The 72,089-nt window shown below is 41.8% G+C and overlaps 1 protein-coding gene across 1 annotated transcript; it reads left to right on the top strand.

The window, feature by feature from the left end:
• The first annotated feature begins 23,825 nt into the window (after positions 1-23,825).
• zgc:162592 (uncharacterized protein LOC561993 homolog) lies at positions 23,826-49,524 on the top strand. Its single transcript, XM_034161751.1, has 2 exons — positions 23,826-24,642; positions 49,208-49,524. Exons 1-2 carry the CDS (start codon positions 23,868-23,870, stop codon positions 49,498-49,500), a joined length of 1,068 nt encoding a protein of 355 aa, XP_034017642.1. The 5' UTR covers positions 23,826-23,867; the 3' UTR covers positions 49,501-49,524.
• The last annotated feature ends 22,565 nt before the right edge of the window (positions 49,525-72,089 follow it).

Here is a 72,089-nt window from a genome sequence, read left to right as displayed (position 1 = left end):
CCCCAGTTCCCGGCAGAAGCTCCTCCAGACTTGCGAGGAGAACTGGGGACCGCGATCGGAGACGATGTCTGTTGGAATCCCATGCAGCCGGACGACGTGGTGGACCAGGAGGTCCGCTGTCTCCTGGGCTGTTGGGAGCTTCGGGAGGGCCACGAAGTGGGCCGCCTTGGAGAACCGGTCCACTATCGTGAGGATGGTGGTGTTGCCCTGGGACGGCGGGAGGCCCGTGACAAAATCCAGGCCGATGTGGGACCAGGGGCGATGAGGCACAGGCAGCGGCTGGAGTAGGCCTGGTGCCCTGCGATGGTCAGCCTTGCCCCTGGCGCAGGTGGTGCAGGCCTGGATATAATTCCGGACGTCGGCCTCTAGGGACGCCCACCAGAAGCACTGCCGGACAACTGCCACGGTTCTTCGCACCCCTGGGTGACAGGAGAGCTTGGAGCCGTGACAGAAGTCCAGGACTGCAGCCCTAGCTTCTGGTGGGACGTATAGTTTGTTCTTCGGCCCAGTTCCGGGGTCCGGGCTTCGTGCCAGGGCCTCCCGGACGGTTCTCTCTACGTCCCAGGTGAGGGTGGCCACGATAGTGGACTCCGGGATGATGGGTTCCGGTGGATCCGACAACTCCGTTTTGACTTCGTCTTCATGCTCCCGGGGACAAGGCATCCGATTTCTGGTTTTTGGTCCCGGGACGGTAGGTGATCTGGAAGTCAAAACGGCCGAAGAACAGTGACCAGCGGGCTTGCCTGGGGTTCAGCCGCCTGGCGGTCCTGATATACTCCAGGTTCCGGTGGTCAGTGAAAACCGTGAATGGCACGGACGTTCCCTCCAACAGATGTCTCCACTCTTCAAGAGCCTCTTTCACCGCAAGGAGTTCTCGATTGCCGACGTCATAGTTCCGTTCGGCCGGGGTCAACCTGCGGGAAAAATAGGCACACGGGTGAAGGACCTTATCGGTCTTCCCACTCTGGGAAAGCACAGCTCCTATCCCTGAGTCCGAGGCGTCCACTTCAACCACTAACTGGCGACTAGGATCGGGCTGCACCAGAACGGGTGCAGACGAGAAGCGCCGTTTCAACTCCTTGAACGCGGCATCGCAACGATCCGACCAGGTGAAGGGGACTTTTGGTGAGGTCAGGGCTGTCAGGGGGCTAACTACCTGACTGTAGCCCTTAATGAACCTCCTGTAGAAATTTGCAAAGCCGAGGAACTGTTGCAGCTTCCTACGGCTAGTGGGTTGGGGCCAGTCTCTCACCGCCGCAACCTTGGCCGGATCAGGAGCGACGGAGTTGGGGGAGATGATAAACCCCAGGAAGGACAAAGATGTACGGTGAAACTCACACTTCTCGCCCTTCACAAACAGCCGGTTCTCCAACAACCGCTGCAGGACCTGACGTACATGCCGGACATGAGTCTCAGGATCCGGGGAAAAGATGAGTATATTGTCTAGATATACGAAGACGAATCGGTGCAGGAAATCCCGCAAGACATCATTAACTAATGCTTGGAACGTCGCGGGGGCGTTTGTGAGGCCGAACGGCATGACCAGGTACTCAAAGTGACCTAATGGGGTGTTGAATGCCGTCTTCCATTCGTCTCCCTTCCGGATCCGAACCAGGTGATACGCATTTCTAAGATCCAGCTTAGTAAAGATTTTGGCTCCATGCAGGGGGGTGAACACGGAATCTAATAATGGCAACGGGTATCGGTTGCGAACCATAATCTCATTCAGCCCCCTGTAATCAATACATGGACGAAGTCCGCCATCTTTCTTGCCCACAAAAAAGAAACCTGCCGCCATCGGGGAGGTGGAGTTCCGGATCAGCCCGGCAGCTAATGAGTCCCGGATGTAGGTCTCCATTGATTCGCGCTCAGGTCGTGAGAGGTTGTACAGCCTGCTGGACGGGAACTCAGCGCCTGGAACCAAATCAATGGCACAATCGTACGGACGGTGCGGGGGAAGGGTGAGTGCCAGATCCTTGCTGAAGACGTCAGCAAGATCGTGGTACTCAAGCAGCACTGCCGTCAGATTGGGAGGGACTTTGACCTCCTCCTTAGCCTGGGAACCGGGGGAACCGAGGATCCTAAACACACCCGATGGCAGGTTTCGCTCCACTGAACCACCACCCCAGACGGCCAATCGATCCGGGGATTGTGCTTTAACATCCATGGGATGCCCAAAACCACGCGGGAGGTAGAAGAGTTACAAAAACTCAATCTCCTCCCGGTGGTTTCCAGACACCACCAGAGTTACTGGTTGTGTCTTGTGTGTGAGTAAAGGGAGGAGGGTGCCATCTAGTGCCCGCACCTGCAATGGCGTAGGAAGCGCCACCAGAGGGAACCCTACCTCCTTTGCCCATCTGCTGTCTAGCAGATTCCCTTCTGACCCCGTGTCCACCAGTGCTCGGGCTTGAAGGGTTAAATCCCCGCTCAGGATTGTGACTGGGAGTCGTGTGGCAATTTGTGTGTGTCTCACTTGAATGTCTTGACCCCCCCTTAGCCCAGTCTCTAAGGGCGAGTGTTGACGTCTTGGCCGTTTGGGGCAGTCTCTCTGTGTGTGCTCTTTTGAGCTGCAGAGAAAACACTCTCCACGGATCAGCCTCCCCATTTTGGCCCTGTGCGTTTCCCTAACAACGTCAACAGGGGGAGCTGTTGCCCCACAAAGCGCTGCGGCTGTGGAGCGTGGGGAGGGCGGCCCCTTTTCGCACCCGGAAGGGAGAGGGGCGGCGCGTATCCGGTCACGTCCTTTGCCTCGCTCCCGACGGCGTTCCTCTAACTGATTGTCTAATCGTATAACGAGATCAATAAGCCCGTCTAAATCCCGCGGTTCGTCCTTGGCCACCAGGAGCTCCTTCAGGACCAACGACAGTCCGTTTACGAAGGCGGCGCGGAGGGCAGTGTTATTCCAGCCGGACCTCGCAGCCGCGATGCGGAAGTCGACTGCATAAGCAGCTGCGCTCCGGCGCCCCTGTCTCATTGACAGCAGCACGGCTGAAGCGGTCTCTCCTCTATTTGGGTGATCGAACACTGTTCTGAACTCCCTCACAAACCCATCATATGTCAGAAGGAGCCGTGAATTTTGCTCCCAAAGCGCTGTAGCCCAAGCGTGTGCCTTGCCGCGAAGCAGATTAATTACATAAGCTATCTTACTAGCATCAGTCCAATACATGACGGGACGTTGTGCGAAGACGAGCGAACACTGCATAAGAAAGTCCGCGCATGTCTCCACACAACCCCCGTACGGCTCTGGAGGGCTTATGTATGCTTCAGGGGAAGGTGGGAGGGGTCGTTGAACGACCTGTGGAACGTCACTGTTACGCACAGGGTCGACAGGAGGGAGAGCCGCAGCAGCGCCCTGAGGGCGCGCTTCCACCTGCGCGGCGAGAGCCTCCACCCTGCGGTTAAGGAGGACGTTCTGCTCGGTCATTAAATCCAACCGAGCCATGAAAGCGGTGAGGATCCGCTGCAACTCACCGATCATTCCTCCTGCGGACGCCTGTGCGCCCTGTTCTTCCATTGGCCGTTCAACAGCCGGTTGACGCCCCTCGGGATCCATGACGTTGGCCGAGATATCCTGTTGAGAAAGTGTAAGTACACGGACCCACAACAGGGGGCGCAAATGAACGGACAATGGAATAGGTCAAATAACACACTTTACTGTTGTGAATATGCACAACAAGTACAACAGATTACAATAATGGACAAAGTCAAATTCACACAGGTGTCGTGTGGGCAGGCTCGAAGATAGGAGACGCCTCTCCAAAGTAGAACCGGAACCACACGGTTTCCTCTGCCACCAGACCCCGGGAATACTGGAGCCGCCAAGTCCCGAACTCCCAGGTGGCCACTGCCTCCGCGTGTCGGACCTGGTACTGCTGGCGAGGAACAAAGGACAATTAAAGGAGGGCGCGTTCGCACCCAGGAATCCGAACGGCAGGTAAGTTACCTCCACCTCTCGTTGGAAAATACTCTCAGAGCAATGCACAAAAGTCACAAAGATCACTGTTAAACAGTCAGCTGAGCACGTTACCTTCTCGGTAGAAACGATATCTCGGCAAAGAGGTGGAGGCGTCGTCCTGCTGATATTCCCCTGTTGATCAGATGATGGGTAACAGCTGTTGCAGGTGATGCGTGACAGCTGTCACCCTGGCTGCTCCTGTGAGGCGGCTGCGCTTTCTCGTGCCTGAAGCCCGCACTTCAGGCAGGGCGCCCTCTGGTGGTGGGCCAGCAGTACCTCCTCTTCTGGCGGCCCACACAACAATAAATGTATATATTTGCTAATCTATGAGGTCAACTTTTTATAGTGATGTACTGTGATCAATAAATTGCCACACTTTTCTCATTCTCAACATTAATATGCACCATGTTAAGGTTAGAATGAATTACACAATTCAGCATCATTTTAAATCTCATGTAAAGGTACAAGCATTGGGGAGATACAACAGAGTGGATATGATTTAAACAGCATTACTCAATCACGTGAGCGGGATTCATCTGTATTTTTTCTGTGTTTGATATGTAAATGCATGATTATGGAAAGGAACGGTTTTCTTCATTCTAGTTCTGCCATCAGTATCTCTGCATGCAGCAAAAGATCCTCAGTTGGAGCCCCGCGGGGAGTGCACACTGGTGCGCATGCAAAGATGATATTTCTCAGACCGCTTTAACAACTTTCAACCTGCCAGGTTTGTTTTGTCTGTGCCGGCACGGCCGCGTTATCAGTTAGACAGGCTGTCAAGGCAGACATCAAGTCTTCACACAGTCTCCGATCAAACCTTTCTGCTGAGCTATCTGTCCTAAACGTCATGCATCAGCCCTCGGTGTTGCTGCCCACACACCCACACAATCAGTGTTTACCATCTTTCCTCCACAACAGGAAGTGCTGTACAGTAAGCAACCAATGGATGAGCTCACCCACTCACAGGATATTCAATTGCAAGTACAGACAAATCCATCTTCTGTCTACCTCTGTCATGTTTTCATGGGATTAACTTGATTTATGCAGACGTCAAAGCAAGTACTGCTTCTGTGTGCCCACCCACCCACACACACACACACACACACACACACACACACACACACACACACACACACACACACACACACACACACACACACACAACTGAGACAAAAAGTATATTCTAAAAGCAATGTTTCCCAGTAGAGTAGGTAGTTTAGTGGATAAGAAGCTGGTCCACCAATTTGTAGGCCTGGGTTCAGATCTTGTTCATGCTATCTGTTTGTGTCCTTGGACAAGACATTCTGGACTTGATTTACTAAGATCCCCTCACCAGTACTAAATTGCATGTACATTCTATAATTTTACATGTTTAATGATTGCACAAATGAATCATAGACAGCCAAGGATTGGTATGAGGATTTTACACAGAGGTTTCAAACTGATTCCAGAAAGAGCCAAGAGGATGCAGGTTTTCTTTGCAACCACCCACTCCACCAGGTGATTTCACTGATTAACTGATTCCATCTGCTCAAAGTGATGTTAATCAGTGAAATCACCTGGTAGAGTGGGTGGTTGCAAAGAAACCTGCACCTTCTTGGCCCTTTCTGGAATCAGTTTGAGACCTCTGATTTTGCATGTGTTCATGACCATAAGTGCAAAGTGAAATTCAATCAGCCACTTGCAGGTATTCACAAAATAAGACAAACATGTTTTATACGAAAATGTAATTTATTAACTGTTTCCCAAATTGAAAATTAATTTGCCTTGAAAATGGTTCATCTGTCATTTCATGGAAGTTGCATGAAGTGTGGGACTAACCTGGATTCGGCACTGTGCCCCGCACCCCGGTAACTGTTGGTTTCAAATTGATGAAGAAGCTTTACACAGCATAGGTACTGACTCCGGTTGTCTTCACGTTCATAACTGCAGAGGACATGTCATCACATAGATTTGTGTATGTTTTCAACCTCCAAGGTTTGTGTTGTCTGTGCCGGTATCACAGACCGAACGGTCCACCCCTAAAAATTAGTCCACCTTTTGCATTTTGCATCTGCACATGCATCATTTCGGACCACAGCAGCACTTCTGAGAGGGAGTCTCTTCACCCAAAGCAATCAAATGGATTAATGGGATTATTAACCATCAGATGATAAAGGTAAAACCTCTTAAATCATTCTAAAGTCAGTTTTAAGCAGAAACAAGGCCATGTTAAGCAGAAACGAGGCGAAATTCCATGACGCTTTGAAATGTCCTACGCGCAGTGAACACATCATGATGAAATAATGCTGAATTTACGAGGTCTGTGAGAAAACTATCCAACCTTTTTATTTTTTTCAAAAACTATATGGATTTGAATCATGTGCGCTTGCATCAGACAAGCTTGAACCTTCATGCACATGCATGAGTTTTTTCACGCCTGTCGGTTGCGTCATTCGCCTGTGGGCAGGCTTTGAGTGAGCACTGGTCCACCCCCCTCATCGGATTTTTATTGTCAGGGAAATGGCTGACAGGCTGCCACTTTGCTCCATGAAATTTTTTTCAGAAACTGTTAGACACAGCCAGTTGGAAACCATTCAAAAGATTCAGATGGATTTCGGTGAAAATTCTGTCGGCGTCACACAGATTAAGGAGTGTTAAAACCTTTTTAAAGACGGCCCACAGCGTCATCAGGAGAATTGTCAGGCGAGGCGTCAGTCCCATCGTTAGGAGGGACAGCTGCCCTGTCATTAGGAGGGTGCTAACTAGAGCACAATAGGTGCTAATTAGAGCAATTGTTTAGTCACTAGCCTACAGCAGTCTGCCTCTCGGTAGGCGGGGTCTGGTTAGGTTTAAAACTCCAGCTTTTGTTGGCTTCTGTTTATTCCACAAGAGTCAAGACAGAAGTCAGACTACCAGAGCAAGAATTTTAGCTGAGGAAGCTTCTGCGATTAGATGCAAAATGCGTCAAGCAACCCAGTCCAGTCGAAGATTCAAGCTTCTCTACTATGTGATTTCTTAGTTTTATTTATTTATTTATTTTAAATAAATTTGAAAAAAAAATCTAAACTTTTTTCACACTGTCATTATCATATTGGTGTAGAATTTTGAGGGGAGAAAAAATGGATTTCATCCATTTTAGAATAAGGCTGTAACATAACAAAATGTGAAAAAAGCGAAGCGCTGTGAATACTTTCCGGATGCACCATAGCTGAAATTTCAGCTCTCCTTTTTAAGAAAATCCTTCTCTGTTTCACTCCACCATAAAGCTGTATAACTGGTTATGCAACACACAAAAGCCACGGTATGCAGTTTCTCAGTCAGAGCCACAGCCGATAACTCCTTCAGAGTCAGCGCGACCTACTTGTCCTTCAGGTCATATTTCTTATTCTTCCTTTATTCATTTTATTCAGAATTCTAAACAAAGCCCCACAGTGCCTGCACACTGCTTGACAAGATGAGTTACAATGTTCATTCATGAAACACTTCTTGAACCTGCTGCTGGAAAATATACTGTTCAATGTACAGAGTGAACATCAAAATGAACACGTTTCAGCATTTTTTTTACAAAGTGTGATACCACAGGCTTTGCTTATTTTGAATTAATTCACACAAATGTCAGTGAGTAGTTCTGTAACGATGCAACCATCAAACTAAAAATAATAAATAAATAAATTGATAGATTTAATTTGTCACAAAAGGACAGTTTTTCTACTTTCATCACCACTGTAAAATGAGTCACTTTCCTATATTTTCAAACACTTCTCACAAAATAATGCAAAGAGCTCATCAAAAGAATAAAGTTCAAAATAAGAGTCTCTCAGTTAATATTTCTTCAGAAATTATAGCGTCACAAAATTGTATAAACTTGAATCTGAAAACTATCTTGACTACTTCCCTGTTTCGAAATGTCGAACATAAAGTCCTTCTTTCTGTGACTGGCTTCCTAACTTTGTGCTTTTATCTTTAATGATATGATTATAAATGTCATTGTGTGAGAACATCACATTCCCTCAGCAATGACCATCATTCTCCATGAGATGACTGGACTGAATAGTTGTGTAGATCTGTGCAGAAACACTGGCCTTTCATTGGTTCTATTTTAAAACTCCAAATAAGATTACACATTTTATACCTAATAAAGTCAAATTAAAACTGTTTTCACAAACAATAGCTCTAATTAGCACCTATTGTGCTCTCGTTAGCACCCTCCTAATGACAGGGCAGCTGTCCCTCCTAATGATGGGACGGACCCTCTCATGATGGCTCCCTTGACGACTCTGCTGATGACGTGAATGACTCATTACCATGAACAAAAGTCTGAACCTGCTTTGACCTGAGACCTCTCAGGTCAAAGCAGGCCAGCTTTTGTGACTTCTTGATTATTCTTCTCTACAAGAGTCAAGACAGAAGTCACACCACCAGATCAAGAATTTTAGCTGAGGAAGCTTCTGCGATTTGAAGCGAAACGTCCTCGCGTCAAGCAACCCAGTCCAGTCGAAGATTCAAGCTTCTCTACTATGGAAACCACCTGGACAACTGAGAGCCTACACAAAAACAGTGCAACTAATAAAAACTAAACAGCTTTTTTTTTTTTAATGTGGCGACAAAGCATGCTCTTGGCTTATCAATCCCGAGCAGAGGCAACCTCAAAACTAATTCCAGCTATAAAACGACCTAATGGTGAGATTGTTTCTGATCCTAAGAGCATTAATGAAGCATTTGCTGAATTTTACTCTAACTTGTACCGCTCGGCTTCTCCACCTAATGCCCAGAACTGGCTCCAGAATATAGAATTTCCACAAATTGATAAAAATTCTGTCAAGGGCTTAGGTGATCCGGTAACAGAGTCTGAGATCCAAGAAGCTATCAAGTCTTTGAAACTATCAAAAAGTCCTGGCCCAGACGGCTATTCTGTAGAATATTATAAAGCAAACTCTGATATTTTAGGCCCATTCTTGAAAGACTTGTACACTGAAGCCTTCTCCAAGGGTTGCCTTCCGGGCACCTTATCTGAAGCCACAATTTCTCTAATTTTAAAGAAAGACTGTAGTAGCTATAGGCCCATCTCACTCCTTAATGTTGACTTTAAAATACGTTCTAAAATTCTAGCTTCCCGTCTTCAACGTGTCCTACCTTCAATAATTTCTTTAGATCAAACAGGTTTCATGATCGGATGCCATTCTCACCATAACGCCAGGCGTCTTTTGGACATAATCCACACCCCATGCTCTTCATCTCCTGAGATCATAGTAGCCCTCGATGCAGAGAAGGCCTTTGATCGTGTGGAGTGGGCCTTCCTTTATGAAGTAATGGACAAATTTGGCTTGGACAAAAATTTTATTTCATGGGTCAGACTTTTATACGCTCTACCCATGGCCTCGGTACGGACCAATAATATCCTCTCCCAGCCCTTTGGTCTTGGGAGAGGAACGAGACAGGGCTGTCCTTTATCGCCCTTATTATTTGCTATCGCCATCGAACCTTTGGCCATTTTTTTGCGATCTGAAGAGAGAATCAGAGGAATTACTAGGTCTGGTTCTACTCATAAAGTGTCTCTTTATGCAGACGACCTGCTTCTGTACATCTCTGACCCCCTGACTTCACTTCCCATCCTTTTTAACATTTTGGATAATTATGGAACATTCTCAGGTTATAAACTAAACTATCAAAAAAGTGAACTATTCCCACTTAATTCCTTAGCCAAAGCACTACCTGAATCTTATTTTCCTTTTAAGATAACAGAATCTGGCTTTAAATATTTGGGTGTCTTTATCTCATCTTCTCTCTCTGATTTGCTAAAAATGAATTTCTTGACACTTTTAGACAGTGTAGGAAGAGATTTTCAATGTTGGTCCCTTTTGCCTTTGTCATTGGCAGGCAGAATGAACTTAATTAAAATAGCTATCCTTCCAAAATTTTTTATATCTTTTTCAACATGTTCCTATACTTCTCTCTAAATCTTTTTTTGACAGGTTGGATAAACAGATATTCCAATTCTTATGGAATGGCAGCTAGAATACCTAAATCTATTATGTTTTGCCCAAAGCTGAAGGTGGCCTTGCACTTCCCGATTTCAGAAAATATTATTGGGCTGTTAACATTCAGAAAATGTTATATTGGATGTTAAAGGATGTAGGTACACTGCCGATTTGGGTGCAAATAGAGAAAGCGTCTAGTCGTTATTCACTGTCTTCTGTACTGTGTTCCCAGCTTCCCCTTTCACTAACTGTCATCAAGGATAATCTCATTGTTAAACAGACCCTTGCCATTTGGAGACAATTCAGAAAGAACTTCGGTTTAAATTGTCCTTCTACTTTAACCCCTATATTTGGAAATTGTAACTTTATCCCTTCTGTTACAGATGTGGTCTTCAGAATTTGGTATGATAGGGACCTTTGTAAAGTTAAATATCTTTATAGGGACAATGTTTTTTATTCTTTTGCCGATCTTTCAGTCAGATTTCAACTGCCAAATTCTCACTTTTTCCGTTTTCTTCAAATAAGAGACTTCGTCAAAAAACAATTCCCCCACTACCCAAACAGACCTCCTGAAACCTGTTTTGGATAATATTTTAGGTGTAAATCCTCAACGGAAAGGCTGCATTACAGTTTTATTTCATATGATTGATGAAATTATGCCAAGATCATTTATTTCAACCAAAAGGGTATGGGAGAAGGAAATGAACCTGCCTTTATCTGAACAACAATGGGAATCAGCTTTGAAATTGATACACTCATCCTCAATCTGTGCACGCCATTCATTGATCCAGTGTAAAGTTTTTTATAGAGTACACTACACAAACACCAAACTGTCTCGGATTTATCAGTCGGTTATTGGCAAATGTAATAGATGTGGGCAGTCACCAGCTAACCACACTCTCATGTTTTGGACCTGTCCCAAACTAACCACTTCTTGGACTAATATTTTCGACACACTCAGCCAGGCGTATGGTCACACTAACCCGGTGTCTGCCATATTTGGTGTGTCGCTTGATGCCAATATTCCGAGCCCCCTGAAACGGGCTCTGTCTTTCACTACCTTGTTGGCACGGAGATTGATCCTATCTAATGGAAACTTTCCGACCCTCCTTCACATGACCACTGGTTGAGGGATGTACTTTTAAATTTAAAATTGGAAAAGATTAGATTCTCACTCAAGGGCTCCCTCAATAAATGAAAAAAAACTTGGTTTTCATTTGTATCACTGGTGGATTCATTAACAATAATTCTGGAGGCGAATATTGGATAAAAATTTTGTTTGTTAGACTGGTGATATATAATTTTGTCTTCCACTTCTAACGCTTATTTTCAATCCTTTAAAATTTATAATAACTAATATAAATATTTTTAACTGCACTGGTCACCCCCTTTATATGTGTGTGTTGTGGGTATGTGTGTGTGTGTATCTTTATGTTGCACAAGCAGGGACTGGTTCTCTGCTGTGTCTTTGTGTCTGGACCTGTTGTGTTTTGTGGGTGGATGGGTGGGTATGGGGTGTGGGTTTTGACATGTCTTTTATTATTGCAATTTGTTTCTTTTTACAATTGTCATCATTGTATGTCATACTGTTGAAAATTCAATAAAGAAAGTTGGATTAAAAATATTTAGTAATATGAATTATTTCACATTTGATAGACTGGCAGTCTGTCCAGGCTGTTGTACCCTGCCTTGAACCCAAAGACTGTTGGGATAAGCTCCAGCCCCCCCTTAAGAGGAATACACAGGTTTACAAAAGCGATGGATGGATGTGAACCTCATCACTGGAAGGGGCGGTTTAATCATACTCATTCATTCATTTTAATTTACTTTTATTTACTTTCTCAACCTGCTTCTTCCAATTAAAGGGGTGCTGGAGTCTATCTCAGCTGCCTAGGCCGATTCATTCACACTCTCACTCACACCTGTGGTCACTTTAAACTCACCAATTCGTCTAACCTGCATATCTTTCAAAATGGGAGGAAGCCACAGCACCCACAGGGAAACCACACAAACATGGGGAGAACATGCAAATGCCACACAGAAAGGAAGAACCAGGTGGGAAACAAACCCGTGACCTTCTCACTGAGGCAACAGCACTACCCACTGAGCCACTGTGCTGCTATCAATGGTACTGAAACAGAAAATAATTGTGATTCATTACAGTCCAAAGAAGTGTTAATAAGTCACATGTAGTTCCTGGGGTCCACTGGGCAGGTCCTTATGCCCAGATACCATAGTGTGAAGAGTGTTGTGTGGGCCGCCCGAAGAGGAGGTACTGCTGGCCAACACCAGAGGGCGCCCTGCCTGTAGACGGGCTTCAGGCACCAGAGGGCGCAGCTCGCCGCCAGAAGCTTCAGGAACCCTGACAGCTGTCACTCATCACCTCATCATGCCATCCATAAAGCCTGGAGAAGACACCACACCCCTGCCGAGAAATCATCTGAAGTATTCAGGTAAAACTCTCAGCCGTTTTTGTGCCTTATGCACATGTTTGATCAGCTAAGCTTACTGTTGCAACGTATTTTGCTTCTAAGCTCGGAAAGCTGTTAATCTGTGATTTTGAGTTTGTAGACGTATCCTTTGTACACTCGCAGCTTGAGGCTGAGTTTGTGGAAGTCGAGAGGAGTTGGTGTTCCCGCTCCTCACTCCTGCATTAATTAGTGTGACATTGGATTCTGCACGAACTCTGAGTTGAGAAACAGGAGGTGGAGGCGTTTTCTCCCCTTTATCAGAAGAACTCTGCTGACTGTTTACTGGGTGTGTGCTCACACACCCACTCTTGACTGTTTCTGCTTCCAGCCAGCAGTACCCGATCTGACAGCTGGAGACGGTGGCCACCTGGTGACTCGGGACTTGGCGGCTCCGGTGTGTTCCAGATCCGTTGGCGGTGGAAATCGTGTGGGTCCCGACTCCTATCTGGACAGGCGTCTCCTATCCTCGAGCCTGCCCACACGACACCAACTGTATAATTGACCGTAGTATTGAATTGTATCTGTATCCGTTGTGCACATTTCACAACATTAAAAGTGTTACTTTTTATTTCCATTGACCGTTCATTTACGCCCCCTGTTGTGGGTCAGTGTCATTACACTTTTCACAACAAAGAGGATGAGAGTCTAATACTCCTCCTGGACAGGAAGTCAGTGCATGACAGATTACCAAAGCCGGTACTCATTTACAGCTTGTTGGATGGAGACATGGCTAAATTAAACATTACTTATTATTTCTATATTTCTATCCACTGTTGCTTTGTTTTTGCTACAGGTTTTATGAAACACTTTGCAGTTTACATTGTGAAAGCACCATACAAATAAATTATTGTAACACAAATGAAGCATCTTGTACAATGACACAGACAGGTACTGTGACTAAATAGTAAATTGCCTGCATTTACTTCATTCACTTTTTCATCTGCATCAGGCGCTCAAATCAGACGCTCAAAGCACTTTACAAACCTTTAATGGTACAAAAATAAGATATCTAAACATTATTTTTCTCTGTGATTTTGCTTTTTGCAGCTACTGACATTTTCTGAAATACCACAATTCTGCTCAAAATCGTTATTTTCCAGAGAACTTTCAATATGCATCCTTATATGTCTGACACACATAAGGCTATTCTTATTCAGCCATTAGATCTATTGTAAGGGCCCCTTCACACATAGTATGGATGTGGTCGATTGCGCATTAAGCAGGAATCGTGTGCAATACGTGCAAAATCGGAGCTGCCTCTAATGCCTCGTACACCTGTTGCTACAACTATTTGCGCACACCAGCGACTGAAAGACAGAGTGTGCCCTGTGAGAGCCCATTCAATCCCTCTCGCGGCAGGCGTCGACCAGATTCCCCACACAGGGAAGGCGCTTCTCATCTGATCACAGAGTGACACCTTGGTCTGTACGTTGAATGGACAGGGGGCATGGCTGGCTGCCAACAGCAGGAGCTGTTGACAACTCTGGTCCTGGACGTCACTGCTGCAGAACACGTACCATGTTTTGACGGACACACGCATGTGTGTGCTTGCTGTCCTCACGTGGAAATACATAAAAACATATATCGCTTTTGCAACAGGCTGGAGAGCACGTACGGCACGCACACTGACAGGCTGTGCCACCTGAAACGGAGTTCATGTGTACATGCAGCAGGTGATCTGAATGTCACGTCTGTCTGACAAGACACGCGTGTCCTATGAGCGGCGCACCACAGGACTACATGACAAGGCAACAGTGTGACAAACATGCCACTTTCATTCACGTATCAGCAGAAATATGCCGTAACAAATGCCATTTGGTCAGTTGATTTCAGACATTTTTCCATATTTTGTACAGGACAGCGATGGTAGCGCAGTGGTAAAGTTTCTGGCTGGCAATCAGAGCTTTTGTAAATTGCAGGTTTGAATCCCATGGGTGGCATGTATTTTTTTTTTTCCACAGCAGCTGCACAATGTGGTTACACATGCTCCAGCTGCTCAATTTCAATTAATTTTTATTTATATAGAGCCAAATCACAACAAAGTTGCCTCAAGGTGCTTCACACAAGTAGGGTCTAACCTTACCAACCCCTTGCACTGTTGTCCAGCTGCGACGGTTTCGTTCATGTCTGCCCTCGGCTTGATGTTTTCGTGGTTCACTCATACGAGCTGTTCTGCCGTGATTCGCCCTAGTTTGTACTTATCTGTACTATGTGTGAAGGGGACCTAAGGAAAGTTGCTCCATGGGAGAACAAAAATCTGCACTGAAATCACTGCACTGAAGTCACTGTAGATCTGTCCTTGGTCTTGCCTAATAGGGCTTTTCTGATGCTCTTGCTCTCCATGGTATTCAAAAATCAACTCGAAAGATATCCAATAATGAATGAAATGAAATAATTCAACTCACATTTTGAAAAATAAAATGATAGAGTTAAAGATTGCAAGTTAAATACGTGAACCGACTGCTTCGTTTGGTCTGTAAGTGTCAATGTCAATTATGCTGAAAAGCTAGTATGATGCTGTGTGATCTGGCTGGAGAAAAAAAATATGGTATCTTGCTTATGGTACTGACAAAACATTAAGAAAATGCTGGTTATACACAGCCACATGTGACTTCCAATGATGCAAACAACATAATACATGAGAATTATGGTTATGGGAGTGGTCACACGGACACTTAGCATTGTTTATGGTCAATTAAGTGGCAAGTTTTTCTTCAAATCTTACAGACCTTCACGCATTCAGTTTGGCCACATAATGGTCTCTGATTTTGATGATAAACTCTCTCAGTGTGTGTTATTTAGGCACAAATGCACACATATGCGGTTTATGCGGTATATGCTCGTAGCCCAGGAAAGGCAACTCTAAAAACAAAATAATGCCGCAAAATTGTGTTTTCATGGACAAATGGTTAATCTGAACTCATTCCAGCATTTTTTTTAAATTACAGACACCCCCCCCCCCCCCAACAACCACCACCAAAAGGATGAAGAACAGGTTCTTTCCAGATGCTGTTCAGCTGATGAAGTGCTCCACATGGCCAAGCTGAGGCCTAAAGAACCACACCAACTGCTGTCACTTACTCACCTACAAACTGCTGCTACTTCTATTTCTACTACTGCCTCTATGCTGTTACTTTCTTTCATTCATTTTCTGTACCCCCTTTTTCCAATTAAGGGTCACAGGGGAGCTGGAGCTTATCCCAGCGGTCATTGGATGAGAAGCAGGGTACAGCGTGGACGGGTTGTCAGTCTACTCTATCGTAGGGCATGCTGTTACTTGTGAGACACACACACTTTTTTTTATTGCTGTGTTGGTTTTATAGGATTTTAAATTGCTCTCTTATATAGTTTTATTGGGGTCCTGGTGATTTTGCAGGTCTTTCTTTTATCACATTTATTAAGACATCAATTGCTACTCTTGGTCGTCATGCTGACATTTATCCACTCTATAATATCTTATTACTTAATAATGTTCTATTTTATATTTTCTTTTATTTCTTATTCATTCTGATCACGATGACTGCTTGCTGAGACTTGAGTACTTAATTTTCATGTTTTAGAATGACAGTAAAGAATCCTTGACCCTACGTGCTACAGACAGGTGTTACAGAGGTTTCACCTTGGCCTTATCCAGGTGTTGTGGCCCACTCCGGTCCTGTGTTTTCCATCCAGACATTTGGTCATCGGGCAGTCTACAACACCTTTTATGGCAGTCTGACAGCAGTTTGCGTCATCTACCTGTTGTCTACATGCATTTTGGATGCCATCATGCAGGTGTGGACAAGGTAATCTGGATGCGTACTGACACAGCTGGCCACATATCAGGAAGACCGATAACCAAAATAACACAATTCAGGGTTTGGAACAGAGCCTAAATTGACCTGTAGAGGTGGTGACCTACGTGTTAGAAATAGATGGTTGTGAGGAGAAGGTCGAATGGACAGGGAAATGTAGGTGAGAAATTTGAACGAACAGCACTCTTCTCAGTCACTCGTCCTGCGCAAGATCATTAATCCCCATGTTGGTCCCAGTGAGCAGTTAAAAGCCTTGCATGGCAGCACCCTGGCATTACTGTGTGTATATATATATATATATATTATACAAATAATGGACGCATCCATCAATTGTTATGTTCTCCACCCCCCTCCCAAATTAAGCAAACAACAAAGAGTCAAGTAAATTAGATCAATTTGTTTTGTTGGGAACAGCATATGATTGATTCAGATTACCTTCTTAGTGATTTTGGCATCCTTGGAGTTCAATATTTCCACCAGTTCCTCCTCTGTGAACTCAGCAAACCTCACTGGCAGACGATTTTCTGCTGTTGTTGACATGTTTGTTGCCATTTTTTCAACCAGCGTCTGTCAGCTAGTTCCTGACCTCCGTATGCCGCGCTCTGATTGGCTAGCTGTTGGCAGTAAGCTCTAACGCTATTGGTCAGTGGGAACCGATCCAATATAACTTCTGGTCCTAGCCTTTTTGGATCCTTTTAGATCCAACATAACTTTCTGGCGCCAAGCATGCCAAAATACAGGTAAATGATGGACAGAAAGGCTAATCTGTGATTGGCTATTGCAATCTCAGTGGAGAACACATACATACATACATATATATACATATACATACACTCAACAAAAATATAAACGCAACACTTTTGGTTTTGCTCCCATTTTGTATGAGATGAACTCAAAGATCTAAAACTTTTTCCACATACACAATATCACCATTTCCCTCAAATATTGTTCACAAACCAGTCTAAATCTGTGATAGTGAGCACTTCTCCTTTGCTGAGATAATCCATCCCACCTCACAGGTGTGCCATATCAAGATGCTGATTAGACACCATGATTAGTGCACAGGTGTGCCTTAGACTGTCCACAATAAAAGGCCACTCTGAAAGGTGCAGTTCTGTTTTATTGGGGGGGGGGGATACCAGTCAGTATCTGGTGTGACCACCATTTGCCTCATGCAGTGCAATACATCTCCTTCGCATAGAGTTGATCAGGTTGTCAATTGTGGCCTGTGGAATGTTGGTCCACTCCTCTTCAATGGCTGTGTGAAGTTGCTGGATATTGGCAGGAACTGGTACACGTCGTATACGCCGGTCCAGAGCATCCCAAACATGCTCAATGGGTGACATGTCCGGTGAGTATGCCGGCCATGGAAGAACTGGGACATTTTCAGCTTCTAAGAATTGTGTACAGATCCTTGCAACATGGGGCCGTGCATTATCCTGCTGCAACATGAGGTGATGTTCTTGGATGTATGGCACAACAATGGGCCTCAGGATCTCGTCACGGTATCTCTGTGCATTCAAAATGCCATCAATAAAATGCACCTGTGTTCTTCGTCCATAACAGATGCCTGCCCATACCATAACCCCACCGCCACCATGGGCCCCTCGATCCACAACATTGACATCAGAAAACTGCTCACCCACATGACACCACACACGCTGTCTGCCATCTGCCCTGAACAGTGTGAACCGGGATTCATCCATGAAGAGAAAACTCTCCAACGTGCCAAACACCAGTGAATGTGAGCATTTGCCCACTCAAGTCGGTTACGACGACGAACTGGATTCAGGTCGAGACCCCGATGAGGACGACGAGCATGCAGATGAGCTTCCCTGAGACGGTTTCTGACAGTTTGTTCAGAAATTCTTTGATTATGCAAACCGATTGTTTCAGCAGCTGTCTGAGTGGCTGGTCTCAGACGATCTTGGAGGTGAACATGCTGGATGTGGAGGTCCTGGGCTGGTGTGGTTACACGTGGTCTGCAGTTGTGAGGCTGGTTGGATGTACTGCCAAATTCTCTGAAACGCCTTTGGAGACGGCTTATGGTAGAGAAATGAACATTCAATACACGAGCAACAGCTCTGGTTGACATTCCTGCTGTCAACATGCCAATTGCAAGCTCCCTCAAATCTTGCGACATCTGTGGCATTGTGCTGTGTGATAAAACTGCACCTTTCAGAGTGGCCTTTTATTGTGGGCAGTCTAAGGCACACCTGTGCACTAATCATGGTGTCTAATCAGCATCTTGATATGGCACACCTGTGAGGTGGGATGGATTATCTCAGCAAAGGAGAAGTGCTCACTATCACAGATTTAGACTGGTTTGTGAACAATATTTGAGGGAAATGGTGATATTGTGTATGTGAAAAAAGTTTTAGATCTTTGAGTTCATCTCATACAAAATGGGAGCAAAACCAAAAGTGTTGCGTTTATATTTTTGTTGAGTGTGTGTATATATATATATATATATATATATACACACACGAGGTCTGTCCGTGATTTCATTCATATGTTTTTACGTCAGACATGCTTGAACCCTCGTGCGCATGCGTGAGTTTTTCCATGCCTGTCGGTGACGTCATTCGCCTGTGAGCACTCCTTGTGGGAGGAGTCGTCCAGCCCCTCGTCGGAATTCCTTTGTCTGAGAAGTTGCTGAGAGACTGGCGCTTTGTTTGATCAAATTTTTTTCTAAACCTGTGAGACACATCGAAGTGGACATGGTTCGAAAAATTAAGCTGGTTTTCAGTAAAAATTTTAACAGCTGATGAGAGATTTTGAGGTGATTCTGTCGCTTTAAGGACTTCCCACGGTGCGAGACGTCGTGCAGCGCTCTCAGGCAGCGTCATCAGCCTGTTTCAAGCTTAAAACCTCCACATTTCAGGCTCTATTGATCCAGGACGTCGTGAGAGAACAGAGAAGTTTCAGAAGAAGTCGGTTTCAGCATTTTATCCGGATATTCCACTGTTAAAGGAGATTTTTTTAATGAAAGACGTGCGGGCGGATTGCAGCGTCGGCTCGCAGCCGCCGCGACGCTCCGTCACAGGAAAAACACCTCTGCTGGAAGCCTTAAGGACAAGTTGGAACATCTCCAGCTGATAAACAACTTCTCATATACTCACTCCACTGAAAGCCATCAAAAGCCAACTGGATTTTAACAAATGGTTATCAACACGGAGGTGTTTTTCCTGTGCCGCCACGTCGCGTCGGCTGCGTCCCGACGCGCGGACCCGTCCGCACGTCTTTCATTAAAAAAATCTCCTTTAACAGTGGAATATCCGGATAAAATGCTGAAACCGACTTCTTCTGAAACGTCTCTGTTCTCTCACGACGTCCTGGATCAATAGAGCCTGAAATGTGGAGGTTTTAAGCTTGAAACAGGCTGATGACGCCGCCTGAGAGCGCAGCGCGACGTCTCGCACCGTGAAAAGTCCTTCAAGCGACAGAATCACCTCAAAATCTCTCATCAGCTGTTAAAATTTTCACTGAAAACCAGCTTAATTTTTCGAACCATGTCCACTTCGATGTGTCTCACAGGTTTAGAAAAAATTTTGATCAAACAAAGCGCCAGTCTCTCAGCAACTTCTCAGACAAAGGAATTCCGACGAGGGGCTGGACGACTCCTCCCACAAGGAGTGCTCACAGGCGAATGACGTTACCGACAGGCGTGGAAAAACTCACGCATGCGCACGAGGGTTCAAGCATGTCTGACGTAAAAACATATGAATGAAATCCATATAGTTTTTGAAAAAAATAAAAAGGACCTATACTTTACGGACAGACCTCGTATATACACACAGGCCCAACGCCAGAAAAAAAAATATTAAGGGGGCGATGAGTTTATCACAGGGCCCCCCCCCAAAAAAAGTGCACACCGGAGGGTACCTGCCTCTGAGCGTGCGTAATAAATTGGGTGCACTCCTAGAAAGCTCATGTATTTAGGCTACACTGTTGTAAGAGACTGAGTGAGTAAGAGTAAAGAGTGATATATATATACATATACACATATATATATACATATATATATATACACATATATATACATATATATATACACATATATATACATATATATATATACACATACATATATATAGATATATAGATATATATATAGATATATAGATATATATATAGATATATATATATATATATAGAGAGAGAGAGAGAGAGAGAGAGAGAGAGAGAGAGAGAGAGAGAGAGAGAGAGAGAGAGAGAGAGAGAGAGAGAGAGAGAGAGAGAGAGAGATATTAGATGCACTCAGTAACTGGTTTCAGATAAATAGATGCTTCCATTCATTAACTCATACTGTGCATCCATCTGTAAAGTATTCACAGCAACTCACTTTTTCCACATTTTGTTATGTTACAGGCTCATTCCGAAATAAAGTCCCCCCCACCCCACCAGACTTCCAGCTTTCCCTTCCACAGCCACACCAACTCATCAGGGACACAGAGGGACTCAATCCCAGCCAGGCACATGTCAGTCTGGGAGTCCCGTGCCCCTCCCCGGAGTTATCTCATTCATCCAGGAATAAAGGGGAAAATCCACATGGAAAAATGGAATACGAGGTCTGTTAGAAAAGTATCCGACCTTTTTATTTTTTGCAAAAACCATATGGATTTGAATCGCGTGTGATTGCATCAGCCAAGGTTGAACCTTCATGCGCATGCATGAGTTTTTTCATGCCTGTCGGTTGTCATTCGCCTGTGAGCAGGCTTTGAGTCAGCACTGGTCCTCCCCCCTCGTCGGATTTTCATTGTCAGGAAAATGTCTGAACGGCTGGAGCAGCGCTGCATCAAATTTTTCCAGAAACTGAGAGACAGCCAGGTGGAAACCATTCGGAAAATTCAGATGGCTTTCAGGGACGATTTTACGGGCATCACACAGATTAAGTAGTGTTATAGCCGGTTTAAAGACAGCACACAATGGCGGAGGGCACGCCGCGCTTCGAGCGGCGAACGACAGGCGGAAACGACCGTCTTTAATCCGGTTGTAATGCTCTTTAATCTGTGTGATGCCCATAAGATCTTCACCGAAAGCCATCTGAATTTTCCGAATGGTTTCCACCTGGCTGTCTCTCACAGTTTCTGAAAAAATTTTGATGCAGCAAAGCGGCAGTCGCTCAGCCATTTTCCTGACAATAAAATTTCGCCAAGGGGGCTGGACCACTCCTCCCACAAAGTGTGCTCACAGGCGAATGATGCAACCGACAGGCGTGAAGAAACTCACGCATGCACACGAAGGTTCAAGCTTGGCTGATGCAATCACACGATTCAAATAGTTTTTGCAAAAAATAAAAAGGTCGGATAGTTTTCTAACAGACCTCGTATGTGCAATGGGGGGAAAACATTTAGTTTTACCATTTATTTATTTATTTTAACAAACCCCACCTCTGCCACATATCTCCAAGTAATGTGGAGAAGCATCAGGAAGGGCATGCGGCGTAAAATGTGCCAAATCAACATGTAGATCCACCTCTGCTGAGGTGACACTGAGTGAAAACAAAGGAGCAGCTGAAGGGACTTACTATGAAAACTTACATCCACAACTGTACATCTGGATTTAGATTTGCTTGTAGAATTCGTGGCAATATGGATTTTCCTCATTAGATGCAAAGTTTTGAGGATTAGTTGATAACAATGTAATGACTAATTTAGTTAGTTTTTTTTTTTTTTTTAAATCAAACCTACAGACCCTGTGGTGACCACAACTCAAGTCATGTTTTGGAGCATGCACTGGTGCTGTGTTTTGCTGCATCCACCACACCACAGAACGGCCCTAGGTGGTGGATGGCAACCACCCAGGCAGAAACATGGTCCTTACATCTCTAAAACTACCGTCTATCTGCTGCAGCCAGGTGACACGTGGGCATCTCTTTGGCCTTCTCCCAGCCACTGGGGTTCTCAACACTCAGGCACCAATGTGCTGGATAATGCAGACAAATTTACCACATAGCCAAAATATGTAGAGTGACACTCCCTTACAATGCAAGTGACCTCATCTTAGTCTCCCTAAACAACCACTGGTTTACATATTTAAAGGCTGCCTTTAAATATGAATTTATAATTACCTCCGCCAAGGAGGTTATGTTTTCAGTCACGTTTGTTTGTTTGTTTGATTGTTTGTCTGTCTGTCAGCAGGATAACTCAAACGTTTTGAACGGATTTTGATGAAATTTTGTGGAGTGGTTGGAAATGACAAGAGGAACAAGTGATTAAATTTTAGTGGTGCACGATGCTAACATGTTAGCATGTCTATGGCATTTTCAATGTTAAAAGTTAGCATTAAGCAGTTGCAGCTGTCATCACGTTCGGGTGCATTTGTTTTTTCAAATTGTAATATTTCTTAAATGTATTTTTGTTTATATATTAATAATCTAATGATTATTATATACAATTTTAGAGAAAGAGACAAAAAGAAATAGATCACTGTTCCACAAGGGAATCTCTTTAGGGTCAGTGACCCTATGGCCTTGTTTAGAGAAGTGTTTCATAAATGTTAAAAAATCATATATTTGCAGTTTAGTTGAATAATAAATTGAACTTGGTCTCTTATTTGTTTTTGTCTATAAGCACATGCAATATATCAGTGCTCAGATGACAGTAGCTTTTGGGAAAGGTGCAAGTTGCAATAAACTGTGATGCCAAGCGCTAAGGATACATGCTGTCCAGTCACAGCAGATGAAACTTTTTTTTACTACTGAGCAAACATCATTGTTAGACTTTTTTAGGTTCAATGATTCCACAGCGTGTAGATGTTATGGCGTCAGTGATCCCATGGCCTTGGCGGAGGTTTGCACTCTCTGAGTGCTTCTAGTTTGATATGGTTTTCACATTCAACCATGTTTTTCATGCTCCCATTTCACTTTTGTACAAGTTGTGTTGTATTTTTTTAAGCCACATGCAGTACATAATGTATATAGATGTAGTTCTCTCATACCCCAACAAGGATGAGTTGACTGAAGTATGTGATCTTTTTCTAATTCTGTGAGTTACAAGATTATATGATTTAGCTTGTACATTTTTGCTGTCCAAATCCTACTGCAAGGAAAAAAATTGAAAAGTTAATTTTTGAACTTCTTAATGTGTTTATAAAAGTGAATTTTTCTTTAAACTGTGCTTTAAAGTCTTGCAGGAGCTATAAAAAAAACCTTGAATTTTCAGGACAAAATAGCCTATAGTTTGGACTACCTATGACTGAATATTAAAGCAACATAAATGGTGACAAAAATCAGTTTCTACAGGGATCAAATGTTAAAGCTATGACAGTTTTGGTAAAAAAAAAAAAAAAAAAAAATCAGATTATTGATTGAGCTAAGATCTACTGCAAAAACGGAATAGTTTGCACTGTTATTTTTTACCATGTTACTATATAACATGATATACATAACATAGCCACACAACATTATATATATATATATATATATATATATATATATATATATATATATATATATATATATATATATATATATATATATATATACATACATATATATATATACCCACACTTTTTTAACAGTAGCCGTTAAAACGCACGTGGCACTAATTGGCGCGCAGGTGCGCTGATGAGGCGGGAAAACGCCGCCGCGGCGCCGCTTCTTTCGCTTTCCACTGCAGCTCTCTTAATTTTCTTTCGGGCACTTTCGTGGTTTAATGAAATGATTATTGGGCTGTGAGCGAACATGTCCTCGGCACTCTCTAACCTGTCGAGTGCGGATGCTCTGCTGGAACAGACGCATCGCTCCGTCAAAATCAGCGTCATCATCTCTTTGGGCGTGATGGTCACTTTGGGAAATATCGCAGTTCTCCTGGTCATTTCCTCGTCCGTGGCCGGTTGGTCCAGAAACTCTCGGTACTTTCTGCTGTCCCTGACAGCCGCGGACTCTGCCTTCGGACTGCTGGTCATGCCCTTGAACCTGTGGGTGAGTTTGCTCAAAGAGCACACAGAAGGCCCGGACGCGCTGTGTCACGTGGTGGCCTTCTGTAACGGCACCGTCTACACCACCTGCATGTACACGCTGGCCTCCATCAGTCTGGAACGGTACGTGGCCGTCTTTTACCCTCTGAAGTACTCCTCGCTCATGACCAAGACAAGGACTCTGCTCCTCATCGCCTTCTCCTGGTGCGTGCCTCCTTTATTGCTGCTGCCCATCTCCTTTCCTGACGGAGTCATCGAGGTTCACTTTTCTACAGCGTCACTCGTTTGCAATCCGACCTACTCCACCAACGTGGCTTATTCTTTAAGCCTGGCGTGTCTTATATTCTTTCCTTGCTCCATAATAATGACCTTCGCCAATTTAAGAGTGTGGTGCGCTGCCAAGAGACAGAGGCTCAAATTGCGCAAATACGCCTGTGCGCAGCGCAGAAGGCGGAACATCGCGTCCAGAGTCCTCGTGCCTGTGATGGCAGCCTACTACACTTGCTGGACTCCCTGTATGGCAGCTATGATCTACAATGGTAAGAACAATTGAAAGAATGGTTAAAACCTTTTGTGCAACCTAGTATAGGCCAGTTCCTGGAATCTTGATGGGCTTGTCTAGGCTGAAGTCTTGGGCCCCCAAGGCACAGGGGCCTGAAATATTTATAAACTAAAGTATCATTAAAACAGAAATCCTGGTAGCAGCGCATGAAAGACTGTCAGTTAGGTTGTATTTTGCACCTTGTAACGTAACACAAGCAATATTTAAATTTTTATAGGATAATTTTTATGCGAGTTGTAGTCACACGTGCAGCTCGAGAATTCCCAACTTGGAATGTTTTGACTGCAAAATAAGTGCCATAAAAAGTGTTTCAACATATTATGTATAAGGCAGTTTGGCGTTTTCATGTATCCCATAATCCCTTGCGTGCCAGAGAGTTGCTGCAGTCAACATAGAGAATCCGCATGACAATTGTAAATGAATATTATACTACAAAAATGTATTTTTTTTTATGCTTTTCATCACGTTAATAAGAGACTGCTGCATGATACCCTGAAAAACTTGCAAAAACAATTATAACTGCTACGTTTAATCTGCGTGGAATTTAATAAACGCAAACTGAATTTCATATATATATATATGTATATATGTCTGTCAATAAAGTATAGGTCCTTTTTATTTTTTTCAAAAACTATATGGATTTCATTCATATGTTTTTACGTCATACATGCTTGAACCCTCGTGCGCATGCGTGAGTTTTTCCACGCCTGTCGGTGACGTCATTCGCCTGTGAGCACTCCTTGTGGGAGGAGTCGTCCAGCCCCTCATCGGAATTCCTTTGTCTGAGAAGTTGCTGAGAGACTGGCGCTTTGTTTGATCAGAATTTTTTCTAAACCTGTGAGACACATCGAAGTGGACACGGTTCGAAAAATTAAGCTGGTTTTCAGTGAAAATTTTAACGGCTGAGAGATTTTGAAGTGATACTGTCGCTTTAAGGACTTCCCATGGAGCGAGACGTCGTGCAGCGCTCTCAGGCGCCGTCGTCAGCCTGTTTCAAGCTGAAAACCTCCACATTTCGGGCTCTATTGATCCAGGACGTCGTGAGAGAACAGAAATTTCAGAAGAAGTCGGTTTCAGCATTTTATCTGGATATTCCACTGTTAAAGGAGATTTTTTTTAATGAAAGACGTGCGGACGGGTCCGCGCGTCAGGACGCAGCAGGCGCGGTGCGGTGGCACAGGAAAAACACCTCCGTGTTGTTAACCATTTGTAAAATCCAGGCGGCTTTTGATGGCTTTCAGTGGAGTGAGTATATGAGAAATTGTTTAACAGCTGGAGATGTTCCAACTTGTCCTTAAGGCTTCCAACGGAGGTGTTTTTCCTGTGGCGGAGCGTCGCAGCAGCTGTGAGCCGACGCTGCAATCCATCCGCACGTCTTGCATTAAAGAAATCTCCTTTAACAGTGGAATATCCGGATAAAATGCTGAAACCGACTTCTTCTGAAACTTCTGTTCTCTCACGACGTCCTGGATCAATAGAGCCTGAAATGTGGAGGTTTTCAGCTTGAAACAGGCTGACGACGGCGCCTGAGAGCGCTGCGCGACGTCTCGTACCGTGGGAAGTCCTTAAAGCGACAGAATCACCTCAAAATCTCTCATCAGCTGTTAAAATTTTCACCGAAAACAGCTTAATTTTTTGAACCGTGTCCACTTCAATGTGTCTCACAGGTTTAGAAAAAAGTTTGATCAAACAAAGCGCCAGTCTCTCAGCAACTTCTCAGACAAAGGAATTCCGACGAGGGGCTGGACGACTCCTCCCACAAAGAGTGCTCACAGGCGAATGACGTCACCGACAGGCGTGGAAAAACTCACGCATGCGCACGAGGGTTCAAGCATGTCTGACGTAAAAACATATGAATGAAATCCATATAGTTTTTGAAAAAAATAAAAAGGACCTATACTTTATTGACAGACCTCGTATATTAGTCTGGACCAAAGAGGACAAACAGTGTTGTAAAGAACAATAATAAAGACGTTAAAGAGCAAACTTCTCTTTCTCCCAGAACGACATGATCAGGAAGCGAGCGTAGCTCACAGTAGCTCCCATTGAAAATAACAGAGACAGCCTGTGATTCTCACGTTTACATAAAACAAACGCAATAACGTCTCTAAACTCAGAGAATATATTTATGAGAGTTTTAGGCACAATATAAAAATAGTTTTATGTTGCGATGTTAATGGTGATGTCCGTGTACAGCGTGATAAGAGCATATTAATGCAGTTCTCAATGTTACTGAGATCTCGCAGCACGGCGACCTCGCCGAGGTGTTGCGGGATTTTAAACCTGAAAAGCCTCAATGGAAAATTTTGTGGCTACCGAGACTGTTATGGTAACCTAACCATAACATTTATTTGTATTTCCTTTCATCACAAACTTTTTAAAAATGAAGTTGTATAACAAAATGGAATAAAATGCAGAAAAGAAATGACATTTAATAAAAAGCACCAGGCCTTTACCCTGTACACAGGTTTGATTATGGCTGTACCATTTTTGCTCGCTGAGCAAATTTACCTCAGAATTATCTCTTTCTAATCCAATTACATTTTTTCCACAAATCTGATTGGTTAAGCGTGTGAGATTTCAGACAGTATAATATTGGTGTAACGGTGGCAAAATATTTGACAGTTTCACAATTAGATGTATTACTCCTCACCCTGACCGGTGTTCTGACGAGATGTTATTCCTGTCCTCTGCAACTGTGCATGCGTCATATTGTTTGGATGCTGAACTGTCCATTTATGTGACGAGACGCGCAATTCGACACAACACTGGCTGCGTGCGCTGCTAACTGTTAGAGCTGTTAGTTGAAAGTCATGTACAGATGCTGCTGAAATGGGTGAATTTAAGTGACCATACGAAGTATTGTGGATTCTGATACAGAATTACCATTTCACATTTGATGGGTTTTCATGTTTGATGGATTACACTGCGTCCTAACCGCTGCTGGAGTGTTGCTGCCTCGGCTCAACGGTAAGCCTCGCCGACCGATTTACTTACAGAAAAACCATGCAAATAATCACCTTGTGTCTGATTTGTGGGCGTTCATGCTGTTAAACGGTCGCAAATAATGCATCGCTGTAAAACTCTTTTTAAAGCTCAATTTGCGACTGTAAAACCAGCATGAATGTCAGCAAATCATCAGAGACAACAGGGTTATTCCCTAATTGCACACATTTCTATAATTTGTTCAAGCCTGAATACCTCATCAAAATTTTGCTGCCAAAAGGCACAAACATTACTACTATCACACTGAAATTTATGCAAAAGATACCTCCTCTTAGCACTAATTACAGAATGGGAACCTTAAAGGCCAGTATTACTAATTGTACTTAAATTATCACGATTGCGCATTTTATGCAACACTTAGCAAAATGAAGCTCAATACTCATGCAATTTGCAAGCTATGGCAAGATATTACAATGTGTGGTATATGGCACACGCCGGACTTTACGTATAGCCTTTCTCCAAGCACGATAAACCTTTTTAATTTCATTTGATTACAAAGGAAGAATTTGGCAACCATAAAATAAAGTACAATACTTGTGAAACAACTCATTCCTGATGAGGGAGTTAGCATTTTTAAAATCAGCAAAAAACATATTAGACTGATTAAATCTGCCACATATTTGCCAGTAGTTAAATTAAAAACGTCTTCATGAAGTTCATGACCCAAGTAAGTAACTTTGTCAATTCAAGGTATTCCAACATTATTTACAAAAATAACAGGATCAGATGGTCTAACCCAGGGGTGGGCAGCGAGGGCTGAGACACTGCAGGTTTTCCTTGCAACCAGTCACCTCAGCAGGTGGGTTGCTAATGAGCTTCTCCCCTGAGCATAAACACCTGATTGTCAATTAAATCACCTGCTGAGATGATTGGTAGCAAACAAAACCTGCAGTGTTTCGTCCCTTCATGGCACATGATTGCCCACCCCTGGTCTAACCCAAGTGCCTCCATGTGATGTCATTGCCAGCAGAATTCAAACTGAAGTTACCTGATCACAACTTCCAGCTGGCAATATTTCCAGCTCAGGGGAAAAAAAGACCACTATACCACTAGCAGAATAACCACTAGCTATCTAGAAAAGACAGTGACCAAGTGTACAGCCTGCGCCATTCTGTGACTATCCTGCATTTTAAATTTTATGTGTTTTGGCTACTGGTATACAGGCTGACTTGTAAGTCTTTTCGGCTGTTCTCTCGTTTGCACTCGGGGTCACCACGGCAAATCCGAGGTGGATCTGCATGTTGAATTGGCACAGGTTTTACGCCAGATGCCCTTCCTGACGCAACTCCACATTACATGGAGAAACCTGCAGGGGAGGGATTTGAACCGGGAACCTTCTACATTAAAGCCAAGTGCCCTAACCACTTGGCCACCACCCCTACATGGAACCTTCAAAATTAGTACTAGGTTTGATTGAGAAGCTTTGAGCCTGTCCCAGAAAAAGTAGGTGTGGCTCTTTATCTTCGGCATCCTGAGAAACCAACATTTCCCAACATTGCACCCAGTGAGTCAAAGTTTCACACTTTCTTGAAATGTTGAACTTTTTCTGGGTCAGGCTCAAAACGTTTCAATCACTCCTCGTAGCTTTAAGCATAAGCCCAAAGGCTGTATGGCGGGGGGGATGGAATAATTTGTTTTCATTTGTAGCTGAGGCAACAATTCTGCCACAAGCTTTTACTACGCGTTCCTTATAAAAGCTGCGCAAATTAATTTGCATTCTTCATAAAAGATGCACAAATTACTGTATTTGTGGAGTCTGTCACACCAGTGTACAAGTTGCACTTTTTTCTTTAATTTGGAGTTTTTGTGTATTTCTGTTGACACTCATTATTGGATTTATTTTTAGTGCTTTGATTTTTGCGAAAGCCCCATATGAAATTAAATTATTTTTATTAACACATGAAGGATCGGATCTGAGCTGTTTCTTGTTTGCAGTGGTGATGAACAAGTTGATGAATGAGATCTGACAGCAAAATGTGGTCATTTTAGTTTGCCAAAAATGTCTCTTGTATACAAACATTGCAGGACCTTCCAAATTAGTAACTAGTTAAATAAATAAATAATATATACACTAGCGTGTTGCCCATGAGAATCCACAGGCTCTAGATTGGGCAGTGTTTATAACATAGGTAACTGACAATTTTGTGGTGGGGGTGGTAATATAACCCATGGCAATAATTATGGAATCACCGGCCTCGGAGGATGTTCATTCAGTTGTTTAATTTTGTAGAAAAAAAGCAGATCACAGACATGACACAAAACTAAAATCATTTCAAATGGCAACTTTCTGGCTTTAAGAAACACTACAAGAAATCAGGAAAAATAATTGTGGCAGTCAGTAACGGTTACTTTTTTTAGACCAAGCAGAGGGAAAAAAATATGGACTCACTTAATTCTGAGGAATAAATTATGGAATCATCCTGTAAATTTTCATCCCCAAAACTAACACCTGCATCAAATCAGATCTGCTCGTTAGTCTGCATCTAAAAAGGAGTGATCACACCTTGGAGAGCTGTTGCACCAAGTGGACTGACATGAATCATGGCTCCAACACAAGAGATGTCAATTGAAACAAAGGAGAGGATTATCAAACTCTTAAGAGGGTAAATCATCACGCAATGTTGCAAAAGACGTTGGTTGTTCACAGTCAGCTGTGTCTAAACTCTGGACCAAATACAAACAACATGGGAAGGTTATTAAAGGCAAACATACTGGTAGACCAAAGAAGACATCAAAGCATCAAGACAGAAAACTTAAAGCAATATGTCTCAAAAATCGAAAATGCACAACAAAACAAATGAGGAAACTGGTGTCGTCTGTGACCGAACTGTAAGAAACCGCCTAAAGGAAATGGGATTTACATACAGAAAAGCTAAACGAAAGCCATCATTAACACCTAAACAGAAAGAAACAAGGTTACAATGGGCTAAGGAAAAGCAATCATGGACTGTGGATGACTGGATGAAAGTCATATTCAGTGATGAATCTCGAATCTGCATTGGGCAAGGTGATGATGCTGGAACTTTTGTTTGGTGCCATTCCAGTGAGATTTATAAAGATGACAGCCTGAAGAGAACATGTAAATTTCCACAGTCATTGATATGGGGCTGCATGTCAGGTAAAGGCACTGGGGAGATGGCTATCATTACATCATCAATAAATGCACAAGTTTACATTGATATTTTGGACACTTTTCTTATCCCATCAATTGAAAGGATGTTTGGGGATGATGAAATCATTTTTCAAGATGATAATGCATCTTGCCATAGAGCAAAAACTGTGAAAACATTCCTTGCAAAAAGACACATAGGGTCAATGTCATGGCCTGCAAATAGTCCGGCTCTTAATCCAATTGAAAATCTTTGGAAGTTGAAGAAAATGGTCCATGAGAAGGCTCCAACCTGCAAAGCTGATCTGGCAACAGCAATCAGAGAAAGTTGGAGCCAGATTGATGAAGAGTACTGTTTGTCACTCATTAAGTCCATGCCTCAGACTGCAAGCTTTTATAAAAGCCAGAGGTGGTGCAACAAAATACTAGTGATGTGTTGGAGCGTTCTTTTGTTTTTCATGATTCCATAATTGTTTCCTCAGAATTGAGTGATTCCATATTTTTTTCCCCTCTGCTTGGTCTAAAAAAAGTAACCGTTACTGACTGCCACAATTTTTTTTTCCTGATTTCTTAGTGTTTCTTAAAGCCAGAAAGTTGCCATTTGAAATGACTTTAGTTTTGTGTCATGTCTGTGATCTGCTTTTTTTCTACAAAATTAAACAACTGAATGAACATCCTCAGAGGCCGGTGATTCCATCATTTTTGCCAGGGGTTGTAAGTTAAGCAAAGCTTGTACGAGTTGGATTGGCGTGTGAGTCCAGAATGTTTATAGAATGTTGGAACTCAACAACTTTTGAATAACTACTCAACCCTTTTATTTCCTGTTAATATGTATCTTTTTTAAAATGTTAATTTACTGTCTTAATGTATTTATAAATTGTTTAGGTTCTTATCATATACACACTTTTTATTTCTACTTCTATTTTGTCATTTGATTTTTAAATGGACCACAATGGCAATAAGTTTTTTCACTTTCTTGTCATCCATGTGTTTTTAATGTATTTACAATTATATTATGTAAGTACATTGAATTGAAAATCACTCACGCTTTTACTATAAAGATGAAAGGAATAGTGTGAGAGTCCAGAATGTAGTTAACATCCACTGTTCCATTTTTGCAGCGTTCATCCTGGACCCAAACGGCAAATGTCAGCTCTCCCCGATTTTTACGTGAGCAAAGCCATACACAGAGGCCACTTGGCTATTATATCTATATAAACTGAGAGTTATACTGAAGAAAATATTATACAAATAATGGATGGTAAGGAGTCCCAACATAGAGAAATATTGGATGAAGAAAAGTTATATTGCACGACCAATATTTCTCTATGTTGGACGACTTGCCATCCATCAATTATGTTCTCCACCCCCCTCCCAAATTAAGCAAACAACAAAATTCAAGTAAATTAGATCAATTAATTTTGTTGTGAACAGGATATGATTGATTCTGATGTGATGAATGCTTCTAAAACGTCAGTAGCGTGCTTGTCTACCTTCTTAGTGTTTTTGGCATCCTTGGAGTTCAATATTTCCACCAGTTCCTCCTCTATGAACTCGGCAAACTTCGCTGGCAGACGATTTTCTGCTGTTGTTGACATGTTAGTTGCCATTTTTTCAACCAGCGTCTGTCAGCTAGTTCCTGACCTTCGTATGCTGCGCTCTGATTGGCTAGCTGTTGGCAGTAAGCTCTAGTGCTATTGGTCAGTGGGAACCGATCCAATATAACTTTCGGTCCTAGACTTTTTGGATCCTTTTGGATCCAACATAACTTTCTGGTGCCAAGCATGCCAAAATACAGGTAAATGATGGACAGAAAGGCTAATCTGTGATTGGCTATTGCAATCTGAGTGGAGAACATAGTAAAATAGTTGACGGTTAACCCCTTTAACTAAGAATGCTAGTTTTCAGTTGTCAGATTGTGTATCAACACTGGGTGGTATGAGACGAATGCTTGCTACTATCTTGCAGCAGCAAGAAGAGTAATCAAAATTTAGTAAGGTTAGACCTTATTCAGGGCTCGAAATGGTATGTGCATGTATTATTTGAGCGGTGCACGTATTTTTATACTCCACTAGCACTGGTGCAAGTAACTTTATCCAACTTTTCAGCTATAAGCACCAGTAGAATGAACCAATAAAGGAATAAATAAGGTAAAAACAATTTCCAGTGTGTTGTCTTCGTCTTCCCTGCGTTTTATGTCTCTCACACACGAAGCGAGTTGCTGTGCTCTATTTGTTGTTCGCACGCGCACATGTAAACAAAGAAAAGGAAAAAAAACTGTCTGGCTGCGGTTCCCTCTCTCTCTCCCCCTCAAACTCTGTCATCATTGTGTTATAAGCCAGTCACCATTTGTTTTATTATACATCTGTGTAGTTAATAAAATTATCTTCAAGGACGATTAATTCACGCGCGGATGTGAAAAAGAACTGGCTGCTGGTGCGGTTCCTTTACTGAACCCGGGAGAGGTCACTTAAAATATTTCTTTTCTGGTCATGATAATTTGTGCGCACATTTTTCTTTAATTGAGCCCTCAAATTAATAAAATGTGCACGTTTTCCTTTCGTTCAAAATGAACTTCATAATATGACCTAAATTGTCATCCTCACGACGGGGAGACGCTTCGCCCTCAGCATCCTTTTTAATGTGCTTAAACTCCAGATGATGCCATGTTGGGCAGCTGGAGTTCTCTTTATGTCCTTGTGCGCCCAAACCATGATGATATACTCTGACCAGATCCATTTCTAATGGGGAAATGTATTACACTGTCTCCTGGTTTGTTGGCTAATAGTCAGCATTTATATGTCAAGACAATATTGAGTGCACGTTTTACAAATTGTGGCCACGTTTAAGTAGATTTTGTCCTTGTTTGACTCAAACGATGCTTAAAACGTGCGCAAGTCATAAAACGAGTGCACAACATGATAAAACGTGCATACATGAAGAAAAAAAAACTGTCTGTGGCTGCTGCTCTCCCCAGAGCGTAAGAGTCTGACACATCAGAGGAATTTTAAGATGGATATAAGACTGAGTTTTGGTTGTCCAAGTAATTTTTTTTGTTACTAGCACCAGTGCAAGTAAGTTTAAAAAAAAAAAAAAAAAAAAGTTTCGACCCCTGTTGTTTGTGTGAAGCATCTTGAGGCAGCTTTGTTGTGATTTGGCGCTATATAAATGAAATAAATTTAAATTATTGTAGGAGAGTCATAATTGAATGACTTGTTTGTCTGCACGCTTGATCACTAGCTTTTATAGACAACAGGCGATGTCCCTACACTGTTTTTATGGAAGTCATTTTGCATTCAAAACATTCCAATTTGCTAATTCTTACTATGTGCATGTGTAATCGGAACGCTCATTAAAAAAAAGTCTGTAGGTATTTCTCTACAGTTCTGTAAAAAAAAAAAATAAATAAATAGCCACTGCACTTTTTAAAAAAAAAAGTGTGTGTGTGTGGGGGGGTGTTCATAACATCAGACAGAAATAATTCATACCAGAAAAAAGGGGGGACGCCTGTGGTTCATTTAAAAGGAAGACTGTGTTGTTTACTCTTAGGGAGAGAGAGTCTGTAAAGCAGTGTTCAACAGAAGACATGATTATAAGAGTTTGTGTTGCCTGGCGTTGGAAGTCTACTTGTCTCCAGGGGATTGTGGGTGTGCTTTCCCTGATGGATGTCTGTGAAGACCTCATAATGTACATGGGGAGAAATGAATGAGCCACGTTACAAGTGCCAGAAAGATGAGATCTTCTGTATTTTGTTCAACACACTGACCTTGTTTGTTCAATGGAGGTTCTGTTCTCTTGAGGGTATATTTTGTAGATTCCACAAATTTTTGATGGTGGCACATTTCTGCTTGTGGCTTGAGAGAGCTGCTAAAAACAGGGAGTTGTCAGTGTCTATCGGCCCGTTTTACGTCCCTACTCAGGCCCGTATCCAGACCGGTTTGGACCAATGCAGTTGCATCAGTCATATTTTTTTACGCATCGTTCATCTGTTAAATAAATACATTTTAAAAATCTTGAATAATCCCGAATAGTGCCAAATGTGTCCCAACGGTGAACACAGTTTTGGTTTTCATGTCAACCTACAGTGCGTAAATTATACAGATTTTTCCGAGTTTCAGAGTCATACGGACGTACAAACAGTCGGATATTCAGGGTTTGGTCTGCAGCGGGTCTGATCAACTGTTTCTGCAGTGCGACTCCACTTTGAAGCCGTGAACCATTGAAACAATGCTTCGATTCAATGACTCGTGGCTCTTTGATTCACTGCTCTTCAGAAGCGGTAAGTCTGCTTCTTAACCCCTCGCAAAGCCATTAAAATATCATGAGTCATTTTTGTGTGTATTAAAGTCACTAACTGGGACTCTTGTCTTGTTGCTGTCAAGAAACGAGAATCGTCCTCCGTTCCGTTCACACAGCTCGAAACACTGCGCGACTGTCGTAACAGTCCGGTCGGAATAACTTCAAAATTAATCGCCTTTTTAAATTAAATGAAACGTCTTTAAAATGTCGTAATACAGACAAGCAACTACAATCGACTAAAACGTTTTTCCTCCCAAAATGAGATGTGCTGTATTTCTTTACAAATTCCTGAAGTGAAGCACAGCAGCTGTAAGCGCTCAGCTCAGATATATGGAAAGACATTCATGCCAATAATGTCTGAAAGGAAATGCTTTTGACAAAAACTACAGATTTTGTTTATTCCTATTTATGTCCAGAGATCAAGGATCCACCATGTAGAGTTTATTATGTCCAAAGTTTAAGGATCCAGTGACAATTTCATATTTATTTACTTTAAGACTCAATAAAATGTTCAGTTTCAATTCAATTTCAATTTAATTGGCTTATAAAGTACCAAATCACAACAAAATCTAAATATACTAAAACAAATACATCACAATTGTACACATATCACAGTTGTGATATGTGTACAATTGTGATGTATTTGTTTTAGTATATTTAGTCATGGACATGAATATTGTTACCTGCTGGACTGTTTCTAATTTTGATTGGTATCAATGGAAAATGTCTTCTGTGAACTGTCTGTATCTCAATATTAAGAATATATGCAGTCATATTTTTATTGATTTTTATCAACTGAGAAAAAATCATATATAGATTCAGGTATAATTGAAAGATTTTGGCAATAAATTTGATCCTGTTTAGTCAGTTTTTGTTAGTGTTTTTTAGGACATCATTTATACAAATAAGTGTTCACTATGGTCCATGAAGTATAATAAATATATTAAGTGTGACAGTATATGTTGAACACGAATAAAAGAATGAACATTATTGAATAACAAGACGCATACGATATTTATTTTATCATTGGGCAAAAATGCATGTCAGATTTTCACTCTGGATCCAGCCCTGCTACTGGTTCCTCAAACTCACTAGTTGCTGTCTTTTGCAAGTGTCGTTTGACCTCACAGCAGCAACATCTGTCTGCAGATGCATCACACAATCCAATACTAAATATTTCTGTTTATTCCATTCAAGTCTCACCATATCTCCCACTGCAAATAATGTGTATACTGAAAACTATGTTAAAGCCCGTTACGACAAAAGAAATTACCCAAAAATAATTCTGCAACCTTGTGTTGAACTTAAGCCAAATCGGCACGCCTGCACCGTGACGGTGTCAAGTATTCCTGTCAAAGTTCAGTAAACAAAGCCGCATTTCTCGAGTGCGTGACCCATTTATATCTTGCCCTTCAAGTAAAATTTACATTGTGTTAAAGCAGCATGTCAGGTCCACATTATTCCATGGATGGTTGTGACAGTGGTTATGGGCCTTTCACATTGAACGCATCAGAGGTGTCAGGAATCGGTCTAAAAAGAATTATTTTCAATGAGACATGTTGCTTTTTAGATGCATCAGAAGCATTGCGTCAAAAGCCGAGCTAAAGCGACGAGAGCGCGCATTGCTGCTTGTCAGCAGGCTGACGTGGTCAAAGTTCAACCCAATCTAACTTTTGGCGCTCTGAGCTGTGACGTAGCTTTGCGCTGTCCAATAGGAACGACGCGTTGGGCCAAAACACGGAAGACTAGTGGCAGAAACCACTGATCTGTACAAAACAGAAACGTGTCACAGGACTAGTCATTTATAGAGCAGTTTTCTGAAGAAAAATCCTTGGAAATGTTTTTTGTTGTTGTTGTTTACCTCAAAATTTCTGATTACTGTTAAAAAAAAAAAAAAAAGTTTACAACACTTGTAATTAAAATAGCTAAATAAATCAATAAATGGTTAATTAAAACCACCAGTTATTTCAGATTAGATAATTTCTTGTTTAACATAAGGAACCTTGGACATTTATTTTTAGACAAATAAAATAACATGGAAACATGGAAGTTCGGTAGATTATTTTTATCTCATTTCAACCAGAAAAACACACACACTGTAAATAAATGCAAATGTTTATTATAAATGCAACAGGAAATAATTTAACAATGACTGCGTGTGATCGTAAAGTAGGATTTCTGACATAAACCTCATTAGTCATTTCAACTTAGAATTACGTCAAAATATGTAATTGCCTTTAATGTTATCAGTACAGAGTCATTTCTAAAATATGAATTTGAGCACAATAGTGGAAAGCTTCTACCTGTCGAAATGTCTTGACTTTGATTTCGTGGACATCTTTAAGGAGCCATTCATTTATTGTTAAAATATAAAATGAAACGTTTTTTAAAAAATAATATAGTTGCTGTTGAAAGAACCTTTTATTTAGAAGCAGGTGATGTTATGCTGGATTCTCGGGACCAGATGAAGGTCTCTTCTGCAGCTTTGAACTCTGGTGGTGGTCGACTGGACTTCATGGTGTTCAGCTCATCAATGGAAGTGAAGTACATCTGTATTTAGGTTGTCTGCACAGCAAATGTTCCTGATTGGGACAAATAAAGTATGTCTTAAAATATAAAGAAACTCTAAACAGTTTATATATAAAAAAGAAAAAAAAAACAGAAAAAAGATGATGGGAAAAAAAAAACGCCCGAAAAAAGTTATTTAAAGTTGAGCTTTTGTAGTCTCCGAAAAAAGCTGTAGCTTTATTTGGTAAAAATAAAGACTGAACCATTTACAAATTAAAGCATTCACTCAGATCAACTGTGCTAAAAGCTAAGCTAACGTTAGCCGATCATTAAACCTTCACAGCAGTGCAGTAAACGTCACGTTTTATTTTTATATTATTCTCATCTCGATAAAGCTGCAAAACTAAACTCCGTTGTGCAAACTGGGACTTCGCATATATCCAGAAAAGTGGGAGATTTTGGACTGAGTGGGTTTGCTCGATCCCCCCGGCTGCCTGCCTCAGTCTGCCCAGGGATGATGCCTGAAGGCCGGCTTGTCCGTGTGGGTCGGCCCGCTGTCACGGTTCAATCAGTATCCCACCAAGTCGTCCGTCCTCCCTCGGTGGGCGTCTCTCCGAAAAGTAGCTGGAAAAAAAGCTTTTCCCGGCAGGGTGATGGGAGAATCGGTCTGCTGTTTTTTTAGCTTTTTCATGGTTCAGGCAACGCAAATTCAAGATGGCGATTGCTGAACTTTTTTCAGGTTGTGGAAACAGCCAGAGTGTGACGTAGCAATGTCCGCCCCCTTGCCGCTTCCGAAGCATCTGACGTCACGACGCGTTGGAAATGCATCGGCCTGGCGTTACGACACGTTGGAAAGCTTCGACGCATCGGCCTGACGTGTTCAGTGTGAAAGGCCCATAAGGCTGAAAAACCCTTCCGTCAGCAACAGTGACTGAGCTGGGTGCCACAACCAGGCACCAAGCCTTGCGGGTTTTCTCCGCCAAACAGTCCGAAAGCTGTTGTCTTTTGCCAGTTAAACTAAGCTAGTGATAGTGGCCGTGCTAGCTGCCCAGACACTAAGCTCACCTGGTGTGCTAGTGATGTTTAACTCCACTGAGCTAAGTAGCTTCTCTAACTTATGGTCATAGCTTTGTAAGAAGACCATCCTTTCTGACAGCATTGCCTAAGTTATTTTAACTATTTGTGCACTAAAAGACCAACTGTGTCGCAAGATGAGTGCTAGCAAGAAGCTAACAACTCCTAGGATTCACACAGGAGTAAAGTAATGAACTGAAATTTGAAGACCAACAAAAGTAATGCACAGGTAACAAATAAAAGAAACTATTACAACCTTGTATTAAATAGAAGTGCCATTCAGTCCAACTGCTGTGGAATCAGTCTGTCTGAGAAAGAGGTCCGATGGGAAAAGTTGCAGCTCCTGAAAAATTTCTCAGGAGCAGTTTTTCTGATAATGATTAAAGCGACCCATTCAGTAAATACATTAAACAAGACAATCGTATTAATCTGTTGTTAGCTGATTAGCTCATACAGCAGTACCTCCAGTAGATGGCAGCATACAACAGAAAGATTTCCCTTTTAACTACATAAATTAGGGGTTGAAAGCTATGGAAGACAAGTTGCATCCAGGAAAGTTCATAAACAAAATGTTACTCAAATGAAGTGGCCCCACAATAAATTAACCCACTTATTTACACTGGGAGTAACTGGGGATTAAGGATCTTTCCCCAGGGCCTTTAGTGATTTTTCAGATGGAAAAGCACTGTATAGATTTGTGTGCGTGTATAATATTCTCAAGCAAAATGAGGTTATTTGGGAGGCTGTGGGAGGTGATGGTTTAGTGCAGAGGTCTGACTCATTCCAGAAAGGGCCAAGAGGGTGCAGGCTTTCTTTGCAACCATCCACTCTACCAGGTGATCTCACTGATTAACTGATTCCACCTGCTCAAACTGATGTTAATCCGTGAAATCACCCGATGGAGTGGATGGTTGCAAAGAAAGCCTGCACCCTCTTGGCCCTTTCTGGAGCAAATTTGAGACCTCTGGTCTAGTGGTTAAGCACTGGGCTTCAGAGAAGAGGATCCTCAGTTAAAACCCCAGCCTGATCTGAAAACCAGTAAGGACCCTTGGGCAAGGTCCTTAATTCCATAGTTGCTCCTGGTGTGTAGTGAGCACCTTGCATGACAGCACCCTCACATCGATGTGTAAGTGTCTGTCTGAATGCATGAATGTGAGGCATAATTGTAAAGGGCTTTGAGCGTCTGATGCAGATGGAAAAGCGCTATATAATACATATATTTACCACTTACCATTTATTTCTGTTACATATGTCACAGATGTTATACAAGCTGTGACATAAATTCATCTTAAATCAGGAGAAAACCTGTGAAATTGTGGGACTTTGAAGATGTTATGTAAAAGATTTACACAGTACGACCCCTTTAATAATTATTTTGTCTCCAAAACTATTTCATTTTTAAATCTGTCCATTTAACATTCAAATCTGGGTGAAAAGCACCATGAATCAGTTTTAAGCCTGTCAGAGCTCCATTTAGCTGTTAAAGCCAAACATTGGTAAACGAACAAAATCCCACATATGAAATAAAACTAGTTATTTCAGCAAGTTTACTTTGGTATGAAAAGTATTTAACATGTACTTTACCTTCATGTCTCGTTCAGCAGAAGGAAACATTAACAAGGCTGTTTTAACCACATAAAGTAACCCGTGTCCTGTGGCTGTGCTGATCATGTCACTTTCTCGCTGCTATTTAAATCAAATCAATTTTATTTATATAGCGCCAAATCACAACAAACAGTTGCCCCAAGGCGCTTTATATTGTAAGGCAAAAGCCATACAATAATTACAGAAAAACCCCAATGGTCAAACGACCCCCTATGAGCAAGCACTTGGTGACAGTGGGAAGGAAAAACTCCCTTTTAACAGGAAGGAACCTCCAGCAGAACCAGGCTCAGGGAGGGGCAGTCTTCTGCTGGGACTGGTTGGGGCTAACGGGAGAGAATCAGGAAAAAGACATGCAGTGGAAGAGAGCAGAGATGCAGAGCAAAAGCAGCATACAGAGCAAAAAGAGGTGAATAAAAAGAAACACTGGGTGCATCATGGGAACCCCCCAGCAATCTGTCTATAGCAGCATAACTAAGGAATGGTTCAGGGTCACCTGATCCAGCCCTAACTATAAGCTTTAGCAAAAAGGAAAGTTTTAAGCCTAATCTTACAAGTAGAGAGGGTGTCTGTCTCCCTGATCTGAATTGGGAGCTGGTTCCACAGGAGAGGAGCCTGAAAGCTGAAGGCTCTGCCTCCCATTCTACTCTTACAAACCCTAGGAACTACAAGTAAGCCTGCAGTCTGAGAGCGAAGCACTCTATTGGGGTGATATGGTACTATGAGGTCCCTAAGATAAGATGGGACCTGATTATTCAAAACCTTATAAGTAAGAACAAGAATTTTAAATTCTATTCTGGAATTAACAGGGAGCCAATGAAGAGAAGCCAGTATGGGTGAAATATGCTCTCTCCTTCTAGTCCCTGTCAGTACTCTAGCTGCAGCATTTTGAATTAACTGAAGGCTTTTCAGGGAACTTTAAGGACAACCTGATAATAATGAATTACAATAGTCCAGCCTAGAAGAAATAAATGCATGAATTAGCTTTTCGGCATCACTCTGAGACAAGACCTTTCTAATTTTAGAGATATTGCGCAAATGCAAGAAAGCAGTCCTACATATTTGCTTAATATGCGCATTGAAGGACATATCCTGATCAAAAATGACTCCAAGATTTCTCACAGTATTACTGGAGGTCAGGGTAATGCCATCCAGAGTAAGGATCTGGTTAGACACCATGTTTCTAAGATTTGTGGGGCCAAGTATAATAACTTCAGTTTTATCTGAATTTAAAAGCAGGAAAAAAAAAAAAAATTCTGATCTGGTGGCATTTGTTTAAACCGTGCTGTAGTTCAAGATGTTTAACAAAACCATTGCATTAATCATTTAGGAATTATGACTGCTTGTTTATGTGGTCTCTTGATTCTCAGAGCTTTAAGTTATTGGACAAATGGCTCATTTCCTATACCTGCTTACTCTAGTCAAGTCAGGGGGAGAGCCTATTCCAGCAGTCACAGGGCAAGAAGTGGTGTACAACCTGGACAGGACACTAGTCTATTGCAGGGCCACATAGTGCATGTACAATATGTATTGAACATGTCAGTTTTGTCAGTAAATATATTTCTAAAGGTGCTATTAACATGAAGTTTTCACCAGATGTTAGTAACAACCAAAGTATTCCACACATACAAAGAAACAAATAAGTAAAGAAATTAATTTGTGTAATAAAATGACACGGGAAACAATTTTGAACACGCTTAATGAAATTTATTTAATACTTTGCACAAAAGCCTTTGTTAGTAAGATGCCTCCTGTATGGAGAAAGTAGTCGCATGCATTGCTCAGCTATGATTTTTGGCCCATTCTTCAGCAGTCTTCAAATTTTGAAGGTTCCGTGGACCTTTTGTATGAACTCTGATCTTTAGTTCTTTCCAAAGAATTTTTATTGGATTCAATTTAGGTGATTGGCTGAGAAACTCTAGCAGTTTTATTTCCATTCTTTGAAACCAATTGAGAGTTTCCTTGTCTGTGTGTTTTGGGATCATTGTCTTGTTGACATGTCCACCCTCATTTCATTTTCAGCAGATTTTTATGAAAAAAAGTCTCTGTACATTGTTACATTCATCCTTCCTTCACTTATATGAAGTTTGTCTTGAAAAACAGCCACACACCATGATGTTTCCACTCCTAACTTCACTGTTGGTATGGTGTGTTTTTGCTGATGTGCAGTGCCATTTGACCTCCAAACATTGTGTGTATTATGGCATCCAAAATTCAGTTTTGGTCTCGTCTAAGAAGATTATATTCTACCAATATTTCACAAGCTTGTCTAAATGTTGTGCAGCAAACTTTAAACAAGCTTCAATATCCTTTTTCTTCAACAGTGGAACAGGCCATAGTGGTTGAGTGTATTACTCATCGTTTCCATTGAAACAGTTGCACCTGATAATCCAAAGTCTTTCTAAAGCTCTCCATAAGTGGTCCTTGGCTCTTGGACAACCCCTCTGATAATTCTTTTCAGTCCACTGTCAGTAATCTTGTGGTCTATTCATGGTTAAATGATGATCTTTCCACTTATGGATTATGGCTTCAACAGTACTCACTGTAACATTGAGAAGTTTGGAAATTGTTCTGTAACCAATGCCATCAGTATGTTTTACAACAATAAGGCTGCGAAGATCTTGAGAGAACTCTTTGCTTTTACCCATCATGAGATGTTTCTTGTATGACACCTTGGTAATGAGACACCTTTTTTATATGCTATCATTTGGGACTGGCCAGCTGATATTAATTTGTACTGACAAAGGGCAGGATTGCTTTCTAGTTAGATTTCAGCGTTTTGGCTTTTCATGTCTTTTTGCACCTCCCTTTGTTCAGGTGCTCAATACTTTTTCCCTATTTTATTTCACATTTTATATATATGTATATATGTGTGTGTGTGTGTCTGTGGCACCAAATCACAACAAAGCTGCCTCAAGGTGCTTCACTTAAGTAAGGTCTAACTTTACCAGCCCTAGAGCAAGCACACAGGCGACAGTAGTAAGGGGGAAAAAAAAAAATCCCTCCAATTTGAGGAAGAAACCTCAAGCAGACCCTCTGCTTGGGCCATGCTACTGACACAGTTGACAATACAAATATACAGGAAATTTTTGGGAGTCCATGCTGGTGTATAGGATGGGAGGTTTGCAGAAGATGATGCCCCCTCCAACTTCTGGATGGAGCCGCACCTCAAACAGAGACAAATACTAACTGCGTGCTATCGTATCCGTCTTGAGTAGGCAATTGTCAAAAACTGAGTGACCATGCAAGGAGGAGACTAGTGAGGGAAGCCATCATGATGCCATTACAGCTCTCATTGAGTTCTAAGTGTTTTTGTGGCTGTAATTTGAGAAACTGTGTATAGTATAAACTCTTTGTGCAGCACATCAGTCGCAGACATTGCTCGATGTATGTTCACTGCATTGTCCCTGTCAAATAAACAAATAAATGGAAAAAAAAGAATGTTAATGTGTCTGTTGCATCAACAGTTATGAAGCTTGAATTTGAATGAATGTATTCGGCACACAGACTCAGCAACAAAAAACTCATAAGACAATTTGCCAGTGAACGTGTGTGACCGAAAGGGTGTGGGCAGAAGCAAAAGCTTATAAACGCCCACCCCTTATATATACATACATATACGCATACTTCCAACAGCAAATGCCAGCACAGACAAGATAAATTAATCAATTATAAAAGAAAAACAAAACACAACCAGACAATGCACAATCCCCAAAAACAATAACAAAAAACTATAAACCTAGTTCATCAGATCATAAGTAATTATATTATCAGGATAATTATTCCAAATATTAAGACTTTTAACAGAAATGCAATGACTTTTTACAGTAGTTTGAATCTTTGACTTCTCAGATACTAATGTTAATCTCAAATTGTAACTGGACTTCCTCATTTTAAACTGATCCTGGACATGTTGAAGAAAACATTTGTTTTTTTTTTTTTACTTTATACATGATTGATTACACCACAATTCATATCAAGTCCCACAAGTATAAAATATGTAAACAGACAAATAATGGGTTTGTTGGTTCACGATAGGGTTTGTCACTAATAATTTTTATGGCTTTCTTTTGTAGTAAAAATATTGGTTTTGTATTAGTTTTGTATGCATTTCACCAAACCCCAATGCAGTAGGGTCATATGTGGAACAAGTAATGAATGATATAGTTAATAAATGTTGCGAGAGGAAGTCTCTTGCTTTATACAGGATGGCATTGGCTTTAGTCATTTTAGATTTAACATAATTTGAGATTGTGGTGAAATACAATCATGTTTTAATCTCTGGTGGGTTTTTTTTTTTTTCTTCTCTCCCCCTGTCTGCATATACAACCCCTGGCAAAAATTATGGAATCACCGGCTTCGGAGGATGTTCATTCAGTTGCTTTAATTTTGTAGAAAAAAAGCAGATCACAGACATGACACAAAACTAAAGTCATTTCAAACTTTCTGGCTTTAAGAAACGCTATAAGAAATCAGGAAAAAAAAATTGTGGCAGTCAGTAACGGTTACTTTTTTAGACCAAGCAGAGGGAAAAAATATGGAATCACTCAATTCTGAGGAAAAAATTATGGAATCATGAAAAACAAAAGAACGCTCCAGCACATCACTAGTATTTTGTTGCACCACCTCTGGCTTTTATAACAGCTTGCAGTCTCTGAGGCATGGACTTAATGAGTGACAAACAGTACTTTTCATCAATCTGGCTCCATCTTTCTCTGATTGCTGTTGCCAGATCAGCTTTGCAGGTTGGAGCCTTGTCATGGACCATTTTCTTCAACTTCCACCAAAGATTTTCAATTGGATTAAGATCTCGACTATTTGCAGGCCATGACATTGACCCTATGTGTCATTTTGCAAGGAATGTCTTCACAGTTTTTGCTCTATGGCAAGATGCATTATCATCTTTAAAAATGATTTCATCATCCCCAAACATCCTTTCAATTGATGGGATAAGAAAAGTGTCCAAAATATCAACGTAAACTCGTGCATTTGATGATGTAATGACAGCCATCTCCCCAGTGCCTTTACCTGACATGCAGCCCCATATCATCAATGACTGTGGAAATTTACATGTTCTCTTCAGGCAGTCATCTTTATAAATCTCATTGGAACGGCACCAAACAAAACTTCCAGCATCATCACCTTGCCCAATGCAGATTCGAGATTCATCACTGAATGACTTTCATCCAGTCATCCACAGTCCACGGTTGCTTTTCCTTAGCCCATTGTAACCTTGTTTTTTTCTGTTTAGGTGTTAATGATGGCTTTCATTTAGCTTTTCTGTATATAAATCCCATTTCCTTTAGGCGGTTTCTTACAGTTCGGTCACATACGTTGACTCCAGTTTCCTCCCATTCGTTCCTCATTTGTTTGTTGTGCATTTTCGATTTTTGAGACATATTGCTTTAAGTTTTCTGTCTTGACGCTTTGATGTCTTCCTTGGTCTACCAGTATGTTTGCCTTTAACAACCTTCCCATGTTGTTTGTATTTGGTCCAGAGTTTAGAAACAGCTGACTGTGAACAACCAACATCTTTTGCAACATTGTGTGATTTACCCTCTTTTAAGAGTTTGATAATCCTCTCCTTTGTTTCAATTGACATCTCTCGTGTTGGAGCCATGATTCATGTCAGTCCACTTGGTACAACAGCTCTCCAAGGTGTGATCACTCCTTTTTAGATGCAGACTAACGAGCAGATCTGATTTGATGCAGGTGTTAGTTTTGGGGATGAAAATTTACAGGGTGATTCCATAATTTATTCTTCAGAATTGAGTGAGTCCATATTTTTTCCCTCTGCTTGGTCTAAAAAAAGTAACCGTTACTGACTGCCACAATTATTTTTCCTGATTTTTTTTTATAGTGTTTCTTAAAGCCAGAAAGTTGCCATTTGAAATGACTTTAGTTTTGTGTCATGTCTGTGATCTGCTTTTTTTGAACCACCAGGGGAACAGCCCAGGCGGTGCTAGAACGCACCCCCACACCACTCCCCACCCCCATGGGGGCACAGGAAGTAGCCCTACACACCAGGGGACGTATACAGGGCATTGCCTTCAGCCCATAAGAGGGGGAGCGCCCCAGAATCACACCACCCGGTCCTCGGCCCCCAAAGGGATGAGCAAGCTGCGGTGGGGACGAGGGGCCAAGGAGCCAGCACGACCAAACCTAAAGCCCGGGCAGGAACAACAGAGCCCAAAAACGGCAGGATCCGGCCTTCAGACAAGGTGCGGGACCAAAACCCCCGAGCCAGGAAGCACAGGAGGCTCCATCATCCGAGACCGCCCAATTGAGAACGGGACAACACCACAGAGATCCTGGCCCCCACCCCCCTAATGGTGCCGCGGCCCACTGGGCCCCACAAGCCCCACAGCAGGGCCCAGAGACCATGGCAGAACCAGACAGATGGACCCCCCCCCCCCCCCCCGGTGACTTTAATATACATGTCTGTTGTGAATCCAGTCCTCTGGCCAAGGACCTTTTAAACCTCATTGAGTCCTTTAATTTTACCCAGTGCGTTTGTGGCCCGACTCATGAAAAGGGGCACATTTCAGATCTTGTTGTCTTATGGTTTATCTGACTCTATTAATGAAATCTGTGCAACTCTGTATTTCTGATAATTTACCTGTGCTGTTCACTTTGACGCTTCCCTGTTCGGCGGATAAACCACCTGCACCCGAGTGCCTCCGGCGCGCCATTGACCCTTCGACTGCCAAACAGTTTTCCACTGTTTTTAATGATTCTTTTTTTGCGCACACTTGATGGAAAATGTGGTCTCAGTGCTGATGCGATTTTGTCTCTTTAACTCCACATGCACGGAGATCTTGGACTGTGTCACTCCTCTTAAGCCAAGGCACTCTAAGCCACGCTCACAGCCATGGTTAAATGAGTCACCGTGTGCACTCGGACATGCATGTAGACGCACTGACAGAAAATGGAAAAAGATCATCTCATTGTATCTCAAGAAAGACTTCATGGTTGTATGTTTGCTTATCAGAAAGCCAAAGCAACCTATTTCTCTACTTTAGTCAAATAATTGCCATAAGCCTCAGGTCCTGTTCAATGTCTTGAACTCGCTTATTAATCCCAGTGATGCCTCCCCTCTTGTGCCAGTGCCTACACTTTAATGCTTTTTCACCATTTTTTTTTTTTTTTTTATCACAAAAGTGTCTGGCCTTAGACCAGCTCATTCAGATGTTAGGCCCATCACAGACTGATTTTCCTCTGTGCTCTGCTGCCCTCGATCAGTTCAAGCCTTTGTCCTTCTCCCAGCTTTCTGACGTAGTCATTCATCTGCATCCTACAAATTGTTCTTTGGATGTCATTCTTCCTCATCTCCTTGGAAGTTCTTGATTCAGTGGGAGCCACTATTTTGTTGTTGGTTAACCCCAGTCTTACCTCTGGCTGTGTGCCTTTAGGTTTTAAACATGCTGTGGTTAACCCTTTTAATTGGAAAAAAATTGCGATCCTTCCATTATTTCAAATTTTAGATCTATATCTCACCTTTTTTGTCCAAGTTGTTGGAGAGAGTGGTCTACATCCAGTTGAAGTTGTTTTTAGCCCAGCATGACATTTATGAAAAGTTTCATCTGGCTTCAAATCCAGACATGGCACCGAAACTGCTCTACTAAGAGTTTTTAATGAGTTGATTTTAGCTGCTGACTCAGGTAGTCCTGCCATCCTAATACTTTGACAGCTGCCTTTGACACAGTGGACCACGTGATTCTGCGTCGTCGTCTTGAGCAGTGTCTGGGGGCATTACAGGCTCTGCTCTCACCTGGTTTAGTTCTTTAGCTCTTACCACTTTTCTTCAGATGTGGCCCTGCTGATCTGTGGAGTGCTTCAAGGCTCCATTGTAAGGGTGCACTGACAAGAGCTTGCCTGAGACTCGCGCAACAGCACACTGTGTTGTGAAGATCCCACCCGCTGTAATCACAGCTGGACACCTTTATTTGTTCTATCGGCCGCGTGCTCTGCGCTGGACGCTGCATATATAAAATAATTATTTCGTGGTGGATTAATCTTTTTTTTTTTTCCTGCAAATTGGCCATTGAAAACGGCTCTAATCACTTCCTGAATCACAGAGGAGGTTGCAGCTACAGCAGTTCGCGGGCACATGCGCAACTAACAAGCTGCAGAAAGCATTTTAAGCTGTCTAAAAAGGTAATTTGTCTTGTTTCCATTGTCATGGCTTAATTAAACAGTTGTGGGTTCTTTCCTTCTTGTCTGCAACTGTTAAAGTATGTTTATAACAGACTTACCTTCTTGTTATAATCCTTCAAATGAGCTGCGTTCTGTGATCCACTCGCTCTGTTCACTTCTTGTTTACTCCATTTGATGAGCTGCACGTCGTGTTGGAGATTAGATCTCACCACATAGCACAACATTTGTGCGTTAAAGACTTTTTGAACATTTCAAAATTCTCTGTGCGCAATAGCACGCACCAGCGACTCTCAGGCATCCTGTCTGCACCAGTTAAAGATGACTTTACTCTCCAGCATGATGTGATGCATGACATGATAGTGTCAGTGCACCTTAAGTCCTATTCTTTTCCTTTTGTACATGTTGCCTCTTGGCGGTATCTTTCGATAACACCAAATATTTTCCATTGCTTTGCCCATGATGTCTAAATTGACCTGCCATTTAAGGTCGTTAGGCAGTGACCCAATGCAGCCATTATTGGATTGTTTGAGTGAGGTCAACTCTTGGATGAGTGCTAATGTATTAAATCTTAATGACTCCAAGATGGAGGTTATCCTGTTTGGGGGGAGCACCTCCACAGCCTGCTCTGCTTATGCCCTGGGCCCCAGGGGACCCAGTTCATAAGCACTCGTGTACAGAGGCAACACTACAGATTTTTTTTCTTTACAAATACTTTTAGACAAGGCTGCATGTTGACGTGTATTGGATTCTTCAAACACAGTTCTTTTCTATCTTTATTTCCCTACAGCCATCTCGGGCAAGAATGTACCAGAGTGGATTGAATTTGTGGTGGTATGGCTGCCAACCTCCAATGGTTTTCTGAACTGCATCTTCTACTTCTGGATTAACCGCAGCTTCAGAAGAAAATTCCACCTCATCCTCCAGAGGATAGCTCTGGCGCTCTGCCCTGAGTTGGCCAACACCCTTGGGTGCTGCCACCATTCAAATGCACACTTTATCTCAGAAGTTATGGATAACAGCATTGTTCATGAACGGTCTTCCAGTGTGTCCTCCACCTGCACCTTGTTGTCTGTGGCTTAGCACCGCAGTGCCCGAGGAAGACTTGGTCAACTGAAACCATGTTATTGGTCCATCCACTGAAGTGGTAAAGACATAGATGTTGCACATTGACTGATATAGATATGTCAACAGTACTGTCACAGTATGAAGCAGCTGTGACTTATTTAACCACTGTACATTCTGTTCCTCTATAAACTGTAGTTTTGGATTATTGTATAGTTTTGTTTTTTTACCCTTTAAAACAATTTTGCATGTTAAAATTGTGTATTGTTGAACAGAACACAGTTTACATCATAAACATCTTTTTTCTTTTTACCACCTACACACGTTGCTGAGATTCGGTGCACTGTCAGCTCTCTTAAACATCTTTTAGTGTTAGCCATAACCCCATCTGGTGGTCTTGAAACCTTTACGCTGTGTACGGCAAAATCCCTATTTTAAGGTCAGCTATTACATGCCTGGTTTGGTTGCTGTGGTCAACATATTTCTCTTCCAGTGTTTGTCAATTAGTTCATCAGTAAAAACTGATATTTTGATGTCATCTTTGAGATGACACTGTTGTCAGACTACAAGCATTTAGAAGGTCTACCCTTAATGTGAACTGTGAGATGAAGACTTTGGCATATAACAGCTGGTTGAAGTTAACAGAGCATTTCAGCATATGCAGGGAGGAAAGTAATTAAGCTGCTACATCTATAGAAAGGTCACGGTGTTTGTTCCTGCCAGAGATAACCCGAGTAACCTCTGTGGCTGTTTATTTGCTGCTAGGAAACCAATCTTCCAGTGTTAAGCATAGTAGGAAAGGTTGCTTGATATTTAAAGTTCATAATGAAAGTTTTGTTATGGTGGAAAAATGTGTAATTGTTTGAACAAAATTCAACAGAAAACTGAAATTCAGAGATTTTTTGTTTTGTTTTTTCAGCCTGTTTTAGCGCTAGGGATGCTGTTTGCTCTCACCATCATTTAAGATGAGTGTCTGCAATGGAAGTGGTAGAAATTGCGAAAATGTTTAACTGTCAGATATGTTGCAGAAAAAATGAATGGGTGTTTATAAAATGTTGCTTTGTTTCTAAAATTCTGTTATTGCAAAGAATTAAGATATAATTCAATAATGACTTATTAAATAAAGAATTATGCTTTCAGTTGTCTGCATTATGGATGAAAGATATTTACTATACAAGCTATATTTCACTTGCCCTCTCCTCCATTCATGCCTACTTCTGTGGCTGTTAGATCATACATGCTGGTCTAAATTTTTGAGCCAAACTAAAGATGCAAGTTTCCAAAAGCTGTAATGAGACACTTGGTCAGAAACTAAAGCTGCACTGACACGTGCATGATGTTGATTCACACAGTTGCATGGATGTCGTCGTGACGATCCCACCTACTGTGTTCCCAGCTGGACGCCATGCTTTGTTCCACCTCCTGCCATGTGTTCTATGCTGGATGCTGTGTATATAAAATATTTCAGAGCAGATTAATCATTTTCTCTCCAAGTTGTCTGTTGAAAACAGCTCTAATCGCTTCCTGAATCACAAAGGACCACTCGTTCGCGCACACTAATAAAATGTAGAGTTTAATTGATAAAGTTAAGGTAACTTTTTCCACATAACATTGTCAATTAAGTGCAAAACAATATAATGAAACATTATTACTTAAATCTCAGTATTGTTTTGCACTTAATTGAGTTATGTGGAAAAAGTTAACTATCAATTAAATTCAACATTTTATGCCTAAGACTGCGTTTCATTTCTGAGAGTGCACCCACACTGAGCATGAGAAACAATTTGGAGCAGTCTATAAAGGTAATTTGTCAGTTTACATCGTCATGGCTTGGTAAAACAGTTGCATGTTCTTTCCTTCTTGTCTGCAGCTGTTAAAGTATGTTTATGAAAGATTAAACATCTTATCGTTCAGACGAGCTGCGCTCTGATGCGATACGCTGACGTGATCACCTCCTCTGTTCGCTTCTTTAGTCCACTTGACAAGCTGCATGTCATGTTAGCGAGCAGATCGTAACATGACATTTATGCGTGAAGGTTTATGAACATTTCAAAATTCTCTTTGCACAGTTGCACGCACCGGCGCCCCTCTCATATTCAGTCTGCACCCGTTAAAGATTAGTTTACTCTCCTGTACGACACAGGTCATGCAAGTGCATGAATTGGTCATGCACGACGTGTCAGTGCAGCTTAAGGCATTGTCAAGCCGGTCTTGGGCGTATGTGTGAGTGAGTGCGAGATTTGTAGGTGTCTGTTGCCTGAGTTAGCAGTCAAATGTTAATTTTAAATGGCCCTTTATAAGTGTGTCTTAGCAACTCATGTTAAAATGGCCACTGATGTACATTTATTGTTGTAGATTAAATATAATTAAAATGAGGCATAGTGACTTGTCTTAATCTTACGAGTTTGAAATATTTCCTTTTTTGCGTGCTTTCATGTCCTTTTTCCAGCACAGGATTGCACCTAAATACTAAATAGGAGTGCACATAAGTAAAAGTTAATTTTGACCTTTTAATATTATACTTGATTAAATACAAAGTAACTCATTGACTTGACCTGCTGTTTCTTCTTTCGGGTGCTCCCGTTAGGGGTTGCCACAGCAGATCAATCGTTTCCATCTCACCCTGTCCTGTGTCTTCCTCTGTCACACCAACCACCTGCATGTCCTCCCTCGGCACATCCATAAACCTCTTTGGCCTCCCTCTTCTCCTCCTGCCTAGTGGCTCCATCCTCAGCATCCTTCCCCCTATATACCCTGAGTCCCTCTTCTGCACATGTTCAAACCATCTCAATCTCTCCTCTCTGATTTTGGTGTCCAAACATCCCACCTGAGCTGTCCCTCTGATATATTCATTTCTAATCCTGTCCATTCTCGTCACTCCCAAAGAGAATCACAACATCTTCAGTTCTGCCACCTCCAGCTCTGCCTCCTATGTTAATGCCACAGTTGCTAAGCCGTATAACGTAGTTGGCCTCGCTACTGTCTTGTAAACTTTTCCATTCACGCTTGCAGATATTCTTTGCTCCCAAATCACTCCTGCCACCTTTCTCCACCCTGCCTGGACTATCTTCTTCACCTCTCTACCACACTCTCCAGTACTTGCATTACTCCAGTACTTCTATCCGCAATAGTGCGGTTCCTTGTAACCGAATGTCTTCTGGACAAACAGTCTTTTGACTCTTCATCCTTTTCATAGTTGCCCTCGCTTCATCCTTACTAAACTCTTGCACATTTGATTTAGTCTCATTTTCTTCATCAGCTCCTCAAAATATTCTCTCAATTTTATTTTCATTTACATAGCACCAAATCACAACAAAGTTACCCCAAGGTGCTTCATACAACTAAGGTATAACGTTACCAACCCCTGGAGAAAGCACACAGGTGACAGTGGTAAGGAAAAACTCCCTCTGATGATTTGAGGAAGAAACCTCAAGCAGACCAGACTCAAAGGGGTGACCCTCTGCTTGGCCCATGCTACCGACACAACTGACAAAACAATTTACAAAACGAATATACAGGAAATTTTGCCTGTGGACAGGGAGGGAGGGTTATATAGAAGTAGACACCAGACTCATCTCTGGATGGAATCGCACCTCGGGGGGGGGGAGACAATCAAGCATCAGAAAGACAACCAATACAGTATAATTTGTCAGCATTATGCAAAAAGGAAAAACAGAAGAATTACTCAGGTGATTGCCGGCCACTAGCCCCAAGCTTCACTAAAAGACCCAGACTTTAGATAAAGTGATGCCCTTCCTGACACAACCCTACTCATTTATCCAGGCTTACGACCAGCACTCAGTGTACTGGCTGCACACCCCATGTGGCTGAGATTTGGCAAACGTTAAGGTTATTGCCCTGCCGCCTCCTACCCTCCTCATTTATCCAGGCTTGGGACTGGCAGTCAGAATATACTGGCTGCACACCCCATGAGGCTGAGTTGACTCACTGATTTGAGCAGGGACTATTATTAGTACTCTCGATCTTCTACAGCTCCCCCACTTATTTTTGTAAAAATGTGCTGAATGTTCACATGATTGGTCGGCCACAATCAAATGGCATTTATGTATGACATTGTTACTGTTCTGTTGTAGTGACTTTCTTTATTCACGTTTTCTTTTTCGATTATAACACTGACTGCTTGCCCTACTTGATCCATGCACTAAATTTTTACCTTGAAAGAAATGTTTTTTTAAACAGAATATAAATTTAAAGTTTTTTTCACAGTTATGAATTTTCTAATAATTGATTATATGACTTGATATAGTTTGATTTGTTTTGAAGCTCAATATACAGTACAGTAATCTGAACTGCCTGAGGATTTGAGCACTGCAAAAGAGCCAACAAGCAGTTGTGTCTGGTGATTTGTGGAGTCTGTAGCGATCTTATTGAGGACGTAACCTGGATTAATTTCAGCATTGAAAACATGTATATAACTATTTTTTGAGTGTTTCTGCTTAAGATAAAATTCATATGGACGCTTTAAGTTAATAAAATAATGAAAAAATGACGGTAAGTGGTAGTCGTGGTCTTACTGATTAGAATGGATCATCTAAAGGTCCAAATATTCTCTGAAATCATGGTATTTGTCTAAACAATACCTTGCTATGTAAGAGGCCATTTTTTTTTCTTCACTTGTTTCTGCTCCGTAACACCAGAAACTGCAAACATGGCTATAATATTTATAACTAACATTTCTATCTGATGATACTTTGTGAAATTTTGAACCAATATCCTGAAATGACGATTTTACACTGGCCATAAGTTGATCCACATGGAATAAAACTGAAAAATCACTCTGCAAAATCTGTGACCATTTGATTGTGGCAGACCTATTGTTGAACCTCCTTTCTGAAGCAGGCCCCAGATCTCATGTCTGAGTGCAGTTTGTACAACACCTGGCAAAAATTATGGAATCACCGGCCTCGGAGGATGTTCATTCAGTTGTTTAATTTTGTAGAAAAAAAGCAGATCACAGACATGACACAAACTAAAGTCATTTCAAATGGCAACTTTCTGGCTTTAAGAAACACTATAAGAAATCAAGAAAAAAAGATTGTGGCAGTCAGTAACGGTTACTTTTTTAGACCAAACAGAGGAAAAAAATATGGAATCACTCAATTCTGAATCACCCAGTAAATTTTCATCCCCAAAACTAACACCTGCATCATATCAGATCTGCTCGTTAGTCTGCACCTAAAAAGGAGTGATCACACCTTGGAGAGCTGTTGCACCAAGTGGACTGACATGAATCATGGCTCCAACACGAGAGATGTCAATTGAAACAAAGGAGAGGATTATCAAACTCTTAAAAGAGGGTAAATCATCACGCAATGTTGCAAAAGATGTTGGTTGTTCACAGTCAGCTGTGTCTAAACTCTGGACCAAATACAAACAACATGGGAAGGTTGTTAAAGGCAAACATACTGGTAGACCAAGGAAGACGTCAAAGCATCAAGACAGAAATCTTAAAGCAGTATGTCTCAAAAATCGAAAAATGCACAACAAAACAAATGAGGAACGAATGGGAGGAAACTGGAGTCAACGTCTGTGACCGAACTGTAAGAAACCACCTAAAGGAAATGGGATTTACATACAGAAAAGCTAAACAAAAGCCATCATTAACACCTAAACAGAAAAAAAACAAGGTTACAATTGGCTAAGGAAAAGCAATCGTGGACTGTGGATGACTGGATGAAAATCATATTCAGTGATGAATCTCGAATCTGCATTGGGCAAGGTGATGATGCTGGAACTTTTGTTTGGTGCCGTTCCAGTGAGATTTATAAAGATGACTGCCTGAAGAGAACATGTAAATTTCCACAGTCATTGATGATATGGGGCTGCATGGCAGGTAAAGGCACTGGGAGATGGCTGTCATTACATCATCAATAAATGCACAAGTTTACGTTGATATTTTGGACAATTGAAAGGATGTTTGGGGATGATTAAATCATTTTTCAAGATGATAATGCATCTTGCCATAGAGCAAAAACTGTGAAAACATTCCTTGCAAAAAGACACATAGGGTCAATGTCATGGCATAGGGTCAATGTCAACGAGCAGATCTGATTTGATGCAGGTGTTAATTTGGGGGATGAAAATTTACAGGGTGATTCCATAATTTATTCCTCAGAATTGAGTGATTCCATATTTTTTTCCTCTGCTTGGTCTAAAAAAGTAACCGTTACTGACTGTCACAACCTTTTTTTCTTGATTTCTTATAGTGTTTCTTAAAGCCAGAAAGTTGCCATTTGAAATCAATCAATCAATCAATTTTTTTTTATATAGCGCCAAATCACAACAAACAGTTGCCCCAAGGCGCCTTATATTGTAAGGCAAGGCCATACAATAATTATGTAAAACCCCAATGGTCAAAACGACCCCCTGTGAGCAAGCACTTGGCTACAGTGGGAAGGAAAAACTCCCTTTTAACAGGAAGAAACCTCCAGCCGAACCAGGCTCAGGGAGGGGCAGTCTTCTGCTGGGACTGGTTGGGGCTGAGGGAGAGAACCAGGAAAAAGACATGCTGTGGAGGGGAGCAGAGATCGATCACTAATGATTAAATGCAGAGTGGTGCATACAGAGCAAAAAGAGAAAGAAACAGTGCATCATGGGAACCCCCCAGCAGTCTACGTCTATAGCAGCATAACTAAGGGATGGTTCAGGGTCACCTGATCCAGCCCTAACTATAAGCTTTAGCAAAAAGGAAAGTTTTAAGCCTAATCTTAAAAGTAGAGAGGGTGTCTGTCTCCCTGATCTGAATTGGGAGCTGGTTCCACAGGAGAGGAGCCTGAAAGCTGAAGGCTCTGCCTCCCATTTTACTCTTACAAACCCTAGGAACTACAAGTAAGCCTGCAGTCTGAGAGCGAAGCGCTCTATTGGGGTGATATGGTACTATGAGGTCCCTAAGATAAGATGGGACCTGATTATTCAAAACCTTATAAGTAAGAAGAAGAATTTTAAATTCTATTCTAGAATTAACAGGAAGCCAATGAAGAGAGGCCAATATGGGTGAGATATGCTCTCCTAGTCCCCGTTAGTACTCTAGCTGCAGCATTTTGAATTAACTGAAGGCTTTTTAGGGAACTTTTAGGACAACCTGATAATAATGAATTACAATAGTCCAGCCTAGAGGAAATAAATGCATGAATTAGTTTTTCAGCATCACTCTGAGACAGACCTTTCTAATTTTAGAGATATTGCGTAAATGCAAAAAAGCAGTCCTACATATTTGTTTAATATGCGCTTGAATGACATATCCTGATCAAAAATGACTCCAAGATTTCTCACAGTATTACTAGAGGTCAGGGTAATGCCATCCAGAGTAAGGATCTGGTTAGACACCATGTTTCTAAGATTTGTGGGGCCAAGTACAATAACTTCAGTTTTATCTGAGTTTAAAAGCAGGAAATTAGAGGTCATCCATGTCTTTATGTCTGTAAGACAATCCTGCAGTTTAGCTAATTGGTGTGTGTCCTCTGGCTTCATGGATAGATAAAGCTGGGTATCATCTGCGTAACAATGAAAATTTAAGCAATACCGTCTAATAATACTGCCTAAGGGAAGCATGTATAAAGTGAATAAAATTGGTCCTAGTACAGAACCTTGTGGAACTCCATAATTAACTTTAGTCTGTGAAGAAGATTCCCCATTTACATGAACAAATTGTAATCTATTAGACAAATATGATTCAAACCACCGCAGCGCAGTGCCTTTAATACCTATGGCATGCTCTAATCTCTGTAATAAAATTTTATGGTCAACAGTATCAAAAGCAGCACTGAGGTCTAACAGAACAAGCACAGAGATGAGTCCACTGTCCGAGGCCATAAGAAGATCATTTGTAACCTTCACTAATGCTGTTTCTGTACTATGATGAATTCTAAAACCTGACTGAAACTCTTCAAATAGACCATTCCTCTGCAGATGATCAGTTAGCTGTTTTACAACTACCCTTTCAAGAATTTTTGAGAGAAAATGACTTTAGTTTTGTGTCATGTCTGTGATCTGATTTTTTTTCTACAAAATTAAACAACTGAATGAACATCATCTGAGGCCAGTGATTCCATAATCTTTGCCAGGGGTTGTATTAGCAACAGTTGAACATTCTTCAGAAAATGAACAAAAATACCTGTTTGGTCTTTAACCCTGATAGCAGGGCTCCATGATGTATTTTGGTGCCAGGAGAATAAAATTGTATTAAGCACAAACTAAATGTAATGAAAATAAATAACTTTCATCTGAGGGTGATGCAGTGCGGAACGAAAATGTTCTGATATTTAACACCATTATTAAGACTCTTCACACAGTTCAAAGAAATCTGGTTGTCAGCTCATGATAAAGTGGGTTGTGCACAATCGCAAAAATCTGCCTGGTGAAAACAAAAGACAGCACGTGTGCACTGTGGGACACATTGTATTGTCGGCTGGGAACAGGTGGTGGTGGAGCACATCACCACATTCACCACACTATGGAACTGGCTTGGATTCAGGATGGCAACCATGCAAGCAGGTAACTGGTCCATCCCCACCTCTCGAGGGTAGCCAGGTGAAATGTGGGCATCCCCTTGGTTTTCTCCAGCTACTGAGGTCCTCGACATGAGATGCCTGCATGCTGGATCGTGGAGACAAATTTTCAGTATTCATGGTGCTTTACCGTTTCCACATCTTGTTATTCCAAAATGGATAAAATTCTTTTCCTCAAAATTCTACACACATAATGGCTGTGATTTTTTTTTTCCTTTTTTCAAAAATTCTGTTTTTTTTTTTGGTTTTTTTTGTGTTTTTTTTGCAAATTTATTAAAAATTAAAAAAAAAAAAAACTAAAATCACATGCAGCTAAGTATTCACAGCCTTTGCTCAAACTTCACCTCCGGTGCATCCTGTTTCCACTGATAATCATTGAAACATTTCTACAGCTTAACTGGAGTCCACCTGGGGTAAATTCAGTTGATTGCACGTGATTTGGAAAGACACACACCTGTCTACATATAAGGTCCCACAGTTGACAGTGCATGTCAGAGCACAAACCAAACATGGAGTCAAAGGAATTGTCTGTAGATCTCTGAGACAGGATTGTCTCAAAGCACAAATCTGGGGAAGGGTACAGAAACATATCTGCTACTTTGAAAGGTCCCAATGAGCACAGTGGCCTCCATCATCCATAAATGGAAGAAGTTCAGATCCACCAGGACTCTTCCTAGAGCTGGCCGCCCATCTAAACTGACCAATCAGGGGAGAAGGGCCTTAGTCAGGGAGGTGACCAAGAACCTGATGGTCACACTGTCAGAGCTCCAGCATTCTTCTGTAGAGTGAAGTGAACCTCCCAGAAGGACAACCATCTCTACAGCAATCCACCAATCAGGCCTGTATTGTAAAGTGGCCAGACGGAAGCCACTCCTTACTAAAAGGCACATGGCAGCCTACCTGGAGTTTGCCAAAAGGCACCTGAAGGACTCTCAGACCAAACAAAATTCCCTGGTTTCTTTGGCGTGAATGCTACGCGTCATGTTTGAAGGAAACAAGGCACCATCCCTACACTGAAGCATGGTGGTGGCAGCATCATGCTATGGCAGGAACTGGGATCAGCGGGGCCCTCAGATCAGCGAGGGCCAGCTTGAACCGGGGCATGAGAACAGCCAAGCGTGCCTATGGACAGAACATCCAATCACACTTCACTGGCACAAAAGACCCCAGACGCCTAGGGCAAGGCATTCAGTCAGTAACTGACTATAGGCCCACCCCCACCTTGCGAGGGACAGCACAGACTTTCTTAAGTCACTCAATGACTTCTTCAGTCATTTTCAAGAAAACATCGCCACTCCAACAAAAGCTCCTCACTGCTTGGACAGTGCAACACTTCACCTGGACCCGGCTGATGTGCGGAAGACCCTTGAAAAGGTGAACCCCAGGAAGGCTGCCGGCCCTGACAATATACCTGGGCGTGTGCTTAGAGACTGTGCTGAATCACTCACAGACATTCTCACAGATATCTTCAACATCTCTCTGAGCCAAGCCATCATATCAGAATGCTTCCAAGCCACCACCATCATACCGCTACCCAAGAAATCTTCAGCAACAACCCCGAATGACTACCGGCCCATAGCACTCACTCCCATTGTGATGAAGTGCTTTGAAAGGCTGGTCAAGGCTCACATAACATCCAGCCTACCTGCCACTCTTGACCCATTCCAGTTTGCGTACCGTCCCAAGCGCTCCACTGATGATGCCATAGCAGCAGCACTTCACCTCAGCCTGGCTCATCTGGAGAACAAAGACATGCTGTTCATCGATTTCAGCTCTGCCTTCAACACAGTCATCCCACAACAACTGGTGAACAAACTGAGTGCTACAGGCATCAGCACCCCACTCTGCACCCGGCTACTGGACTTTCTCACCAACAGACCACACACAGTAAGAGTTGACAAAAACTCCTCACAGACCACCATCATGAACACAGGGTTCCCCCAGGGATGTGTGTTGAGCCCACTGCTGTTCACCCTGATGACCCATGACTGTTCTGCCAGACACAACTCAAACCACATCATCAAGTTTGCAGATGACACAACAGTAGTGGGCCTCATCAGCAACGATGACGACTCAGCCTACAGAGAGGAGGTACACCATCTCATCAACTGGTGTGACATCAACAACCTGCACCTCAATGTCAACAAAACAAAGGAAATAATGGTGGACTTCAGGAAGAATCACAAGCCTCACACACCTCTCACCATCAATGGCAGTGCTGTGGAATCAGTGAAAAGCACCACGTTCCTGGGGGTGCACATCACTGATGACCTGACATGGACAACCAACACCACCTCCCTTGTCAAGAAAGCACAGCAATGCCTCCACTTTCTACGCAGGATGAGGAGAGCCAGTCTCCCCCCTTCAGCACTCACCACCTTCTATAGGGGTGCCATTGAGAGCATCTCACCAGCAGTCTCTCAGTCTGGTATGGCAGCTGCCATGTTGCTGACCAGAAAGCGCTACAGAGAGTGGTGAGAAACAGCAGAGATCACAGTCAGCCCAACCATCCATACAGGACCTGTACCCATCCCGCTGCCACAGAAGAGCCATCAACATCATCAAAGACCCTACCCACCCCTCAAACAAACTGTTTACCCTGCTACTATCTGGCAAGCGCCACAGCAGTATGCGCTGCAGGACCACCAGACTCAGCAACAGCTTTTTCCCATAGGCCATCAGACTGCTAAACTCACTCCCAAAAGCAAGAGCATAACCCCCCCACCACACACACACACACACACACACACACACAGACTACAGACCAAACTACTTTTATGCACATTCCTTTGAACAAAAAACTAAAGTTTACAAACTTATTCACCTCCATTCTGCTACTCTGCACTTTTGCCACATTGCACCTATATTGTTGTACTCAGAACTATTGCACTCCAGTAACATACCTCAACTGACTACATTCTGAAACACTATGACAGCCCTGGAAATGTACAGTAGTGTTCAGAATAATAGTAGTGCTATGTGACTAAAAAGATTGATCCAGGTTTTGAGTATATTTCTTATTGTTACATGGGAAACAAGGTACCAGTAGATTCAGTAGATTCTCACAAATCCAGCAAGACCAAGCATTCATGATATGCACATTCTTAAGGCTATGAAATTGGGCTATTAGTAAAAAAAAAAAAAAGTAGAAAAGGGGGTGTTCACAATAATAGTAGTGTGGCATTCAGTCACTGAGTTTGTCAATTTTGTGGAACAAACAGGTGTGAATCAGGTGTCCGCTATGTAAGGATGAAGCCAGCACCTGTTGAACATGCTTTTCTCTTTGAAAGCCTGAGGAAAATGGAATGTTCAAGACATTGTTCAGAAGAACAGCGTAGTTTGATTAAAAAGTTGATTGGAGAGAGGAAAACCTATATGCAGGTGCAAAAAATTATAGGCTGTTCATCTACAATGATCTCCAATGCTTTAAAATGGACAAAAAAAAACAGAGATGCGTGGAAGAAAACAGAAAACAACCATCAAAATGGATAGAAGAATAACCAGAATGGCAAAGGCTCACCCATTGATCAGCTCCAGGATGATCAAAGACAGTCTGGAGTTACCTGTAAGTGCTGTGACAGTTAGAAGACGCCTGTGTGAAGCTAATTTATTTGGAAGAATCCCCGCAAAGTCCCTCTGTTAAATAAAAGACGTGCAGAAGAGGTTACAATTTGCCAAAGAACACATCAACTGGCCTAAAGAGAAATGGAGGAATATTTTGTGGACTGATGAGAGTAAAATTGTTCTTTTTGGGTCCAAGGGCCGCAGACAGTTTGTGAGACGACCCCCAAACTCTGAATTCAAGCCACAGTTCACAGTGAAGACAGTGAAGCATGGTGGTGCAAGCATCATGATATGGGCATGTTTCTCCTACTATGGTATTGGGCCTATACAACCCCTGGCAAAAATTATGGAATCACCGGCCTCGGAGGATGTTCATTCAGTTGTTTAATTTTGTAGAAAAAAAGCAGATCACAGACATGACACAAAACTAACGTCATTTCAAATGGCAACTTTCTGGCTTTAAGAAACACTATAAGAAATCAAGAAAAAAGATTGTGGCAGTCAGTAACGGTTACTTTTTTAGACCAAGCAGAGGAAAAAAATATGGAATCACTCAATTCTGAGGAATAAATTATGGAATCACCCTGTAAATTTTCATCCCCAAAACTAACACCTGCATCAAATCACATCTACTCGTTGACATTGACCCTATGTGTCTTTTTGCAAGGAATGTTTTCACAGTTTTTGCTCTATGGCAAGATGCATTATCATCTTGAAAAATGATTTCATCATCCCCAAACATCCTTTCAGTTGTCCAAAATATCAATGTAAACTTGTGCATTTATTGATGATGTAATGACAGCCATCTCCCCAGTGCCTTTACCTGCCATGCAGCCCCATATCATCAATGACTGTGGAAATTTACATGTTCTCTTCAGGCAGTCATCTTTATAAATCCCATTGGAACGGCACCAAACAAAAGTTCCAGCATCATCACCTTGCCCAATGCAGATTCGAGATTCATCACTGAATATGACTTTCATCCAGTCATCCACAGTCCACAATTGCTTTTCCTTAGCTCATTGTAACCTTGTTTTTTTTCTGTTTAGGTGTTAATGATGGCTTTCGTTTAGCTTTTCTGTATGTAAATCCCATTTCCTTTAGGCGGTTTCTTACAGTTCGGTCACAGACGTTGACTCCAGTTTCCTCCCATTCGTTCCTCATTTGTTTTGTTGTGTATTTTTCGATTTTTGAGACATATTGCTTTAAGTTTTCTGTCTTGACGCTTTGATGTCTTCCTTGGTCTACCAGTATGTTTGCCTTTAACAACCTTCCCATGTTGTTTGTATTTGGTCCAGAGTTTAGACACAGCTGACCGTGAACAACCAACATCTTTTGCAACATTTCGTGATGATTTACCCTCTTTTAAGAGTTTGATAATCCTCTCCTTTGTTTCAATTGACATCTCTCGTGTTGGAGCCATGATTCATGTCAGTCCACTTGGTGCAACAGCTCTCCAAGGTGTGATCACTCCTTTTTAGATGCAGACTAACGAGCAGATCTGATTTGATGCAGGTGTTAGTTTTGGGGATGAAAATTTACAGGGTGATTCCATAATTTTTTCCTCAGAATTGAGTGATTCCATATTTTTTTCCTCTGCTTGGTCTAAAAAAGTAACCATTACTGACTGCCACAATCTTTTTTTCTTGATTTCTTATAGTGTTTCTTAAAGCCAGAAAGTTGCCATTTGAAATGACTTTAGTTTTGTGTCATGTCTGTGATCTGCTTTTTTTCTACAAAATTAAACAACTGAATGAACATCCTCTGAGGCCAGTGATTCCATAATTTTTGCCAGGAGTTGTATATCGCATACCAGGTATCATGGATCAGTTTGGATATGTCAAAATACTTGAAGAGGTCATGTTGCCTTATGCTGAAGAGGACATGCCCTTGAAACGGGTGTTTCAACAAGACAGTGACCCCAAGCACACTAGTAAATGAGCAAAATCTTGGTTCCAAACCAACAAAATTAATGCCTCGCAGATGTGAAGAAATCATGAAAAACTGTGGTTATACAACTAAATACTAGTTTAATGATTCACAGGATTTCTAAAAAAGCAATTTGAACATAATAGTTTTGAGTTTGTAGCGTCAACAGCAGATGCTACTATTATTATGAACACCCCCTTTTCTACTTTTTTGTTTTTTTTTACTAATAGCCCAATTTCATAGCCTTAAGAGTGTGCATATCATGAATGCTTGGTCTTGTTGGATTTGAAAGGAATAAAAATTCAGTTGCATGGATTACTTCAGAAATAATCAATCTAATGATGGACATAGATATGGCTCTAAAACATGCAGTTAAAACAAAGACAGCAACTGCAAGAAAGATGTTTGTGACTCTCAGAAATAAAATTGTCAAAAGTATAAGAAAAGCTAAAGCAAGCTTTTTCTTAACGTTAACTGAAAAATCAAATGGCAATACTAAAACACTGTGGGATCAATTAAACAAACTAACAGGAAAGAAAACAAAAGCTAATCTCCAGTTAGATGTAAAAATTCAAGATAGGATCACATGTAATGTACAAGAGGTTGCCTTCACTAATTTTTTCATAGATTCAGTCAAATCTATAGCCCAAGGGTTTTCCCCTAATGTCACACTGAGCTCTCCAGTTGTAACCGTGGAGCCAGCTTTCACTTTTAAGTGTGTCTCAGAAACTCAGGTGTCACAAATTATCTCTACCCTAAAATCTTCAAGAACAAAAGATAGTTTTGGTATGGATTCTCTAATGCTAAAACACTTGGCTGCATTTTTAATTAACCCAATTGCAACCATTATTAATCAATCATTTGCACACGCTCTGTTTCCTAAAATATGGAAGTCTGCTGCTGTAATCCCAGTGTTCAAATCTGGTGATAAGTTTTCAGTTCAAAATTATCGTTCAATTAATATTTTGTCTACGGTGTCAAAGGTCTTGGAGAAAATTGTAGCTGAACAAATGACTCAACACCTCATCATTCAACCTTCATCCGATGCAGTTTGGCTTTAGAGCTAGACTCTCCACAGAAACGGCAACTTGCTTTCTCACCGAAAACATAAAATCATTACTTGATAAAGGTGGGGTTGTTGGAGCTATATTTCTTGATTTCAAAAAGGCCTTTGACACCGTGAACCATGATATTTTATTGATGAAACTGCAACGATTTAATTTTTCTCCTGGGGCATTAAAATGGGTTGAGTCGTATCTGTCAAATAGGTCACAATCTGTAAGAATTGGTAATTATCACTCACCTTCTCTCTGTCTTAATACAGGAGTGCCCCAGGGCTCAATTTTAGGGCCACTATTATTTTCATTATATATAAATAATCTCCCGTTGGTCTGCCCAAATTTGTTCACTCAAATGTATGCTGATGATTCTGTTCTTTATGTACATGGAAATAATGTACAGCAGGTCTGTGACAAATTAACACAGTACATGGCTGATGTCACAACATGGCTTGAGGAAAATTGTTTACAACTTAATGTATCAAAAACTGTTGCAATGTTTTTTACGCGATCTAAAAGTCTAGTCACTGAACCAAATGTCTATGTGGCAGGGGAAAGGATCAAAGTGGTGTCTGAATATAAATATTTAGGGGTCTGGCTCGATGACACATTCACATTTAAAACACAGGTTAAAAAAGTGTGTCACAAAGTTAAATTTAGCCTCTATAATTTTCGTTACATACGGCCTCAACTATCTGTACAGGCAGCTAAAGTTTTTATGCATGCAATGATTTTATCACATATTAAATACTGCCTGACTACATGGTCCAATGCAAATGCAACAGCGCTCAAGCCACTAGAGACCCTTTATAAACAAACTATCAAAGTATTGGATAGGATGCCTCAGCGCTACCACCACTGTGCTATTTTACAAAAATATAAACGTTTAAATTGGCAAAATATGATTAAATATGTAAATTTATGTCTCTTGTTTAAAGTTATAAATGGTCTGTCCTCTCCCCCTCTGGAACAGTTTGTGAATGTAAGGTCTGCTGCTGTTCGTAACACCAGGGGAGCCACTAGAGGAGACTGTGTGGTCCCACTGAGGAGAAGTGCTTTTGGTCAGGCTTCTTTCTCTGTGAGGGCAGCACAAGAGTGGAACACAGTACCTGTGGTCATTAGAGAAATGACCACCTTTAACACATCTGAGGTTAATCTGAGGAAGTGGTTCGTTGACCATCAAACATGTCAGCACCAAATCTCCTGAATATTCTTAGAAAATATATTTAACCTGCATGTTTAATTCTTTATATATATATATATATATATATATATATATATATATATATATATATATATATAATGTTTACTAAATTGTATAATAATGTGAAAAATTAAATGCTGCATTGCTGAATTTCTAAACTATATTTTTTTCTGTCATTTTTGCATCTTTTTCATTAGGGGAAAAATACTTTCTTGTTTGAATTGGTGCATTGACCTCTTGCATATGAAAGAAACAAGCTGCTGAATGCAGTCGTGAACCTTGAAGCTAATCAGAGGTCTGAAAGGATGTTAATCATTCAGCCACCTTGCCTTGATGTGTTGCTCAGTGCTTTTACTTCTTATGACAAACTGTAGCATTAGTGTGATGTTGTGATGTGTATATATCTCAAACATGAGGTTAGGTGGTTACTGTTAAACCTGGGTACCTTTGTAATACTGGTTGCCTTTTCTTAACCTGCAGTTGCTCATATTTATAAATTGTTCTGTAGTAGAAGTTTGGTCTGTGTAACAAGATTAAACACAGTGTGGTAATGGTTTTGTTTTTTATCTGATAGAATGTGTCCTACTTTGAATTAAAATATGCTAATTAGTATTCACCATCATATCTTACAATGGGTCGAGACAAGGGTTTGGTATCAAAGACTATTTTTGAGGGTAACTACCGTACATCATAAAGTATTCACAGCGCTTCAATTTTTAAACTTTTTATGTTGCAGCCTTAATCCAAAATGGATGAAATGTATTATTTTTTCCTCACAATTCTACACACAACATCCCATAATGACAATGTGAAAAAGTTGGTTTGTGATTTTTGCAAAATTAATAAACATTTTTAAAAAACTAAGAAATAACATGTACATACAGTGAGGCAAATTAGTTTTTTTTTTCGAGGGGGTGGGTGGGTAGATTTTTGCAAATTTATTAAAAAAAACTTTTACATATGTACCGGCACTCAGTGAAAACGGGCACTCTTCCAACCACATTATATTCAGCAAACATCTCCTTAATATTAAAGAAAGGGAAACCAGCTGACCTGTTGTATGGCTGGGGGGGGCCTGGCTGCCTTTTTGTTTCTGTCTTTTGGTTTTCCTTCCAGGTGGCTTGCATTTGGGACTGAGTGGCTGTGTTGCTGAGGTTATCAGGACCTCACCCTGATCACCTGCGGCTCGTCAGGACTCACAGCTGTGGTGCATCTATATGGATTGGAACATGGTGGCATTTAAGACTGGAGTATACAGTGTGTATTTGCCAGAGACTCGACCTTGTGACCAGACGGGTGAGATCGTCGTCTCGGGAGCCATCTCATCATCAGTGGATGCAGAGAACGTCCAGGGTTTGATGCACGGTCTGTGAAAGAGGAGGGGGTGAGGTCTCACGCTCGTCAGCACACTTCCTGAGGTACGTTAGATTTTGTGACTAACGTTTATACAGTCAGTAAATGTGGTGTCCCTCACACCTTATTATATTGAGCTGTACGTTAGTCATGTATCGGCTTCCACTGCAGTGGAGTTTTGTGAACTGGATGTTCCATACCTGCAGGTTGGGAAGCTGATTAGTAATTAAGCCAGGAAGTGTTTGCTGTTTATGTACACCTTTGAGTGGTCTCTCTGTGTGTAGAGTGTGGACTCACATAATGGTTCCTTCTTTCACAGACTCGGTTTGTTGCGGCCACCTGGGGGGTGTCGGCGGGGTCCTTGGGTCCGAACGGCTTCTGGCTCCGGACCGTTAGCGCTGCTGGGAGCGCACCGTATCACCACCACGCCAGACCGCACACTCTTCTGTTGTTTTGTATCACATCACTGTTATGTATTAAATTCTGTTAGCCTTTGTACCGTGCTCTGCTTATTTCATACTGGGTCCTTCAAACGCTGGTCGGTTCTCTGAGCTGCGTCCGACACATAACATGACCAGTGTAGCTCTTATCACTCAATTAGTTTCATAAATGTAGACAGCAACATTTTTCAAAAATTTTGTCAAGAAGGCTAGAAAATTATTTACTAACACTCATTAGACCAGATCAGACAGGTTTCATTATGAATAGACTCTCTTTTAGTAACACGTGAAAGCTGTTGAATATTAATGAACACTCCAATTTTACCAAGTCTCAAGAGTTTGTCATATCCCTTGATGCTGAAAAAGCATTTGACCACGTGGAGTGGACATATTTGTTTGCAGTTGTGGAGAAGTTTGGTCTTGGCAAAGTCTTTATTGATCTGACCAAATTGCTGTAATTTTCCTAAAACAAGTATAATTGTGAATGGCCTTAGATTGGCAGAGTTTAGTCTTGGAAGATTGACATGTCAAGCCGATCCGATTTCCCCACAAATTTTTGCTTTGGCAATTGAGCCACTGGCTGAGGTTATTCGAAGTCACAGTTGTATTTCTGGTTATAAAATAGGAGGGTCTGAATATAGAATTTTGTTATATGCAGATGATGTTTTGCTGTTTATTACTAAACCTGAAGAGTTCATTCCTGCTGTTTGTCTGTTATAAAAACGTTTAGTTCTTTATCAGGCTATAAGGTTAATTTTGACAAAACAATTGCCATGCCGTTAGGGAATTTTAGTATAATTGATGATTTCTCATTTACTTTGTCTGACTCTGGATTCACATAGGAATTCATATCTTGCTAAATATTGGGAACATTTTGAATAAAAATATTGATTTGGTTCACAAGAACATGGATCTTCCTGTGTCCTGGATGAGTGGAGTGAATTTGATTAAAATGAATGCATTACCACACCTTCTCTATCCATTACAAATGCTCCCAATGTTTAACTAAAACTGAGAGGGATTTGTCAAAATTTATCCTTCAAAGCCTATATAAAGTGAAATCTTGATCCAGAATCGGGATCCGGATCACCTCCAAAATTCAGTAGAGTCTTTCATGGCCTAATATCTATCTGTGGTGCAAATGTGGTGAGAATCCGTGAAGTAGTGTTGACGTAATCCTGCTAACAGACACACAGACAGACAAACTCTTGGCAGACATAACTAATAAATCACATGTACATAAGTATTCACAGCCTTTGCCATGAAGCTCAAAATTGAGCCCAGGTGCATCCTGTTTCCACTAATCATCCTTGAGATGTTTGTACAGCTTAATTGGAGTTCATCTGGTGTAAATTCAGTTGCTTGAACATGATTTTGAAAGGCACACACCTGTTTACATATAAGGCCCCACAGTTGACAGTGCATGTCAGAGCACAAACCAAGCATGAAGTCAATGGAATTGCCAAAGGAACTAAAAAGTCTGAAGTCAAAGGAAGGACCTAGTGCAATTCATATGCAGTGAGGCAAATAAGTATTTGATCCACTGTTGATTTTGCAAGTTTTCCCACCTACAAAGAATGGAGAGGTCTGTCATTTTTATCAGGGGTACAATTCAACTGTAAGAGACAGTAGCTAAAAAAAAAAAATCAGAAAATCACATTGTATTAATTTTTTTAAAATAATTAATTTTCATTTTATTGCATGAAATAAGTATTTGATCACCTACCAACCAGCAAGAATTCTGGCTCTCACAAACCTGTTGGTTTTTCTTTAAGAAGCCCTCCTATTCTGCACTCTTTACCTGTATTAATTGAACTCCTGTTTGAACTCGTTACCTGTATAAAAGACACCTGTCCACAAACTCAATCAATCACACTCCAACCTATCCACCATTGCCAAGACCAAAGAGCTATTTAAGGACACCAGGGACAAAATTGTGGACCTGCACAAGGCTGGGATGGGCTACAGGCCAACAGGCAAGCAGCTTGGGGAGAAGGCAACAACTGTTGGTGTAGTTATTAGAAAATGCAAGAAACACAAGATGACTATCGATCTTCCTCAGTCAGGGATTCCATATAAGATCTCGCTTCGTGGGGTAAGTGTTGTGTGGGCCGCTGAAGAGGAGGTACTGCTGGCCCACCACCACTAGAGGGCGCCCTGCCTGGAGTGCGGGCTCCAGGCACCGGAGGGCGCTGCCACCTTACAGGAGCAGCCAGGATGACAGCTGTCACCCATCACTGGAGACAGCTGATCCCAATCAACAAGGAGGTATATCAGCAGGACAGCATCTCCACCTCATTTGCCGAGATATCGCCTTACCAAAGAGGTAACAATCTCCGCCTACACATACGTGTGACTATAATTGTATTCTTGTTGATTATTTGTAGGACAGCTGACTACCGGACAGCATTTGGATAAGTACTCACCTTCCTACACTTCTTGATTGTTGTTGACGAGAGGTGGAGGTGGACTCTCCACCCTCCGTGTTGCTGGGTGCAGCCGCACCCACACCTGACTGTTTCTGTTTCTTGCCAGCAGTACCGGATCCGACGAGCGGAGGCAGTGGCCACCTGGGAATTCGGGACTTGGCGGCTCCAGTATTCCCGGGGTTCAGTGGCAGAGGAAATCGGGTTGGTTCCGGTTCGACTTGGACAGACGTCTCCTATCGTCGAGCCTGCCCACACGACACCGTTGTAATTTAACTCAGTTTCAATATTGTAATCGGTTGTATTTGTTGTGCCTGTTTCACAACAGTAAAAACAGTGTTATTTGACTCCTCCATTGTCCGTTCATTTGCGCCCCCTGTTGTGGGTCCGTGTTCCTACACTTTCACAACAGTAAGGATGACTCTGAGAAAGGTCAGAAGGACAGGAGGACCTGGTCAATGACCTGAAGAGAGCTGGGACCACAGTCACAAAGATTACATTAGTAACACACGACGCCGTCATGTTTTAAAGTCCTGCAGGGCAACAAGGTCCCCCTGCTTAAGGCAGCACATGTCCAGGCCCGTTTGTAGTTCACCAGTGACCATCTGGATGATCCGGAGGAGGCATGGGAGAAGGTCATGTGGTCAGATGAGACCAAAATAGAGCTTCTGTTATCAACTCCACTTTCCGTGTTTAAAGGATGAGAACAACCCCAAGAAAACCGTCCCGACCGTGAAGCATGGGGGTGGATACGTCATTTTTGGGGGTGCTTTTCTGCAAAGGGGACAGGAGGATGGCACCTTATTGAAGGGAGGATGGATGGGGTCATGTATTGCAAGAGTTTGGCAAACAATCTCCTTCCCTCAGTAAGAGCATTGAAGATGGGTCGTGGCTGGGTCTTCCAGCATGACAATGACCTCAAACACAGCCAGGGCAACTAAGGAGGGGCTCCGTAAGAAGCATTTCAAGGTCCTGGAGTTAAAAAGGGTTGCTCAAAGCAGCAGTAGCAGCAGAGCTGCGATCCAGACAGCTACAGAAACAAAGACAAAATGGAGAGAGAATTCAAACAGATGTAACAAGAAGAAAAGAGGAAAAGAGCCCTCCAAAGAATTATGAATGAAACCCCACCCTCAGATGAATCAGATGATGTAAGTGGCATCAACATTCATACGTCTTCTTTCCCTCTCCTTTTGCATTTTTCTTTTTTGACATTTCCATTTGTATTATTTACTTGAGTGCAAATTACAATTTAAGATAAAAAAAAAAATCTATCTTCATGATTCTGCAAACAAACTAAACTTATTTCTCCACAGCTTGTTGCAACAGAGCCTGGGAGGATCAAATTTAGAGATGTTTCTTGCTTCTATAGTTGCTCTTGTAACTGCTTCTCTCCAAAGGAGTTTGTCTTCACTCTCAGCCTTACAGGGGAGTCTGAAGAAAACTTGGGTTCTTGTAGGCTATGATGGAGACCTCTATCCTGGCTGTAACACAAGTATGTTCAAGACAGCTCATAGAGCTGAAAACATAGTAGGGAGGTCAAAAATATTAAATATTCTGTTGTGAGTTCAGATGCAGGTTCACATAGGGATGTGATGCCAAAGGTGGGGGTCATAACCACTTCATAATTTTTAATGAAAAGTATGCTGGAAAAAAAACTGATACTTAATGCTGTTGATGTTCATCATTTGAGGTTTTTTTTGTAGAAATTCAGTGGTCAGTATGAAGTTAATACCATGAGCTGTGTAGCTGACAACAGATTTTACTTCCCCAACCACTGCCTGCAACATCCTCCGCCAGGCACTTCAATGTGGTTCCAGAGAAAACAGTTTGAATTTTGATTTGACAGTGTTGTCAAATCAAATGCTAAATATCACTGGTCAGCAACAACAACAGAATTTCTTGCATGGACTTTGAGAACTGATTTAGGGAAATTTTGAGATGCTGAATCCGAATCTGAGCTTGGATTTCCTCGATCAGATCACATTTTTTTTTGCAATCTGCATGTTCCGTATTGAAGGATTATGGAAAAGTTGCTTGCTGCCCTGCAGGATTTTAAACCATGACAGCATCATGTATTACTAATGTAATCTTTGTGACTGTGGTCC

Source organism: Thalassophryne amazonica, chromosome 2 (genome assembly GCF_902500255.1).
Source record: "Thalassophryne amazonica chromosome 2, fThaAma1.1, whole genome shotgun sequence".
Lineage (NCBI taxonomy): Eukaryota > Metazoa > Chordata > Actinopteri > Batrachoidiformes > Batrachoididae > Thalassophryne > Thalassophryne amazonica.
This window is presented reverse-complemented; position numbering and strand designations above follow the sequence as displayed.

Excerpts from the sequence above, each read along its gene's own strand:
- zgc:162592 (XM_034161751.1), top strand. The coding sequence starts at position 23,868 with ATGTCCTCGGCACTCTCTAACCTGTCGAGTGCGGATGCTCTGCTGGAA. Across the intron at positions 24,643-49,207 it reads GGCAGCTATGATCTACAATG|CCATCTCGGGCAAGAATGTA; the intron begins GTAAGAACAATT and ends ATTTCCCTACAG.